At 52.8% G+C, this 69,370-nt stretch overlaps 4 protein-coding genes across 7 annotated transcripts in view; all 4 read right to left on the reverse strand.

Moving 5' to 3' along the window:
- Positions 1-862: 862 nt before the first annotated feature.
- HSH2D (hematopoietic SH2 domain containing) lies at positions 863-10,545 on the reverse strand. Its single transcript, XM_080821251.1, has 6 exons — positions 10,500-10,545; positions 7,220-7,365; positions 5,567-5,656; positions 4,347-4,512; positions 3,753-3,890; positions 863-1,550 (listed from the first exon to the last, which is right to left on the reverse strand). The coding sequence occupies exons 2-6, from the start codon at positions 7,342-7,344 to the stop codon at positions 984-986; spliced, it is 1,086 nt and encodes a 361-aa protein (XP_080677377.1). The 5' UTR covers positions 7,345-7,365; positions 10,500-10,545; the 3' UTR covers positions 863-983.
- Positions 10,546-12,993: 2,448 nt separating this feature from the next.
- Positions 12,994-31,941, reverse strand: RAB8A (RAB8A, member RAS oncogene family). Its single transcript, XM_080808769.1, has 8 exons — positions 31,670-31,941; positions 27,106-27,166; positions 25,173-25,233; positions 21,554-21,631; positions 19,943-20,032; positions 19,267-19,332; positions 17,930-17,980; positions 12,994-14,463 (listed from the first exon to the last, which is right to left on the reverse strand). Exons 1-8 carry the CDS (start codon positions 31,791-31,793, stop codon positions 14,371-14,373), a joined length of 624 nt encoding a protein of 207 aa, XP_080664895.1. The 5' UTR covers positions 31,794-31,941; the 3' UTR covers positions 12,994-14,370.
- A 2,699-nt stretch (positions 31,942-34,640) lies between these two features.
- TPM4 (tropomyosin 4) lies at positions 34,641-56,666 on the reverse strand (the record flags this gene model as incomplete). Of its 4 annotated transcripts, none has more annotated exons than XM_080802098.1 (9): positions 34,641-36,089; positions 40,160-40,229; positions 40,315-40,377; positions 42,216-42,291; positions 43,236-43,306; positions 43,785-43,902; positions 46,112-46,245; positions 50,552-50,677; positions 56,368-56,666. In XM_080802098.1, 9 exons carry the CDS (start codon positions 56,479-56,481, stop codon positions 36,007-36,009), a joined length of 855 nt encoding a protein of 284 aa, XP_080658224.1. In that variant the 3' UTR covers positions 34,641-36,006. The 4 variants fall into 4 exon arrangements, with proteins under 4 accessions (XP_080658224.1, XP_080658225.1, XP_080658226.1 ...); XM_080802100.1 differs by lacking the exon at positions 34,641-36,089 and adding an exon at positions 39,018-39,122 and having other exon boundaries at positions 56,368-56,481; XM_080802099.1 differs by lacking the exons at positions 50,552-50,677; positions 56,368-56,666 and adding an exon at positions 50,019-50,285.
- An 11,779-nt stretch (positions 56,667-68,445) lies between these two features.
- LOC308350572 (olfactory receptor 1f45-like) overlaps positions 68,446-69,370 on the reverse strand; it is a gene marked incomplete at both ends in the record, with an annotated part of 954 nt that continues 29 nt past the window's right edge. The window contains one exon of the mRNA XM_080815988.1: positions 68,446-69,370. This exon is cut by the window's right edge and continues 29 nt beyond it. Coding sequence (XP_080672114.1) covers positions 68,446-69,370 — 925 coding nt within the window.

The raw sequence follows: 69,370 nt of genomic DNA on the forward strand, positions 1-69,370 counted from the left end.
AGCCCAGGCCCACCTCTTTCCAGATCCCAGAATATCTACACTTTGAGGATTTGAGAAGCCCCACACCCACTCCACCACATCCGGGGGCTCATTTAGAGCCCCAGTAATTCCAGGGAGGGATGGTCATTCCTGGAATCGAAACTAGCTGTCAGGCCCCTTCCCAGACCCTTCCACTGTGCATCATTGCCGCCCCCCCCACCAACTTCCATTTAGTAAGCACCTACTGTCAGCCAAAGCCTCAGTTTTTATGTGCATCCTGTTGGTTCATCCTGAGGAAGAGGGATTGCTGCTCTCCCCATTTTCCAGATGAGAAAACAAGTCCAGAGAGGTGTAGGGACTCACTAGATGTCACACAGTCTTGTGACCTGGGATTTCCTCCAGAACCTACTGCTAACCATGCCCCTGGGCTGGCTGTCTTCTTCTTTAAAGGGGCTCATATGCTTCTCCTAAAGCTGATGTTGGTGTTGGAAGAGTGTACCGTATGCCAAGCCCTCTCCAAGTCTCACCTCGTTCATTTGCACGAGAACCCCAGGAGGAAGGTGTGAACAGCTCTGTTTATAGGCAAGGATGTACTTAGGGGTGAGCCAGGGGCAGAAGATGTGGGGAAAGGACTTCGGCTGATGGTTTCAAATCCTGGCACTGACTCCCCTATAACTGGGTGACCTTGGCTGTGCCTCTCCTCCTCTCGGACCCTTAGTCTCTTCTTTAAAATATGCAGCATGAGTCTACCTCTTGGGCCTGCTCAGAGGCTGAACAGAAATAATGAAAGTGGAAGCTTTGGCGTGGGGCCTGGCACACAGTAGGTGCCCTAGACCTTTCCTGTAACTGGTTACTATTACTCAAATCACCAGGTCACCCCACTGGCAACGGCGGGACCAGACCCAAGCAATGTCTTTATTACATTTCTCGGTTCCTGAGGACTGGTGGGTAAATAACGAGGGGTCCGGTGTGAGCAACCCCCAGAGCCAGGACAAAGCTCTTCTTTAACAGTACCCAGGGGCAAAGGGTGGTGGTGGGTGGTACTCCTCAGGGAGCCAGTCCTTCTGGGATTCTGCCAAGTCCTTTGTCTCTGGTCTGGACACTTTTGAGGACAGGGACCTCACTATCGCTTGGTGCCAACCCTTGACCCTCGGGGTCGCCTCGCTCCAGCTGGCCAATCTTGAGGCCTTCCTGGGTGGGTCAGCTCTGTCTCTCCGATCCTGGGGCCATGAGGGGCTTGCAAGGGACATGGCCACAGAGCGGTCTGTGTCGACATTATCTTCCCAGTGTGTGTCACCTGGCGTGGTCCTTGAGCTGTGTGTCACTGTCGGTGGCCCAGCACTCCAGAGCGATGACAAGTTCATAGATGGCAGGTGGGATGTCAGCTGCTGCTGGACCCTCTTGCCTGTCTGGGGGAATGTCTTGAGGTTCCTCCAGAGTTTCCGGCAGGCCTTGTCAAGAGGAGCTTTCGGGGGGCAGGAGGAAGTGGCTTCCTCCGTGGAAACTCTGTCCATCTGTGCTCGTGGCTCCCTTCCCTTTGGCCAGTGAAGCAGGACCGGGCTTGCTGAGGTCTGAAACGAAGAGCAGGTGAGACCTGGGCCATCCCACCCACCAGAGCTCTGAATCTGCCCTGGAGGCTGGGACATGGGTCCCACTCAGACATCTGGAGGGGTGAGAAGGACCCCAAGTGAACCCCCAAACTTGATCCCATGCCCCCTCTCCATCCGCACGAACAGCTTCATTATCTCCCCCAGAGACTGGCAAACTCTTTTCATAAAGGGCCAGAGAGTAAATATTTTTAGGTAACAAACCTAAAACACAGTCTCTGTTCTGAGGCAGCCGAGACGGTTCGTCAATGAGCGAGTGTGCCTGCATTCCAGCAAAACTTGATGGATGTGGAAATTCCACTTTCATCCGATTTTCACAGCTCATGAAATATTACTTTTATTTTTATTCTTTTTGACCGCTCAAAAACATGAAAGCCATGCTTAGCTCATGGGACAGACAGAAACAGGCCAGATGGGGTCCTCGGGCCCTGATCTACTTGGTCGTTCAGGTGACCTTGGTGGCAGATCCCGACAATGCCCCATCCATCTCCCTTTGCCCTGAGCACTCAGTGCCCCCAGCTCCACTCCCAAAGGCCAGCAGTGGGGACTCTGGCTGGGGTCCTTGAACCCATGGCAGGCCAGAAGCGCAGAGAATTAAAATCTCCCAGGAGCAGCACTTGACCAAGGACTAATGGGAGATGGAGTATCAATACCCCAACTCCTTACCCCTAAGGTAGGGTGACCGGTGTGCATGTCCCATGCAGAGTCCCAGCCTTCCCGGGGGAGACCAAACCCTGGCTGCCCACAGGGGAACCTGCTCCCTGACATGCCCTTCATGGGCTGCCCTCTCCTGTCCCACTTCCCCGCTCCCCTAGTGGCACATCTTGGGATCACCTCCCAAATAATGGAGGGCCCAGGGACTCAAACCATGACAGCGGCTCGCTTCTTCTCACCCCCCACCTCCAGATTCCCTTCTAAAATGCCTCAAATATCCTCTTCTTGCTCCACCCCCAGGGACCCTTTTCTGGTCCCTTCCAGTCCCTGCCTTGGACAGTCCCTGCCTCCTTCCTGCCACCTCCTTACTGCCTCCAGGCAGCCCCTCCTGCAGTTGGCAGCCACAGGCTCTCTCATGGCAACTTCCACTGCACTACCTCCCCTCTGCACTTCCGGCCTGGACTAGAATGCCAGCTCCTCACCCAGGCCCCAAGGCCCTGCATGACTGGCTCCTGCTGATCCTGGTCCCTCACCTCCCAGCGACCTCCCTTTCATTCACCCCACTCCATCCGCACACTGGCTTTTGTTGTTGTTTTGCTTTGCAAATACACTGAGCCTCAGGACCTTTGCATGTGCTCTTTTCTCTGCCTGAAACACCCTCCCTGCATCCCTGTGTGTGACTAACTCCTCCTTATTCTATGCATCCCAGGTCTATACCACCTCCCCCAGGAGGTCTTCCCTGACTGTTCCCTTCATCACTTAGCTCCACACCCACTAATGTTCATCCTACCCGCCTGTTTCATTGCCACTATTATCAGAACTTCCCTGCTGTGTGGGGCATGGAGGACACCACTCACTATCACAGTCTGATAGGGGATGCAGACAGGAAACATGAAAACCTACAAATAAGCTTTTAACCCACGAAAAGACCAGTTAAACTGTGAATACCTCCCAGAGCTCACAGACTGATAGGGGAGGCAGGCAGGAAACATGAAAATGCACAAATTTTTAACCCACAAGAAGACTTTTTAAATTGTGAGGAGAGCTCTGCAGTGAATAAACAGGGTGAGGTGATGGAAAATGCAGAGGGGACTACTTTCAATCTGGAGTCTGGGGAGGGAGACACTTGAAGAATTGAAGAAAGAAGCCAGGCATAGGAAATCTGGGAGCAGAGCACACACAGCATGTGCAAAGGCCCTGAGGTGGGTGGCACCAACATGTGCAAAGGTCCTGAGGTGGGACCAGCACATGCAAAGGTCCTGAGGCTAGCCTGATGCATCAAAACAACAGAAAGGATAACAGAGAGGCTGGAGCTGGGCTGGTGCTGGGCACAAGCAGTAGCTGAGGTCACAGTTTGGATTTTCATTTCAGTGTCTTGAAAAATCACTGGAAGGTTTTATACTTGGAGCTATAGGGTCTAATTTTCACTCTAGAAAGTCTCCTCTGGCAGCTGTTGGCCACTTTTGCCCCTGCCCCACCCTGTGTTGGAGATGTGAGCTTTCTGTCACATACCTTCTCGGGTGCAGCCCTGGGATAGGAGGAGGAAGGATTCTGATGTTCCCTGGGGACATGTGCGGGGCTGGTGACTTCCTCAGTCAGTGCATTGGAGTAAAGGAAGAGATCCTCATAATCCAAGTTCGCTGGATCCTTCTGTAGGGCAGAGGGCATCTACTGCTCAGCCCCAAGGAGGGAGATGGGGGTGGTCCCAAGGTCCCAGACAAACCCTAGAAGGTGGCACTCAGGAGCTGCCTTGCCCATGAACCTTGTATGGAAGCCTGCCCCTCCCACAGTAGCTTCTGAGAGTAGGAGCACCCCCCTCTCCCTCCTCCTATCCCCTTCCCCTCCCATGAGCCTTATAAGGAGATATATTATTGCTATAGATCAGCCAAGGTTATACCCCCACAAACGAACCCTTGTAACAAATTAGCCTGGGGGGCTGGGGTGAGGCAGGGAAGGATAATGAGAAGGGGTGGGGCTGTGGGAGGGCAGGGACCACAAGCATGACAGAATCACAAGAGTCTGAAGGGCGAGCATGGGAACAAAATGAGTCTGGGGGCTTGGCCCCTGTGAGGGCGGCTACAGTCCCCCAGGGGTTCCAACCCTTACCTGCCCACAGGGCTGAGTCAGCAGGTCCCTGTGTGGCCGCAAAGGCTGCTGCTGGTGGAAGGTGACCAGGGCGTCCAGCGAGGCATGGGCCTTCTCTTCCCCAGGGATCATGAAGCTCCCATCATCCAGAAGCTTCACCATGAAGTGGCGGCAGCAGCTCTGGGCTCTGCAGTGACACTGCTGGGGCTAGAAGTCCTATTCCTCCTCCTTCCGACCCCATCTCCCCCCACCCCCTCCCCCAGCTGGTGGCACTGAGGCTGCAGCTCTAGTGTTTAGGTTCCCAGGAGCCTTCTGCATTTTTTAGGCCACGTGACACTGGTACTAACCACACCGTGCCTCGGTTTCCCCATCTATAACGTGGGGCTACTAAGGCTGACCTCGGGATTTCTCACAAAAATGGAATAAGCTACCGCAGATAAAAGTGTCTTGGTGTCTGGCTGGAGTCAAAGGATTGGTAGAAGTGATGGTAGTGAAAATCTGAGTCAGGCCCCCAGGCTAAGTCTATGTGCCTGGCACACAGCAGGTCCTCGATAAATGGTCTGTTAATGGATGGATGCACTTATTAATGGCCCACTATGTGCTTACTATATCTCATTTAATTTTCACAACAGTTTGAATGACTTTAGCCTTCCTATATTAGAGATGAGGACTTTGGGGGAGGCACAGATAGGTTGAGTAACTTGTCCAAGGTCACACAGCATGTAAGTGGCAGAGCCAAGCTTTAGACTGTGTGACTCAGGGCCTAAACTTTTCCCATGGTGGGTAACTCTGCTGTGAAGCCATTGGATTTTTTTTTTTTTTTAATTCCTTTGGCCTGGTGTCCTTTTTGAAAAGTAGTTTGTGTTGTTGAATCCTGTGGGATGCCTCGTCAGGTTTTGAGGCCTTAAGGAGCTGGACTGCTCTAAGTTTCCTTAACATGTCCCTGCGGGTGGAGTCAAAGAGTTGCCAAGCAGATGGCTGAATGGGGAGGGGTGGTTAGGGGAGGGCAGTAGCCACTCTTGGGCTCCCAGCAGCCCCTGTTCTCAGACACATAGGCTGTTACCACCAAGCCCCCATCTGCTGGTTATAGCCGGACCTGCAGCTGCTCATTGCAGCCAGATTTGGCCAGAACTTTACACCAGTTGCTCTCTGAGCAGCTGTGGCATGATACACCCCTTGCCCCCTCCCAGGAAACCCTGGAGCCCTCCCACCCCTTCCCTGGGCCCTAGCCCGGGCCTTACTTGTAGGACAGCGTGTAGCCCACGTGGCTGTGACTCACTCTAATGAGAAAGGATCCCAGTGGCTCTAACTCCAGCAAATTCTCGGCGTCCCTGGAAGGACAGACACAGGAGGGAGATGTGCACCCGTCATCCCAGGACTGAACAAACCTTAACCCCTTTGTTGTGGTGGTTTCAGACCTTGGGATACTCAGGGATGTTCCCATCAGGGGCAGAAGGCCTTTGATGACTTTGACCCCAGGACAGACTTTCTCCTATACCCCACTGCCCTTGCCTGCCTTCCTGATGCCTGAAATGCCCTCATACCCAGTAACTGCTCACCAAATTACTACTAGTACTCACCATCATCATGACTATGATTATCCTGGGGTCACAGAGAGGAAGGAAGGTGGCCTTCTATAGGATTCTATAGGACAAGATGGGGAGACTTGGGACCCAAGCTGTCTACTCCAGAGGCCGCTGACCACGTGTAACTACTGCGCACTTAAAATGTGGTTTTTTTTTTTAAAGATTTTATTTATTTATTTGACAGACAGATCACAAGTAGGCAGAGAGGCAGGCAGAGAGAGAAGGGAGGAAGCAGGCTCCCTGCTGAGCAGAGAGCCCGATGCGGGGCTCGATCCCAGGACGCTGGGATCATGACCTGAGCCGAAGGCAGCGGCTTTAACCCACTGAGCCACCCAGGTGCCCCTAAAATGTGGTTTTTAAGATGTGCTTTTGGCATAGGATACCAGAGTTTCAAGACTCACTATAGGATAAAGGAATGGGTACTATCTCATGAGTGAGACTTTAGTGCTCATGTTGAAATGATAATATCCTGGATATACTGGGTTGAAGAAAAGATAAGATTAAAATTAATTCTGCCTGTTTCTTTTTACTTCTTTTACTATAGCTACTAAAAACTAAAATTGCAACACGTGGCTCACATTATATTCTTAGGGGTGCCCATGCCCCAAAACTCAGAGATGGCAGCCAATCTGCCCTCTTTGTGGCTTTCGTGACATTCTCTCAATGTCTCTAGGCTAATGGTGGCCATAGATGTTCCCTTCATTTGTTTGAGAACCAAGGGGGTGAACTAATGAAATGTATTTGTTCATGTCCTCAGAACTCGGTCCAGTGTAGAAAGCGCATGTAGGTCATGTCCCTGATGGATGGAGAGCAGCTGTTTGGGACAATGTGTTAAGAAGGATTCAGAGGCGGGCACCTGGATGGCTCAGTGGGTTAAAGCCTCTGCCTTTGGCTCAGGTCATGATCCCAGGGTCCTGGGATCGAGCCCCACATCGGGCTCTCTGCTCAGCAGGGAGCCTGCTTCCCTGTCTACTTTTGATCTCTATCTGTCAAATAAATAAAATCTTAAAAAAAAAAAAAGAAGGATTCAGAGGCTGTACCCTGCCATGATTGATGGTGGATGCCTGACTTTGGGGGATGGGTCCCTGGCAGTGCTGATCCGGTGGCCACTAGTATCGAGAAAGCTGAGGTCCAGGGATGGGAAGTAACTGGCCCAGGTCCCATGCTGAGTCCCCACCTGCCCAGGACTTCAGAGCTCTTTTCACCAAGTCAAGCTGAGTCCAGAATTCTGTAGAAAATCTGCCCAGGGTGGGGGCAGACAAGGAAAGAGGGCGAAAGGCATGGTGGAAGGTTTGTGTGTGTCCTTACTCTCTCGAGATGGCACCATGGAACCATGCAGGTACCCCTTCTTGGGAGAGCTGAACCACCTGCGTCTGCACAAACCAGTCCAGTCGAGGGGGCAGTGGTGGGGGCAGTTTTCCTGCCTCTGTCATGGCTTTCTGGGGAGCGGTTACCTGGAAGTAGGAGGGAGGAGAGAGAGTCAAGCCTGGTCCACCTCCTATACTTTGTTCTGTTCTTACAGCTCATGGTACTTGCTCCTTGGGTAAGTCCCCCAAGCTGGTGAGAGCAACAGGCTTGAAACTGGCTTGTGTTTCTTGAGCACCTACTATGCATTCATTCATTGGCTCCTTCCAAAAATCCTCCCAGAATTTTTCCTTGTCCTTCTACTCTTATTACACCATTACTACCAAGTGTTAGAAAGCTCCCTTTATAAATATATGCATTTAAGCTTAAAAACTGACTTTACTGAGGGGCACCTGGGTGGCACAGTAAGCATCCTACTCTTGGTTTTGGCTCAGGGTGCGATTTCAGGGTCTCGAGATCGAGCTCTGCATTGGGCTCCACATTCAGTATGGGGTCTGCTGGAGATTCTCTCCCCCTCTCCCTCTGTCCCTCCTGCTAGTGTGCACACTCTCTCTCTCTCTCTCTCAAATACTTTTTTAAAAGACGAACTGACTTTATTTAAATAAATATCAACATCCCAGGAGCTATGGGGACATGGCAAAGTGGTAAGTGAAGGGGCACCTGAGTGGTTCAGTGGGTTGAGCCTCTGACTTCGCTCAGGTCATGATCAGGTCATGATCGAGACCTGGGGTCGAGTCCTGCATCGGGCTCTCTGCTCAGCAGGCAGCCTGCTTCCCCCTCTCTCTCTGCCTGCCTCTCTGCCCACTTGTGATCTCTGCCTGTCAAATAAACAAATAAAATCTTAAAAAGAAAATGGTAAGTGAAGAAACACTAGAGAGATGCCCTGAGTAACTCCCTTTGCTCCCAACATCGTCATGTCTGGTGGCACCAAAGCCACATCTGTAACATGTCAGGGGCAACAACATTAATTCACATGAGTTTCGACATTTTAAGCTCAAGGTAACACTGGAATTGTGAGCTAATGATGTCGGGAGCTGAAGGAAAAGAACAGTCCTGATTTTTTAAGAATTATTTTTAAAAGATTTTATTTATTTATTGGACAGAGAGAGACACAGTGAGAGAGGGAACACAATAATGGAGAGTGGGAGAGGGAGAAGCAGGCTCTCCGCTGAGCAGGGAGCTCGACACTGGGCTCCATCCCAGGGCCCTGGGATCATGATCTGAGCCGAAGGGCAGACGCTTAACCAACTGAGCCACCCAGGTGCCCCAATAGTCCTGATTTGTAGAAGAGTATCAAATCAATGCAAAACCAGCCACAGGGTCATGGCCTGCTGGGTGGTCTGCTCTGAACCCTTCACAGTCACCCTTAATTCTGTCCCTAACCTGGCCTACCCCCTACGCCGGCCCTATCTAATGTTTCAATATTGCAGAAGGTCATTGTTACTGGGCTGTTTCCAGAGGTGGGGACATATTGACTAACCCGGTCAATATTGACTTTCTTCTGCCAGAAGACAGATGTGGAGCACGCCCTCCCGGGAGAGGCCCAAAGGCATTCTGGGACGAGTAAAATTAAAGAGATCTATTAAGAAATATTTAATAAAGCTGGGTGACAAAGCAAAGAGCCTGGAATCAGAGCCAGATAGCCTGGGTTCCAGCCCCAGCTCCCCCACTCAGCTGCTGTGTGACTTGGGTAAGTCACTTAATATCTCTGTGCCTTTAGTTTCATCTGTAGTTTGGGGATATGACGATATTTGCCTGGGAAAATACAGTTCCTTCAGAACTACGCGCTCTGTGTATATAATAAATATTCATGAATCCGGTAGTGTCCAGGTTTGTTCTTTTTTCTACTTGGGAGAACTCCTATTTATCCTTCAAGACCCAGCAAAAATATCCCCTCCTCCAGGCAGCTTTCCTGTCTCTTCCCCTAGACAAAGCCTTGGCCCCCTTCTCTGTCTCCCATCTTCCCCTCTGCTCCTGCCCAAGTTTTGCCTAGCCTTGCCTCGTGGAGGTCAAGTGTCTGTGTGTAGTGTGAGTCCTGACAGTTGGTTTTTCTTTCTGTTAATTCAAGTGCCTGACTTAAGCTTTGACTGCCAAGTCATCTGCTTGAACTCACTGAAGTCTATCACGAATAAACACGTTGAGAGCTGCACAACTAGATAAAGAGCCAGGATGCTCCCCCTCTTCTCCCCCCACCCCCACAGCCCCACCACGAGGCTCCTTTATTTCAGACATCCTAGTGGATTTCGATAACTGGCCATTCGGATCATTCCCCCCCCCCTTCTTTCTTTTCTTTTTTTCCTCTTCCCATGCTTCAAATTCCTGCTCTTGTTATACACTCACTAATAAGGAGTGCGCCCCCCAAACCCTAGCCATCCCCCCTCAAGCCCCATAAAAGCAGAACCCCAGGGCCATGTGCGCTGGCTTGGTCCCTCTCTGCAACCTGGTTGTATGCCCCCTGGCCGGCCGTGGACACACCAGGGATTAGTAAGTAATAGATTTTTTTCTTTCAAGTTTCCAGATGGTTATGGCTAATGGTCGCTTGCAATCCTAAGAACCACAGGGGTCAGTCCTGTTGTCACACTGGTTTGGCAAGGGGAGACGTGAGTGGGAAGCTCAGGGGCCTGGGTGAGCGCCCGAGCTATTTACTATCAATAGACTGACATGCACAAAGCACTGCGTCTGTTTCTGTCTCCCCCATATCAAGGGCGCCCAGAGACCGGGCCCAGGTCTAGGTCATTTTGGATTTTTCTGGGTCCCCAGTACTACCTGGCGCTGGGCAGGCCCAGACGAGTGTGCAGGGGTGTCTGATGATGAATATCCAGGGATGAATGAATCCATACTAAGTTTTGGCCTCCTGACCCAGACACTGGGGCTTCCCCCATCTCCTTGTCCCCCACACTCCAGCCCTAAGGACATCCTTGCTCTACCCCAAACTGACCAAGCTCTCTTTCCCTCCATACCTTGGCCCATGCTGTTTCCCTGCCAGGAATGCCCTTCCCCCAGCCCCAGCTCCGTTTTCCAACGGTCAGCTCCCACTGGAAATTCCTCCTGCTTTTCTGGTCTCTACCACCCTGTCCCTCCTTCTGGCCCAGCCTGGCTCCCATGCTCTGTCTTCTAGAAATCTGGGAGGATGCTGAGGCTCTTGGGGCCCGGGCGTCACCCAGCACGGGCAGGCCCAGAAGTGGGCGTGTGGCTGGCTAAGGGACTCCCACCCTGCACTTACCTGGGAGATCCCTGGGCAGCGGATGCTCTCACGAGTCTCACTCTTGCTCCTCAGAGCCTGCAGGAGCCTTGGTTTCGATTCAGGGTCTGCACGTCAGCGGGGTGGGGCTGCTGCCCCCAGGCTGTTCCTGTTTCCTTAAGCAGGTGAGCCCAGGGGCGGGACTGGGACTCTGCTGGTTGCCCTCGGTGTGCTATGCCGTCCAGAAAAGCCGCTGAGCTGTGTGGAGGGACACCCTGGCTTCACCCACGACAAGCCTTTATTGAGCACCTACTGTGTGCCAGATCCTCAGGGGACCGAGAGGGAGCCCAAGGGGTGCAAGCCCCACCCCTCCTGGCATCTATAATCTAGCAAGCAATGAAGAAGAGTAAGAAATGATGAACGTTTTAAAGCAGACAGCCTCTCAGGAAGGAGGGTCTGGGGGGTTAAACTGATCTGGAGGAAGAGGCGCTTGGGGACAGGTAGGAGTTAACTTGATTGTGAGGTGCAGAAAGAGAGGGCTACAGGTGGAGGGAAGAGCACAGGCAAAGGCCTGAGGCAGGGTCAAACCTGGACAGGCTGGGCATCCTTATGCACACGGGGCCACATTATGACCTCCTCTGTAACAAAACACACCACTAAAACCACATTTAAAGTGATATTTTATGATTGCATTGGCATCTAGTCCAGGCTGGATTATTATATATTCGTTATTGTTGTATTCATTTCTTTTCTTCTGATTTTCAAAAACTAAGACATGCTAGGGAGCCCTACTACCCCCCCACCCCCCGTAGGCCGTGAGTGTAGGAGCTCGTGTCTAACAGACCAGGCAGGCCCGGATGTGAGCCAGCTGTACCTCCTTCCCCAGCACAGGGGCCAAACCACTTCCTTCTCCCCTTTCAGGCAGAAATAGCCCAGATCCTCGGGGCTGAGCTGGGGCCCTCCCCTGGGGGCCTATCACCCTGGGCCAGCCAGTCTAGATAGCTCCCACTACAGGCTCAAGGTCAGTGGGGGGTGGCCTTGTCTGGAGTCTATGGGTCCACAAGGCCCAAGCGGGAGACACGTGGGATCTGGCCTCTTACTCACCCCACTGGGTAGCCTTGGGTGACTTGCTCAACCTCCCTGGGCCTCGGTTGTCTTAATTGTGAAATGGGCATGATTACGGCCCTCCTTCATCACAGGATGATGGCAGAAGTGACAGTCATCAAGCCTGTGGCGTGGGGCTCAGTTGAGGGTAAAATCAGGTCTCTTCACTGTGACTTAATCTGATGCCTTTGGGCCTGGCTGGGGAGAAAGAAGCCCAGGCTCGGGACTGCACAGCCTGGGCCACCTTGTGCCACTTGCGTCACCTCTGTGCCCTCCACAGCCTGGTGAGTCAGTTCCCAGCCCTGATGGTAAGGAGCAACGCTGTTGGGGAGGGGCTTGCACCAGCCCATGGGGAGGGGCTTGCACCAGCCCAAGAGACCCTCGCCCCTTCAAAAGCCTGGTCTCATTTGCATACAGTGCAGTCTCCAGAAACATGGGGGGTCTCAGGCCACTTCTGGCCCAGCCTCCTGAGGCTCTACCACAGAGGGCTCCCCCCAATAACCTTGACCCACTTGGGGGACATGGTCTTACACAAACTGAAGTCCTCCCCTGAGAATGTCACAACAGAATCATCCCCAGCCCTTGGTGACCGTAGTCCTCAAAACTGTGAGCAGACAGGTGGCCCCAGAGAAACTTCTAGAAGAGGACCAGCAGGGGGATATGGATCTGGGACTGCAAGGCCCCTCCTGCTCTGGTGTAGCTCTGGGCTTTTCACTGGAGGCCTCAGCTAGCAAGTAGGACTTTCCTGGCCCGGTGGGGTGGCTCCCAGAGCAGGGACCACAGTGCTCTCTCAGCCCTGCGGACAGGCGGGGGTGGGGCAGTGAGTCTCTGCCATTGCTGATCTTGATGTGTTTTCAACCATCCCACCGTCCAACGAGGCTTATTCATGAATTCATTCACTCCACAAACATCGGCGGAGCCCCAATTGTAGGCAACGTGCTAGATGTTGGCGACGGAGCAGATAGGACCAGCACTGTCCCTGCCCGGCCGGAGCCTGCAGTCCACCGGGAGATGGTTACTGCACGAGTCCCCACACGGGTGCATGGTGAGGGCAGAGCTGGGGGTCGGGAAGCTGCTTCTTCCAAGTCAGGCTTTTGGTCACAAGTTTCATCTCCTCAGAGCTCGGGGTAACCGACCTCCTGCGCTTTGATCCTGTCTAGACCTGGGGTAAGAGCAAACCCGGCACACCTTGAGGAGCAGACGAGAGCCAAGACATGCGAGAGTGGAACAGGACTGGAGGCCCTGCCAGGAGGGCCTGTGCTTTAAGTAATAGGCCTCCCGGGGACCCATGACCCAATACCTGGCCATACCCGTGCACCTCCAGGAACATGTGGATATAAAAATCCATTAACTTGAATCTGGTCCAATCTCTAATTTTACAGATGAAATTAAAACCAAGAAATAAGATAAGCTGTAAAAAAAAAACCCCGTTAACTTTAAAATGAGCTTTAATTTGTCTTCCTTAAGTGCATTTATCGATGTAAACAGAGCATGTTAAGAGATTTCAGGGGAGAGCAGACTATTGCTGGTATGTTGGTTTTAATTCACAAAAGAAAAAAACTACAATGCCAATGGCTTGGACTGACAGCAGCTTGGGGGCGGGGTAGCGAAGACGGGGGGCAGAAAAAGAGAAAGAAAGGCTCCCGGGTGACGCCCCTCCGACCTGGTTACCTGGTCCCAGTTGCACAGTCTCCATAGGAGGGCAGAGCTGTCACAACAGAACCGGGTGACTGCAGTTAAAACCAACTCAACTGCTCTGCGCTCAGTCTGGCGCCTGTGCCTCGGCCCAGGCCAAGCGCGGCCTTATGCTCCCAGCCCGCCTGGCCAGAGGTGGGCACGAGCTCCCAGTCACCTGGGTCTGCCGCTGGAAATCAAAGACGGAATCACTTCATGACACTACAGATCTGGAAAAATAAAAATCTCAGCTAGAAAGGATGTCCGATTTGGAGACAAAGGGAGGGAAGAGGCGTGGGAGGGCGCCTGGGTGGGGGGCAAGAGGCAGATGCCCCAAGCACAGGTGGACCGTGTGTGGTTGCGCGTTTGGGGTCACCTGTGGCCCATGTGGTGTCCCCTCGGTGCTCAGATGGGGAATGCCAAGAGGCCCAGTGACCACGCCCAAGGCCTCGCTGGACTGCAGACCAGCACCTGGCTGTGTACAGGAAGGGCCGCCCCATGCTTCTTTCCTCAGGATTTCCGTAATTTGTGCTTCCCTTTGGTTTGGTTTGACAGTTGCGAAGAAGAGAGAGGAAGGGAAAGGGAATGGTTTTTGTCACTTGTCCAAAACTTAAAGAAGAGGAGAAAGTAGGCGTCAGATGTGCTAGGTGGACGCTTCGTGGGCCCGGCATGCGTCGCCTCGCTCAGGGTGTGGGGCCTGGAACTCCCGGAACCCTCGCTGGCCTCTGGGGGCCTGGCTTCTGTGGTGGGGCTAGGAACGGGCTTTCCGGTGGGACTTTAGTTGTGCTGCAGTGAGATGAGATTAAAGGCCTGGAGGTGGAGGCCCGCCATGCTGGCTGACGTTCACGGTCACACCTCAACTCCGTCTTTCTCTCTGATTACGCGACGAGAGGGCCCGTTCAGCAGACATCGAGGGAAAAATAGCAAATTCTTAACTTATTCCGTCTCCAAAGTTGAAAAAGATCAGACAGTTACTAAAATAAACAATTTCTCAATTGTGTCTGGTGGCCATGGGCCCAGGGGCCGCTGCACGGCAGGGAGTGTTGGAGGGGGAGGGCCCCGGCTGAGTGAGGGCCTCACTCAGGACAGGCACAGTCAGCTCGGCTGAGCGAGGCTCAGAGTAAGGCAGTGCTCCTCACAGAAGAACACATCGGAAAAAGCTGCTCCTCTTCTGCTGGTCTGGTGTGATTTTGACTCCCTGGTTGCTCCCCTGGGGACTGTTGCCTTCCTGAAATGGCAAAAGGTTTTCTGAGGTCATGGCTGAGCATCAGCTCTATGTCTCTTAACCAACTAGCCAACCAGCCAACGAACCAACCAACCACCCATCTGCCAGTCCATCCACCCCTCTATCCCCTCCCATTTGTCAAACTCTGTCACTTTCCAACCAGCCAACCATCCAACTGTCCCTTCTAACTGACAACTCACTTTTCTCAGACCCACACATCTGCTACCTACCTCTCCTTTCCAACCAACCATTCTTTCAGTCCCTTACTCGCCTGCCCATCCCCCGTCTCCCATTCATCCCTTCAACATAGTTCCCATTTGCTCACTGCCCCCTGCCCCAACGTCCTTCCTTTCAATCCATCTACCCACTATGCTGAGTCCCTCGCAGTAAGGCAGCCCAGGGGTGGCAGAAAGACTGCCCTCTGGGATTGGGGGGCAGGGAGGGAGGAGTTGGGTTCAAGGTCACTATGCCACTCACACCTGGCTGTCTCCATGTCCCTGTGCCAAGGCTCTGACTTGTCCACCTTCTGCCCCACAGCTGGTATTATAGGCCCTACGCTCTAATGTTATCCAGCTGATCCATACTGAAACCCACCCATACTCCCCCATTCTCAGGGGGAGTGCCCTAAATCCCTCACCCAGCATCTGAACCCTCTGCCTGTGATCCAGAAGAATCTATTTTCTCCCATTCCACCCTGTTTGCATGGCTTGGTCCCCTTTTCTTTGACTAACTCCTTCTCATCTTTCTGCTCTTAAGTAAAACCTGAATTTATTCAAGTAGCCATCGAGGCCTACGCTGTGCTAGATCCTTGTGTGGGCACCAGGCATGTGGTGGTGGGCAAATGGTCCAGCCTTGGGGAGCTCACACTGTACAGGGCAGACAAATCATACGTGTCAACAAAAAAGCAGTGATTTCCCATAGCAGTGAGTAATGAGCGACAGGACAGGCAGAGGGTGGAGAAGCGTTTTGATGGTGGTATCTGAACAGAGGCCTTGTGAAGTGAGGCCAGGGACAGTCCAGGGGCACAATTGTGGCCGGCGGAATAACTACCCCCAAGATGTCCACACCCTCGTCCCTGGAACTTGTGCAGAAGGAAATCTGACATGGCAGGAGGGACTCTGCACATGTGACTGAGCTGAGATGGAGAGCACAGCCTGGATCACCCGGGGGTGGGGGGCATCGAACCCTGAGAGCAGAGCAAATTCCCAGGTGCGGTGGAGAGAATGGGGATGGAGGAAGCAGGGTCAGAGAGATGCTGAGTGGCTCGCTTGGAAGATGCAGGAAGGGCTCACAAGACGAGGAATGGCCTTCAGGAGCCGGACCAGGCGAGTTCTCCCCTGGGGCCTCCAGGGATGAGGGCAGCCCTGCTGACACCTTGGTCTTAGTCTGCTGAGATCTGTTTCCGACTTGTGACCTCCAGAACTTTTACACACGTGTTGTGGATGCTGCTGAGAGTGTTACGGGAATTTGCTGCGGGAGCCCCACGATGCTGGTGCAAGAGGGGAGGGCCCCAGGTGGAGGGGAAAGTCCAAAGGAACGTGAGGGGTTCAAGGAACAGGAAAGGGCCCGTGTGGCTGGAGCGGACGACAGGGAAGCAGCAGGGTGAGAAGGCGGAGAGGGCGGCAGCGGCCTGGGCAGTGCGGAGTTTGCTCTCAGTGCAGCGAAGAGCACTGGGCTGCGCAGACCAGGAGAGGCCCAGAGGTCTGGCAGCAGGGTGGGCGGGGCAGAGCCTGGCTTTCTGTGATGCTCTCAAGAGAGAAGACAGGGGTGGGCAGAGCTGGCCGCATCACTGATGTGACAGACAGGAACTTGCAGCTCGGAGATAAACAGGTTCTGGAGAGCTAAGGCATGGCACAGTGATTACAGTCAACAGTACTCTGTTGACTTTACTGCACCGTATTATAAACTTCAGAGTTGCTAAGAGACTCAATCTTAATTGTTCTCAACACAAAGAAGGAATGATAATTATGGGAACCCAAACTTGCGCGATGTTACGTGTCAATTATATTTCAATTAAAAAGAAAAGGCAGAGCGGAAGTGGTTTGGGGCTGAGACTCTGAACATAAACAAAGGTGTTAGGAAATGAGGAGGAATTTAACCGTCTGTGATTTGCAATCCAGTTCAGAGAAAGAGGAAATGCAAGGACTGCGGCTGCAAACCATCTTCATACAGCACGTCCGGAGGCCACCTACAGGCCGTGGAAAGCAGAGTGTCACCACGACGCTTAGTCTAAGTGCCGGGGGGGGGGAAGTGTCAAGAGAGATCACCAAGAATCACAATTTTACTGTCACACTGAAGAGGAAAGGAAGGATAGGAAAATGACATGCTATTGCTGGTCAGTGTATCTGTGCACGCGGTCGGCTTCTTGTTTCAGCTAAGGGGCTGCTACTAATCAATCCTATTCCTTATGATTCCACTCACGGCTCCTGAGAATTACGAAGACACATCTTAAATCAGATGTGAACTACCTGAGCGGTGTTTTGTGTCCTATGTGACCTCGTGTGTGACCAGATGTGACTCAAGTGACAGACGGCTTTACGCTCTCGTATCCGACAACGAAAGGTGGGAAAGGGCCAGGAAAGAGAGGCCACTGGGCTGGAGGCTCTGGGGCAACACTCTCAGCAGCCTTTAGGTGCTGAACACGCCCGAAGTATAGCTGACTGTGTAGACATGACCAAAGGTGGCACTAAAAATACTAGTGCCTGGGACTATGAAGCAAGAAAGCCAGAAAACGAACAAAAGGGTGGATGGGGAGGGATCCAGTCAGGACCCCTCCGAGGCCCCAAGGCCCTGGGACACGCTGAAGGTCACAGAGCTGTCCCGACCTACAGCATTGGGGGTGGACTCGAGATGGAGAGCCGGTGGCTGTCAGACACAGCCCTGCTGGCGGACTCATCCCGGGGTGGGCTGTGGCTCTGGGCCTGCGTGGGGCTTTTCTGCAGGAGGCTCTCTCCTCATGCATGCCATCTCCCAGGTGGGATGGAAGGGGCTATGTGTTTCCTGCCAGCCTGTGCTCTCAGCCGGCAGCACTGGGCATGGAGAAGCTCCAAGCCACATAGGAAGGATGGAACAAAGCAGTGCCTCTGGGTGCAAGGGCCTAAACCTCTCCCGCTACCCCTTGCCCCTTTTCCAGAGCTGCACTGCTGGGTCTGGCTGGGCCCCGATGAGCAGGATCTGCCCTGGGGATGCATCACAGCACTGAAGCCAAGGACGGCTGGCTCCAACAGGGACCGGAGCAAGGATTCAAAAGGGCCATACACTTGGGGTGCCTGGGTGGCTCAGTGGGTTAAGCCTCTGCCTTCGGCTCAGGTCATGATCTCAGGGTCCTGGGATTGAGCCCCGCATCAGGCTCTCTGCTTAGTAGGGAGCCCGTTTCCTCCTCTCTCTCTGCCTGCCTCTCTGCCTACTTGTGATCTCTGTCAAAATAAATAAAATCTTTAAAAAAAAAAAAAAAAGGACATGCACTCACCAATTTTTTGTCCATTTTTGCTTTGATGTCTCTGGCGAGAGTGAAAAACGCCTGTGGAATAAGCATGTCATTAGTGCCCCTGGAGCAGGGGACAGAGAGGGGCTTGTCGGTTACGGGCTGCCCCCCACCCGTGCAGGAGAAGTGGTGGGACTGTGAGGTTGGCAGGGGGGCAGTGTTAGGGCAGCTCCCCGGGTGTGGGTGTCCCCTGCCCAGCCCCATCTCCTGCTGCTACTGGGCTACTCCTGCCAACCTGGACCACCACCTCCCCTGGGCCAATGACCTAGGATGGGGGGACACCATGACTGGACAGAAAGGACACTCAGGTTCAAAGGGGTGAATGACTTGTCTGAAGGCATGCAGTGCCTAACTGACAGAGCTGGAAGGATCCAGGAGGACGACCTAGCTTTCCATCCCTGACTCCTGTGTTCTATCCACTTTCGCCCCTGCTTCTGATGGTCAGGGGCAGAGAGAAAGACAAACCATTCTTAGCCCAATAAGCTTCATTTCCCTGCCAGCAGGGAGGCCTGGAAAGGCCAGTACTGGGTGAAAGGTTTCTCTCCCCAGACTTGACAAAGGCTCAACCCAGGCTCTCTTGGGGGACACATGATGTGGGAAGTTCTGTTGTGAAGGGTGACCTGGGGTGCTAAGGAAACCCAAAGGGGGAGGGGCCTATGGGTCTGAGGGACAAGAGGCTTCCCTGGGGAAGGCTCATTTGGGCAGGGCCCTGAGGGAGAAGGGGGTACAGGGAGGGTGCCACACAGGTGGCGTGGCATGGAGGGTGCTGGGGCTGGTCAGGGAGGGCCTTCTGTGCCAGGTGTACTGGGTTGAGCTCAGCAGTGACAAGGAAGACCCACTGTAGGAAGATCACCGGGGCGGTGGGATAGAGGTTGGCAGGTTAGCTGCGAGGCCTGCATGCCCATGGAGAAGAGAGGGTGGCCTGGGCCAAAGCTCAGACAGGGCTCCCTGCTCCACCTGGGCTGTGACCAGGGCCTATCTGAGGGTGGCATGGCCAAGAGCACAAACTTGGAGCTAGGCCTGGGCACCAGTCAGCTAGGTCTGTCCGAGGCTCAGTTTCTCCATCTGCAAAACAGTGCCTGCTGCCCAGGGCTGCCCAAGAGCCACTGAAATAATGCCCTGTGGCCAGCTGGGGCCCACACCTGCTGATGTCACAACACAGCAGCGGTTCCCCCAAAAGGCCTGGCACATGGCATTGTCTGAAAAGTGCCTCCGGGCCAGCCAGCTGATAAGGCAGCCCAGAGTCTGAGGTCAGAGCCTCCCCAGAGGGTACAGCCTGTTCCTCAGCCTGGAGGGGTCCATGCCGTGGGCCTGGGACTCACATTCTCCACATTGATGTTGGCCTTCGCACTGGTCTCCATGAACTTGATTCCGTAGTCCAGGGCCAGCTGTGAGGAAGGGAGACACACATGTGCACCTCGCCCACCAGGCACCCCTGAACCCCACAAACCACCAAGTGAAGAGCAAGGAAGCTGCAGGGGGCTCTCAGGCCATGGACGTGACGTCCTGGGCTGCTCCCTCAAGCCCCCCGTGGACAGTAGGTGGTGAACGGGTGAATGTCTCTGGCAGGAAGATGGAGGGGGCCCGGCTCAAACCCCAGCTCTGTCCTCTGCTCCCTGTGGTCTCAGCAGGTTCCCACCAGATGCCGTCTGGGGGCACGCAGCGCACACCCCAGAAGCCCTCGCCCTTGCAGTCTTTAGACGGAACCCTAGCCAGGGGAGTGCTTTCCCCTCTCCCTTCCCAAGGAAAGCACCCCACCGGCACAACCAACGTGTCCCACTTTGCCTGGTGAAGTCCTGAGTCCCAGACCCCGAGTCTTACACAAGCCAGGATGGCGGGTCAGTGTATGCTCAGAAAGACTGTGAAGGAGTTGCCCCCACTCCATCAGTGAGCAACTGGGGACCCTTTGGGCCAGAACAGGCCTCCATGCAGAGAACCCTAAAACCCCGAGGTCCCTCTGCCGTGAGGCACCAGGTCCAAGCTGGCTGCCGTGCCCACCTTTTCTCCCCGTTCCTTGGAAACTTGTCTCTTGTCGTTCACATCACACTTGTTCCCAAGTATCATCTTTTCGACATCTGCAGAAGCATGCTGGGGTGGAGGGGCAGAGAGGGCGGGTGAGAGGTTAGATGGGACTACAGGCCAACACGCAGTCTGTCCTGAAATTAGGGTGGTGGGTCAAGACTGCTAGCACACCCTTGTACTGGCGACAAGCTGAAGCTCGGAGAAGCTGAGTAACCTGTCCCATGTCACACAGCCAATACAAGGGCAGAGTCCAGGTTCTGACTAGTACTCTAACCAAGCACACGCCTTCTGGCTGCTGAGGACAGCTTCTCTATGGGCCGTGTCGTCACCTAGATTCTGAGGCCATCCTTGGGCTTCTGGCAGGGCCCGGCCTATGGGAGGCAAGCAAGGCTGGCCATTTCCCTCTGCTTGCCTCCCTCCCTCTCTGGCTCCTCCGCCGGAGGCCCCAGCTGCTGTCCTGGGACTTTCTGCCCCACTCCAGCTCTCTGTTTAGGCTCTGAAATGGGCAACACCTGTTTGCCACCCCCCCACGCCGCCCCAACCTCAGCCAGCCCTGGGTGCTTCCCTATCCCCTGGCGCTCTGACAACTGCCCCCCCACTCCGCCATGCCTGAACAGAACTCTTCTTCTAATTTTCCCCAGGCCCCAGTGGAGGAGTCAGTGCTTCCCGAGGGACTGGGGTATGGAAAAGGGCCTTCTTTGTGTAGCTCAGGTCTGGTCTTGGTGAGACATGCTGCCCCGCTCCCTGCCCAACTTCCTGTTAACCGCAAGGCCCCCTCTTGGCTGGAACAGTGAATTTCCACAAAGATCAATGCGAGCGGTTCCTTGTCCTCCGCCAGGGCCCAACCTCCAGCCAGCCAATGCGGGGCTGTCAGGAAGGCGGCCTGGTGCCACTGCTCACAGATGCCAGTGGTGACAGGACCTTTGGTCGTGGCTTTATGGATGGGTGAAGTCCTCTGGCTGCACCTCGGACCAAAGCCCCACCTGATGAGTCATCAAGAGCCGTTAAGTGCTATTGTCCAGGTGACAGCCGGAAGGCGAGGACACCAGCTTTGGGACTGGGAGGTGGGCCTTGCTGCCTTCTTTTCCCTCCTCGGTTCCAGGTCTTCCCTCCCGGCCAGCTGCAGTCAAAGAACTGTTGGCCTGAACACAGGTAGCTCAGACCAGCTCACACCCTGCTCTGCTGGAACTCAGTACAAACTGAAATGCCTTCCGACCATGTCCACCCAACACAAGGGTCACGCCAATTCTAGAACCTTCCTTTCCTAGACAGCACCAAATGCTCACGGCGATCAAGAGCTCGGATATCCCTTCTCTTGTGACTGAGACACTGCCCAGACCCAACAGCCCCTCTGGGGAAATGGGCTCTTGGGGCCTCCCTGTGATGAGGCCAGGCCCATGTGTGGTCTCCAGGGTCAGCTGCCTGGCTTCTAGTCTCCATCCTGGGTATGTTCCTAGCTACAGGGCTCTTGGCAAGTGACTTCTAGGGGTCTCAGCGATCTCATCCGTGACCAGGCAGCTCTGGGGTGGAGCCTGAGAAGAGACACGTATGAAGTTCCTGTGCCATGGCAGAAGTTATGAGCCTTACCTCCTCAATGTTCCGAATCCAGTTCCGGATGTTGTCAAAGGACTTCTCATTGGTGATGTCATAGACCAGCATGATGCCCTGAGCGGAGGGAGACAGACACGCGTGCTGGACAAGCTGCGAGCTGCAGGGGAGGCCCCCAGCAAGGTGGGGGCACTGGGACTGGCCCCAACAGGACACCCCTCCCACTAACTGCCTCTACTCCACCCCTGGGTCCCACCCCCTCTTCTGCTGGACTGCAGCACCAGCTCCTCCCCAGTCTTCCAGGCTCTCGTCCTTTCTACTGAGTCACCGAGGGGACCCTTCACCCTACAGACCAGCTCCCACCACCCCAGGGCCAGCAGGGAAAGTCTGGCCCATGCCCAGCAGCTCGTGAGGTGTTGCTGACCTCCCAGCCTCGTGTCCCACAGCTCCCTGCCCCGAATGCTGTGCTCCATGGGCCCAGTGCCCACTGGGCTTCCCCTTACGCCCCTCCTCTGCTGTGCTCAGCCTCCCCCACCCCCTCCCTCACTGCCACCCTCCTCCCCAGCCTGAGTCACCTCTGGGCACTCCAGCATGACCTCTCGTCTGGCACCTACTGCAGTAGGGTCTCCCTGAAGCTCCAGGTCCTGGTCACATGGGTGCCACCACCCCCACTATACAGATGAGGACCTTGAGGTGGGGGGATGGCTAGGCCTGTCTCCTGTACCATTTGAGAGTAAAGGGCACAACTGAGGCCTGAACCCCTGGATGGCCTGATGCTGACACACTTCTGCGTTCTGGTGACTCCACCTAAGTGGGGGGCCAGCTTGGAGCAAGGGGCTGGGCAGCACTGAGGCCCCTGAGGTTCTATAACCAATGCGTGAGCACCCACGGGACAGTCCAGGGGTCCCCATGATCTTGCCATCACCGAGCAGGGCAAATATCCTTGTTTGATACAAGGGAAACTGAGGCACACAGAAGAGACCTTTAAGACTGAAGCCCAGGCAAGGCTAACTCTGAAGAAGCTGATCACACCAGCCCTTTCAGGAACCTCCCTGGGCCCTCCTCGGGACCAAGCAATGCTGAGGGCCACCTCTGTGGCCCAATGGGGTCAGCTGTCCTGCCCCAGCCTAGCTTACTCTAGTTCCTCAGGCTACCCCGCCAAGGGCACAGCCCTGGACCCATGACCTCTGGCGCCAGCTAGGAAGTCTCTGAAGCTTTACTTACTTACTTACTTTACTTTACTTTACTTTACTTACTTACTTTACTTACTCTGAGTCTGCAGAGTAAGAACACAGGCTGTGGGTGCTGGGGTGGGAGGTGGGGATCACGGGGTGGATGTGTGACAAAACCTCAAAGGTGTGAGAGAGCGTCTGCAATCCTAAATCCCACCCATGAACCTGAGGGCACGCACGGCAGACTCGTAGCCTGCCACAACCACGGCCATGGCCGGGACCCCTCAAAAATGCCTCCTGGGGGCCCTTTCTCAGGGCTCTCTCGGAGAAACTGAACAGAGGCCACTTGTGGGATAACTCGGCGGAGCTTTCAGGGGCCGCGCTGTCCACCATGCCCCAGCCGAGGCCAGCGTGAGTAGAAGACGCTGGTGTGTAGACTCCGTAAGTCAAGTGTCGCTTGCCCAGCAGCTGCCCTCTGGCCATCAGGGGCAAGGGATGCCATGGGGTCCTGAGGCCTTTCCACTCTTTATCCAGGGACTGGCCCATCTGGTGGACCAGGACTCTGGCTGCCACAGGCTCAACATTCCAAGGTCCCAGCTATTCGCCAACCAAGGGGTGCGAGCAGTGGGTAGAGCTCTATCAGGAAAGAGAAGTCCCTAGAAAACACGAAATCGCCCTATTCCAGGTCCTCCCAGAAACTCTCCTTGAAGCTCCAAATGACCATTTTCCAAGCCCTTGTTGTGCACAGCTCCCTGTATCGGGTTGTAAGCTCATGACGGGACAACAGACATCCAATGCTGCCAAATTTGGGCCCCCACAGTTTAATACTATGCAGAGAGAAGCTTGCTTCCATGGTGGCAATGTCCTCTGACTGTCCCGTGAGGTCACCACTGGCCACATGTGACTCTGGAGTAGTTAAAATGCAGCTGGTGCTCCTGAGGGGCTGGATTTCTTACTTCAATCAATTTAAACTCAAAGAGCCAAAAGTGGTTGCTGGCTTCCATACGGGTTAGCACAGATTTAGGACTGCAAACCACAAACCTTGGGGCTGGACAGGGCCACACAAATGGCTCAGCCTAGTGTCATCCGGGGCTGGCTGAGGATGTGGGCAGTGGAGACAGCCAATCAGTACTGGCCTGGCCATCTACCCTCCACGTGAACTTAAGCAGGGCATGAAACCGTGCTGAGCCTCAGGTCCCCTGTCTATAAAATGGGGATAACCATGGCACCCATGCTCAGGGGTTAATGGCCAAGACCTGGGCCCAGTAGCTGGACCAGGAAGGGGCTCAGTGAATGGAGCAGTGGGGTGGGGGGGGGGCGCTCTTTCAGGCCAGACAGGGATGGGGCCCACCTGGGGCCACACAGCAGAAGCTCCCCCAGGGCCGGGCCCCAGATCCCCAAGACCCTTGTCCCCTCACAGCACAGAAAGGCGAGAGGAAAATGAGTAAATACATTTTAATGAGGAGTGCTAAGGTTGCAACCCACATGACTGAGTTTCTATTATGTTTCAGAAGCTGCGTGGGATATTATAAATACTTAATGCCGCCAGTCATTTCTGCAGTCCGCCAGCACTTCCCAGGCACAGTCCCAGGCACAGGGCATGCGGCAGTGACCAAGACGGGGCCCTGCCCTCACGGAGCTTATGGACTGACGGAGGAAACAGGCATCTATGCCGCTGTAAGATGGGGTGTACACTGGGGAGGGTGGGGTGTGGGGGAAGCTAGAAAGGGGCAGCTGGCCATCCATCCTCACAGCTGCCTGGAACACAGTTCTGTTCTCTATTCCACTTTCCAAGTCAGGAGATGGAGGTCAGATGGTGACCCGGGGCTCTGAGCCAGGCTGCAGGCATCTGGCTCCCTCTCCCTCCAGCCCCCAAGCGCTCGGCTCTGTACATGCCTCACACATGCACGACCCGCTCAAGGCCCTCGAAGGCAGGAATTCAGCCCATTCCAGGTCCTCCTCTATGTCTACCTCAGGCCTGGCCTCGAGAAGGTGTTTGGTAGAAGTACTAGAGGGATGAGGAGCAAGTCTTCCTATCACAGCACGCGCCTCTGGCCCAGGTGACAAACGTCACGGCCAATAGCCCGGAGCAAATCAGGTCCTGGATAATCTTCAAGTCTTTGGGCGCAGACTCCATAGAGACTACGTGGGCCACGTGAATGCTCCTAAGTGTTGGGGCATGCCATCTCCAATTTCACTGACCTCACCTGGAAGAACCGGCTTCCTGGGTCTTCCCTCATCCCCGAAGAATTAGGTTTCCTTAAACCCTGCATTGTCTCTAAAGCAGAAGGGGATGTACGTGGGGGCAGGGCACACTGTCTTCTCCTGAAACTAACCTGGGACCGAGGACCCCTAAGACGCCCGAGCGTGGGCTCCCCAGAAACATCCCGGCTTTGGTATTCAAGATGGTGATGTTCATTTTGACTTTAAAAAAAAAAAAAAAAAAGAAGAAAAACAGAGAAAAGGAAGCAAAAACCAATCCATACCATTGCGCCCCTGTAGTAGGCTGTTGTGATCGTCCGAAACCGTTCCTGACCAGCTGTGTCCCTAGAGGAGAAGAAGGGATACCAGTGATGGCAAACACCAATAACCATTACAGTGGCAGCAGGGGACATTTTCCCAGGATGGACACCCCGCTTTCTCACGGGTCATTTCCTAATTCACTGTCCTGCCGTGGGGCAGCACCTCCATTCTCCCTGTTCCCGCAGAGAAGGAAACGGTGACTCAGGAGGTGTTAAGGACCTGCCCCACTGGGCGTGAAGTCATGTCCCATACCCCCCCCTCCGTGACTCCTCTGGTTCCTGGGGCTTCTCCCCAGAGTTTCTGGGTCACCAAAGAGGCAAGTCAGATATTATCTGTGAAAGTCCAGGGCCACAAGGGTCTGGAAAGGGTTGGCTACACGGCAGGAGGGCTGGGCTGGGCAACCTCAGGGGGGCCCGGAAGCACTTCTGCACTTGCTGTTTTGGTGGAGGCCAGGGAGAAAGCCCTCCGTCATCGGGGCAGAGGTGACACCAGGCTGAGACACGCTATGCCCAGCCCCGCTCCTGGCATGGGAGGTATTCAGTGTTTGGGATAAAGGGGACTTTATGGATTGGTGGCAGAGCCAGGGCAAGACCCAAGTCTTTCGTCTCTGGACCCACGGTTCCTTTCACGACCTCGCACCCGCTTCCTCCCCTGCCGAGGGCTCTCTGTCTGGACCGCACAGAAGCACCTCACTTGGGCTTCTGTTCACTTTCTGATGCCAACAGCAGGTGACATCCGTGATTACGGATAGTCATTTTATTTCCAACCGTGGCCCTAGTCTAAAAAAGTTACGAAAGTCATTAACCCCGAGACTGCTAAGAGCAGAAGATGGAAGAGAGGGGAAGAAGAAAGTGAAACTCCTGTCCCAGTATCACTTTGGACTTCGGGCACGGAGGCTGCTGGGAGCCATGTGTGGCAGGTGGAGGCACTTCTGGAGGCAGCCAGAAACTGCCTGATTCCCAACAGACAAGGGTTAGGCCTCATCTAGATTTGGGACTCTGGAGTCTGACCGAGTCCAAGGTGAATGCCACGGAAGCTGAGGGGACATACTTGGCAAGCAGGGCAATGCCCGCACTCTGACGCTGGGTGAGGGAGACAGGCTGCAGGGAGGGTGGCTCTGTGGCCTATCAGAGGGCACTCCCTCCCACCACAGGGGCTAGCTGGGGCCAGGAGACTGCACCACCCTCTCAAACAGGACTTCTCTCTAACTCTGCTCAGGGCACATACTTCCCTGTCAGTGACGTGGCTACGGGGAGGGAACTCCCGTCCATCTGACCGGCTAAGCTCGGCCTTCCTGGCGCCACGGGCTACAGACCACAGTCAGCGTCAGTAACAGGGACTCACTATGCTTCTAATTTAAAAATCGTGAGAAATCGGTCCCAGGTCAGTGGAATGGCCATGGGTCTCACCATGGGGCCTGGGCCTCAGTCTATTTTTGGTTCAGGGGTTTCGGGTCTATGTGTTAGAGAAGTAAGGCCTGGGCTGCCCCAGGACAGAAAAGAGGAAATGATGTCTGGCCTCCTTCAGTGACCTGATAGGCTCAAAGAGGAAACGCTGGGCTGGGGAATTTCGCGGCCCTGCAGCCTTCACCGCTGCCTGGGCACAGAGAGCACTCTCCAAGTTTAATGGAAGTAGGCCACCGAGAAGCCCAGAACCAGCTGTGCCCACATCCGAATGCTGAGCTAACCAGGACTGGCAGCTCTGTCCCCAGAAGGTGCTGACACAGACTCCAGGGCCCAGTAACCAGCAGAGCACAGTCCCTGAGGTTTCTGAAGAAAAGCCTGATTTGTACGGCAGGGCACAAAGAGATGGAGGCCATGGTCATGGGGAGGGGGAAAGAGGTACCAGGGTTTCTGGCTCAAAGCACTCATGCGCGAAGGTGGCAACGACGCTTACCATATCTGTAGCTTAATTCTCTTGCCATCGAGTTCTATGGTCCTAATTTTAAAGTCAATTCCTAAAAGAAAAGAAAAAAAGGCACATCACTGTCAGCCCATTTCCCAAGCTGCATCCGAGGCGGGCACTGCCAGCCTGGGCGGGTAACGGCATCCACGGCTTCCGCAGCACCCGTCTGGCACCAGGCACGTGGGCTCTCGGAATCTCCCACAACAAATCTGGAGGCACCTGGAGAACTTTCTCCTTTCATGGAAGGGGAGGCTGAGGTTCAGAGGGCAGACAGAGCTGCCCGGAGTGAAGCCGCAGGCAGCACAGCTGGCAGGCAAACCCAGGTACTTCAGATGCCAAACTCTGTTCTATCCCCTCTCCCCACCGGGCCACCTCTGGGCGTGAGCCTCTACAGGACGCTTTGCCAGCCAGAGCCCCATGCTTCCGGCCACCTAGCACCAGGTCCTCTAGGCATACAGGGCATGGAGCCCCATGACACCCCAAGATATCGCTCCCATGGCCTCCAGGCCTCTAGCTTTCCCACCTGCTGTTCCTTCTCTGCTGGCGGTCCCCACCCCACCCACCTGTCAGCCCAACAAACTCTCTCTCTTAGGCCGTGCTGGAAGGTCACCTTCCAAGAAGCTTTCCTGCCCCTGCCCCTCTTGTCCCCTTTCCCCAAGACCAGGGTGACCCCTCAGCCTCTTCAGCTATTCTCCAGGCTCCTACCTCCTCAGTCCCCTCCCAGGCTTTCCAAACCATATTCAACCGTGTCACAAAGCTAACCTCTGTTCCAAACCTTCTAGGGTGTCTGCCAATGGATGGATGAACAAAATGGGGTCCATCCATACTACTATTCAGTCATGAAAAGGAACAAACCCCAACACACGGTGCAACATGGATGAACCCTGAGAACATCACGCTGAGAGCAAGAAGCCAGACAGGAAAAGTCACAGAGCGTAGGACCCCATTCGTATGAACTCTCTAGAAGAGGCAAATCCAGACAAACAGGAGATCAGCGGTTGCCAGAGGTTGCAGGGGGAATGGGAGATTCAGGGGGTTGACTTCTTTTTTGGGGCTTTTTGTCATAACAAAAATGTTCTAGAATTGGGTGCGGTGATGGCTGTACAACTCTGTGAATATACTAAAAGCCACTGACTTGTATGCTTTAAATGGATGAACTCTACAGTTCACGAATTGTATCTCAATAAAACTGTTTTAAAAAAGCCAAAACAGTTTCCACTGGCTTCCCACCACCCCCGTGGCCCCAGAAAAAAGTGAGAAGGGTAGCATGTGCACTCCCAGGTTCTGCCCAGCCTGGTCACCTCTCCGCACTTGTGGCTCATGTGACTGTTTCCTAAATATCCCAAGATCCGGCCTGGGGGCTCTCTGTTTGCTCTGTTCTTGCAAGGTTGTTCCCTTCTAGTTACCTGCCTCACCTCCTCACCGCCCCCCGCCCCAGGGCCATTCACTCAGGTTTCTGCTCAAGTCACCTCCTCTGGGGAGCCTTCCTGACCATCCTCGCTCTCTCCTCCCAATCCTTTTCCTTCTTCATGCACTTATCCCTGACAGTGTTTATCTGTTTATTTGCTCCATTAACCTGGGAATAAACTTGCCCATCTGAGTGGCCTGCACGGAGGGCAAACAGCCCAGATCTCTGCTCGTGAGGCCATGAGGCTGAAGCCTGGCTTGACCCCTCAGAACTGATGATGGGGATGCTAATTCCATCCCTGCCCACCTCAGGAAGTGTCCAGGGGGCCACAGGGAACGTCAGCCTGCACTTGAAGTTTGCCCACAAGAACATAAGCTCCAGGAGGGCAGGGACTCAGGTGTCTCACTCATGGCTGTGTCTCCAGTAACTCAGAATGGCAGAGGCCAACTACGTATTTGCTAGAAGCTGATCACCCAGCCCTGCACACACACCTTGACTACAGGCCTTGTTGCGTTTCTGTTTCCCTCTGATTCATCCAAGTCATCTCTGCGGCCCTGGCAGCCCTGCTGACACATGGCAGGTGTTGGGGAAAGACGGCAGGGCAACAGAACTAAGAGCAACGGGGTCTATGTGGTGCTGCGTGATTTACGATGCACTCTGACGCTACACCATCTGTCTCCCTAAAGGAATGAGTGAATGGGGCCCTGAGGAGGCGGTGGAAGCTGAGCCAGGCAGCAAAGAACCAATTCCAGGAGCCACGGGGCCAAGTTCACACCACAAATGATCGATGGAGCTGATGAGAATAGGCTTTGGCAAAATGAAACATGAGCAGGAAATAAACAGCCACTTAATCCCTGATCTATAAAGAAAACCCAGACGTACACTTAGTGCCAACAGAGAATCACCTTTATGCATTCAGTTGTAGTTCAGGACTAAGAGGCCCAGTGATGCTCCTTCCTAAAACACCCTCCACCTCCTGTCACAGACGCACAGGGACACAGAAAATCAATAAACACTGTTTCATTGGCAAAGTCCAACAGCATTACTCTGTCCTCTCCTCTTCCTGGGTTTCATTAACACACCAAATTTAATTAGGAAGTGTAAACTTTACAAGGCTAAGAATTATGAGGCCATTACTTCAAGGTCAGGAGGAATTAAATTTTCTTAGAAGACAGAGGCCTGCAGGAAAACTACAAATGTAATGAGAATACCAAGGTGGGAGGGAGGGATTCTGGATTCAAGGGCCACCTCTACCTTCCCAGGTGACCTTGCCCAAGTCATGTCTTTGTCTGGAAGTGAAGGCCAGTCTCCTCAGAGCCCTTAAGTGCTAGACTGGGTTTTCTGGTCAAGAATTAGGAACCAAACAAAAAAGTCTAATCCCTGAAGTAGTATCACTAGTGCTTGTGCTGAACGGGAAGTTTCTGATGCTGGGAAACAGATCTGGGTTGAGATCGAGCCACAGCCTGCCAGGAGTTAAGATCACTTCCTGATTGGTGGAGATGCAAGGGTTATCCCAAAGTTTGACCTTGGGGTGGTGGAGGGGGAGGAGTCAGAAATATCTGTGTCCAAGGATGGGATGCTGCCACTGCAGGAGCCATCTTGCTTCCTCCAGGCAGCCTCTGGCCATGATGACAACCCCTTATCCACTGTACATTTCTGATCTTCGACCAACCAGGGCACTGGTCAAGGCAGCCAGTGTTACTCCTAAACTGAAGAAACAGGGCTGAGAGAGACTAAGTGCTTATTCAAGGGCAAACAGCAGCTAGAAAGCAGGCATGGCCATTTCCAGTCCAATTCTCTCTACTCTGCATCTGGCATATAACTGTAAAGTGCAGCCCCTAGAGGAGGGCAAGGTTGGAAAGAGCAGATCATCATGGGGTTCAGGGAGATAGGTGATTGGGTTCAAGTTACACAGGGGTAAAGCAAAATCTGGTCCCTAGGTTTCCCCCATTCAGAATCAACTCCTGGGCTGGAACAAGACTGCAGAGCTCACAGGCCACTCTGCTTGATCAGTGTTACTTCCAGGTCAAAATTTTTCACACGGGCAATGGCCGTTTTTGTGGCATGGGGAGAAGTGAGCTCCACTTTTGTGGGTATCAGCACTGAGAAGCAACAAGCCAATTCTGTTCAACCACAATGTGGGCTGGCTCTGTGGGAAAGGCTGTTCTGCAGTGACAACCGGTGTCCTGGGCCTCAAGATAGGGAAGTCAGGGCTGTCTGTGGCAGCGGCTGATTTTGGTTTCTCACTGAAGTTTTTATCTGGCATCTCCTTGGGGATGACAGGTCCTCGGGCAGGCAGCTGTCACTCGCCATTGCTGTCACCCTCAACTGATGGAAAGTCCAGCAGAGAAAGCCTCCAGACTCCTGACCATTTCTTCTAGAGGAAAATCACCCGTGGGGGAAACAGGGTCAGGGAGAGGGGCTTAAGCCCTCAACATGCCAGAGGAGAAGAGCAGGAGAGGAATGGTTTAAAACAAGTTCTGGTTCTTAGATGGACCAGCAATGCTTGCCCTGGAGGCAAGTACTCACATCTCTCTGGGATGGTCCAGCCTTGAGTTTTGGAGTTAGACCCACATGGATTCAAATTCCATCCTTGCCACCTGCAGACTGTGACCTTGGGTGAGTCTCATCCCTCCCTGGACCTCAAATTCCTCATCTGTGAAACGGACTCATAAGAGCACCTAACACTCAAGACTGGAGAGTGTGATAATGCACATAAAGCGACTAGCACACAGTAAATGCTTAATAAGGTCAGATGTCATAGGCCTCTTCCTATGACCTACTCCCCAAGCCTGTTTCACTTCTGTAAGGTGGGGACTCCAAAAGAACAGCTTTGAGGGCTGCTGCGTGGACAGAACGAGATGACCGGCGCCAGAACCCCAGCCCAAAGCACATACTACCTGAGGAGCAGGCTGAGGGTTGGAGCCTCAGTCTCCCTATCTGCAAAATGGGCACTTGGTTCCCTCCCCCCCAAAGCCCGGGAACCCCCGAAAGGCGGTGGAGGCGGCTGTTCTTCTCCCCTCCGGTCCCCTCGACCCTCTCAGATCCCTGGACCCGTCCGGCCCAGCCGCTCCCTCAGCCCCAGCCCTTCTGGGGCGCGCCCGGCCCGGGCCTCCGGCGTCCCCGGCCGCTCCCCAGCCCCGCTACCTATGGTGGAGATGAAAGTTGAGTTGAAGGCGTCCTCGGAGAAGCGGAACAGGACACAGGTCTTCCCCACCCCCGAGTCCCCGATCAGCAGCAGCTTGAACAGGTAATCGTAGGTCTTCGCCATATTACACTCTCTCCCCGACGGGAAGTGCGGCCAGCGCCTCGCCACTGGCCGCTAGCCCCGTCCATCAGCGCCGAGCCCGCCCTCTATTGGCTCTCGGCCCGCCGCGCGTCACCGCAGCCCTCGCCTGCTCCCGCGCCCCGCCCGTCGCGGGGAGACCTGGGGAAGGGGCGAGCAAGGAACGGTGCCGGAAGCGGCCTGAGCGCGCCGCTCATTGGTCGGCGCTCGGGACAGGGCGGGCTCCAATTGGTCCGCAGTGAAGAGTCGAGGGGCTTCAAAAGAAGACCAGCAGGAGGCGTGGCATCCCGGGTCCCCGCCTTCTTCCCCCGACACAGAGGCGGCCCCGCCCCCCGGTGGGAGTGGGAGGGCGGGGAGCGTCGCCAACGGCTCCGCGCGCCCGCAACTCGGGGGCGGGGCCTGGGGCGCGTGCGTACGCGGGCCAGGGAGACCGTTAGGCGCCAGCAGAGGGCGCACGCGCGGCGGGCTCTCCGGCTCCCGCCCTCACGGCCTGCGCAGCCTCCGTAGGCGCCGGCAAGAACGCGGGAACGTACTGCGAAGGTGGGCCTGGCGTCTGGAGGCCGCTGCGTTAGGCCAGGGGCAACCGAAGAGGAAAGGGGAGTGGGGGCGCCCGATATAGTCGAAGCGAGGCCCCCTCAAGACGTCCTCCGGAGTCTCAGCGATGGCCAGGGGACTACTTAGGGTTACCCAGGCTTCCCCCACCTGAGCGGCTTCGTGGCCACCCGCTGGGCCGAGGCCCGCAGCGACTCCTTGCGCCGTGCCCTCGAACCTAATTAGAGATTGCCCAGACCACTGTCTGCCTGCAGCTTTCCCCCACCACTGTCTGCCTGCAGCTTTCCCCCCGACCCTCGGTTGCCCCAACCCAGTCAGCCGCCGAGCGAGCTAGGGTCGTGAGGATCCTAGGTGATGGTTCCGAGCATTGTTGTCTGCTGGCGTTGTCCGCTCTTAGAAAAAATACAGAAAGTAGTTAATCCCCACCTAACCCACTGGGGTCGGTATTGCGTTTCCAGCCTTTTTATGGTGAGCAACCCGAGGCCAGAGCTTCACTGATTTTCCCAGACTCCAGGATGGGAAGTTGGGTCCGAGCTCGGATGCGCAGGCTTCGGAGGCCGGAGATCACCAGGGTTTCCTGTGGGTCCCGGGTGGGCCACGCCACCGGCAGGGCATCGGAGAGGCGTCTAGACTGGAGACCCTGGCCACCGCTCCTCCGTCCCTCCACAGACGACTGTGCGCCGCATCTGGCTCAGGCGGGGAGAGCTTCGGGCGGAGCCGCGCCCACCTCCTCGTTGGTGCCACTGACCCTTTCTGGGACGCTCCCCGTTCTACTTGCCTGTTTCTTCTGTTGCCTACGCCTCCCCTCCTCCCGGGGGCTGCTTGTCAGATTGCATTGCAGTCTTTCGGGGTCTCCGCGTGTCCTTTAGGAGTTCCCCGTGGTCCCAGGTCTGCTCGCACTCTGGGGGAGCTAATTCATTCCTGTGGCTGCTGGTGTATCCACGCACAGGTGATTCCTTAAGGAAACCCATAGCCCGGCCATCCTTGTGTCCAGCCGCTTTCTGCATCTGGTAGATGTACTTCGACCTGTCCGGAACTGAACGCGGCAACTTCTACTCAAACTAGCCTGGTAACTTCTACTCAAACTACCTTCTGAGTGAAACCGAAGCCATCCTTGACGTTGCTCTTTCATCCCCGCATATCTTCGTGGTTGAACCTTGTCCTCTCCACTGGTCTTCCTGACTATTGTTATCTAATCTAGATTTTACCCTGCAGTGTAAAATCTAGTAAGTGTAAAAACACTTACCCAGTACCCATCCAGGGTCTGCCAGGATCAGGCCTTCACAATCTGGCCCTAAGCTCACCCTGTGTTGCACATCATGGGACTGGGAACTCCCGGAGATCTGAGATCAGTTTACCAAACATCAAACACTCGTTAGGTGCTGAGGCAAGGGATTGATTGTAACAGTATCCTGAGATTGGATTACAGCCCAAGGTGGTGGGCCAGAGGGACAGAACGAGGTTCAGTCTAGGGAGGGCCCTTAGAGAAGGAATTGTAGTCATTGATAGTCCCTGCATCGACCATCTAAACAAGCTCACAGCATCAGCTAAATGTTCAGTTAATATAAAGGAAATGTTTTTAATTGTACTTGGTGACAAAAATTGTTTGCATACCACATTAATGTTTTAAGGCTTTCATTTCTCTTTTTGATTCCCTACCCCACTTCCCCAAGATCAGATCTTGAGGCAGGTATCAGAGCAATTCAGGTAGTGAAACTGCAGTCATCTTTGACGCTTTCTTCTTTAAGATACCTGCCAGCTGGTCAGCTGTTTTAAGATTACTTCCTCCAGATCACTTCTTTTCATTCCATGGCAAGCACTGCCTGGGATTAATAGAAACATCCTCTTAACTGGCCTTATTGCCTCTAGTCTACTCCCACTCTAGTCCTTCCTGAAAATGACTAAGTGGATCTTCCTAATGTGTTTCTTTCATTAGTCTTCAGTGGCTCTCCACTCCTGACCAAATTAAGTTCAGGCTCTCATCGGTATGGACCCAGCTTACCTTCCAACTTTCCCTCTCATCTATTAAAATCCTAGTTACTCTTCACAGCCTGGTCAGGCAGGACTGGGTATAACAAAGGAAGGAGCTTCTGAATTACTGAGGCAAAGTGCTCTCACCTGAATACAGAGATCATAATCCTCATATGAAGTCACTGTATAAAGCAAGTAACGTTTGTTAATGATCTTGGCACAGTGATCTTTCCCTCCCATCCAATCAGCATTCATTGAACCAGAGTACCTTCAGTGTCCCCCCAAACATATTGTGAAGTTCACACAAATTATAGTTTATGTAAAAATTTATTTGACCAAAATGTAGAAAAAGTGATACTATTACATATGATACAGTTGCAAGAATCTAAATGGAAAGTGTGGGTTTTATTCAATTGCACAATTTGCTAGTGTACCTTCTGGGTAGTGTGATGCTTAATAAATAGGAGTGAGGGGTAGAGGACTTGGATAAGCTAGAAGCAGGGTGATTTTATCAGAATTGTAAACTTGAGTTGGCCCCCACACTGCTGGGGAATGTGGAATGTTTCAGCTCTGAGATGTTAACCAAGGAAGCAGAAATATAACAAAGCCAAAATGTGCAGCCCTGCCTACAAAATACTCCATATCCAGTTTAATCAGGAGTTTCTTGGTCTTTTATTAACTTGGTCCTGAAGAAGGAATTAAAGTCCTACATAAGTAAATCTTCAGTTTGCCATTCCCTGAAGTATAAAGGTGATGAAGCTAGGCCGATTACTTTATCTCTACTTTGCTGTCAGAGAGGCCCCTTCTGCCCAGTATTTGTTAACAACTGCTCAGTTATTGATGGCTAGTGGGCTTCTCGATAGGACTTCTCTGAATAAGACTGAATTCTACCACATTCATTCCTGCTGAGGAGATGGTCTCAGATCACAACAGACAAGCACAGGTCATTATTGGAATAAGCTATCTGCTCCTCAGAGGACAACTTTAGAATGAAAGGAACATGAAGAAGAGCCTAACATCAAGGATCTATCCAGAAAATATTGGGGTAATATGATTATTTCCCAAGCATTCTCACGCTGACTGCTCAGAAGATGTCTGTTCTGCATGGTAGAGTGTGGGAAAGAGCCAAGATGATTAGGTTAATCTGTCTATGGTTTAAGACTTCCACAAAGCCAGCCCCCTCCCCCTGGCCTTTTTTTTTTTTGCTCTGGATGGAAAATCCCTACCCATATTTTAATGTGATGGTCCCTGGTTACCTGTCATGTGACCAACAGTGGCCCAGAAAGTTATACATTCTTCAGCCTTTTAAGCTGATCCATGACTAGATATTGGAGTTGTTTTTTAAAAGTATAGGGTTGTCTATTTTCCCAGGAACCAAATGCCCTCGGTCTTAAGAGAGTATGCTCAATATAAAATACCCTGCCTACCTTATGAATAAATGCAACTTAAGGATAAAAATAGAGCTGAAAAAGCTGGTGCCTTTTGAAAAAAGGAAGGAATTAGATTTAACTGGTGCTCAAAGCTTCTCTGATACAAAATATTTGGTCATATATTCATAATTGGCTTGACATTTCCAGCAAAGCGAAGATTTCAATGGCAAAAGAAACTTCTTACAAGAGAAGAGAAAGACACGGAGCTCTGGAGTTTCTGTTGGAACAAGACTCTTCTGTTTTGGTTATATACAGTTAAGTTCGTTTAGTGTCTGATCCAGTGTCTGATGTAAGCCCACATTCTCTTCTTTGGCCTGGGCAAGTTTTTCTGGTGAGGATTAAGAGTGGGGGGAAAAAGAAATTAATAAGCATCTTTGTTAAGGAGGAAAAGGTTTCTAAACTCCACAAACTGTCAGAGTGAAGTCATAACAGAAAGTACTTTACATTTTAATTATCGCAGAATACCATGGAATAACAGAGATCAAGTATCAAATATGGGAGTCAGGGTTGCAAGATAAACTACAGAGTCTTCAATTAAATTTGAATTTCAAGTAAGCAACAAATACTTTTTTAGGACAAGTATATCCCAAATGTTGCATGAGATACACTTATGCCAAAAAATTACTCATTGCCTATCTGAAATTCAAATTTAACTGGGTGTCCTATGTTTTCGTTTGTTAAATCTGGCAATCTAGAGTTAGAACACCTGGACTTAAACCCCAGTAGTACCACTGAAATATGCTATTTAACCTTGCTAAGTCTCAGTTTCCCCATCTGTCAAGGGTAACAACAGCAATATGGGGCATGCGGATTACCATAAGGAACAAAGGAGAGGTGCTTCAGAACTCAGGAAGTGCTACACACGCATAAACATAGTCGTAGATACGGGAAACAGTACATTCCCCACCTAGGGCCAGTTAATAAGCCTTTGGTAGGAAATTATAATCCTGAAACCCATTTTTTCTTCGGAGGTTTTGCGAACGGCCATTGAAATTCCAGGTATAATCGTGTTATTGTGTCTGTGCGCCCATAGCCATGGAGTCAAACCCCAGATAAATGCAGCATGACTGAAAATCTAAGTCAGACTACAGGTGAGTTATTAAGTGACCAGGCTGATAAAATAAATTTTCAAAAACCAAAAAAATGAGATGCCATTCAGAGCTAGGCACAACAGCGATCAAGACAGAACTGGTTTGCCATGAGTGATGGCCGATAAGAGACGAGGCCAAAAATCATTAAAACACTGGAGGAAAGCAAAATGCCTCATAAACTGTGATAGGATCAGCTTGGAAATTTTCAGAAAGAAAAAAAAAAATGACTGCAAAGATGGCAGTCTTTCAACTAGAACTGCTCAACCTTTCATCTCACGAGGCACTGAAAAATATCAGGTCGCTGTGATCGGGTGGATTCTGTGATAGAAAAGAGGGTGACGTGGGCCTGACTAATGTGGATGGACAGTGCCCACTCCGTGGTCTCCCCTACGCCTCACGGACGGAGCCACCATCTCTGTTTTGCAGAAAAGCTAAGCAGCTTGTCCAAGGTCCCACAGGGCTGAGATTCAAACCCAGGTCTCCCCACTACAAATCCTGACCACATGTCACCTTGCCACTTGGATTCTCTGGCGTCTACTTTGTATTAGATCTAAGAGAAAAAACAAAACAAAAAAACGCCTTTCCCTTAAGGTATCAATTGTCCTCGAGAAGTGTGATAGGCCCCTAGACCATCAACAGGTGGTCGGAGGTCACGTTAGCCCAAATCTCTATAAATGAAGTTCCACTTAGGGGCTTAGTTAAGTGGAATGACTGGATAAGTAGGGCTGCAGTTATTTCAAAGGGTGGAGGCCACCTACATCTGGAAAAATCCCAGGAACAAATATAGTGAGCAAACAAAAAACACCCGCCCCTTCATAGCCCAACGTTTCCACAGTCCTGAGTATGGCTGTGTGTGGGGGGAGTGGTTTATGCACGAGTTCACGGTGGACGGGAGTTAGGAAACCAGGGAGAGGCTGAGGTTGGAAGGCTGTGAATAGTTAGAGGGAGATGGATTTGGGAGGCATGAATATAGAGAACTGGGACAGAGGTTCCCACCTGAATAAAATTACAGGATGAGGAAAAATAAAGCTACAGTGACCAAAAATTGTTGCTCTAATTGGAGATCTCCACGCTGCTCTCAGGTTCACGGGGGCAGTCTCGAAGACGTGCGTGGACATCAAAATGGCAGTGCTTCTGGGATAATTTATGGTGGTGGTGGTGGTGGTGGTCGTGGGGTACAGGGGAGAGTAGATAAAATATTTAAAATGTGGCTTCTTGTGGAAAAATCTACGAGCTTTTGGTCAGTATATACATCATCTCTTAATACCCACAGGCTAACTTTAAGAGTTACCAAACCAAAGCAAGGTTCTTGATTCGAGTTAAATTTAAGTATGAGGAGATAGCTGTTACCATCTCCAGCAACTTTGGAACTCGGGAATGAATCATCTCTGTCTGACTTTCCAGCAACTTCCACCCCCTTTCCCTGCTAATGGGATGAGTTTTCATCCCTTGTGTAGTTCTTTTCTAAGGGCAGAGGATAGAGGTGAGGCTCACTGGTGAACTTCCTCCCAAGACCCAGGGCTGGGTAGATGTTCCACGAACAGTGAAGACACAGGGAACCCCGGACACCACTCTCAGAGGGTAACACAGAAAACAAATGCAAAAAGGAAGAAAAGGGAGACCAGAATGCCATCGCCGCTTTTTGAAACCGTAGGTCAAACTCCATTCAAGACGAGCCTCTCTTTAGACAGAAGCCTGCCAGTTTTTGCAAGTTCTGCTGACTCTATCAAGCTCCTTAAGAGGCTGGATGAGTCCCCATTCAAAAACAATTTCTATTTAAGGAAAAACTGCTATTGGCATGCAGATATAGTTAGCTAGCACATTTTTGAGAGCTCATGCCAAATTGGCTTTTGTTTTCATATAGGCACAAAGAATCACGTGGGCATCATTTTCCTTTTGAACTGAGCTCTCCATCTGAACCACCCACTTTCTGTTGTAGCCACCGTCAAGGGCATCACAGCTACGGCTCAAAAGCGGCAAGTGAAGGAAATGAAAATGAGGGCCTGGGCACGAGGAGCGCCTGTCTTTATTTCAGTCACACAGTCACAGACACAGCAGAGGAAGGCTTGAAAGACCAAACCAGGAGGCAGGAAACGAGCTTCTAGAAGCCCACGGGAAGTGTAGGCACCACAGTGAGAAGGCCAACTTCGGTATTGCTAGGACAGAGGACGGCACCCCAGCTCCCTCTTAGAGAGAGGTCATGTCGTTGAGAGCATGATCCAGTTCCTCGCTGATAGCTTTGTACTTGAGCTTCTGAGCGTATAGCTCGTCTAGAGGGCGGAGGTCCCCAGGGAGAGAGTTCAGAAGAAGAGGTACAGGGAACAGAACGAGAGGGTCGGGATGGAGGTGCCACAGATGAACAATGAGAGGGAGGAAAAAAAAAAAGTGAGAAAACAAAGTATGAACCAGAAGAAAGTTGTGTCTTACGTAAAACAGAAGAGGAAGCAAAAGATCAACAGAGTGGTTTCTAAGTGGTTTGAGGCTCTGCGGGGGATCAGCCATAAGGAACCTTGAAAAGAAGGGGGACTAGAAATGGACACAGCTTCTACCCCCAACCCCCTGCCCCAGGTTATTTCTGACTTGCAGTGATGTCACCCAGTCCAAAGGTTATACTTTGGAATGGGGTATTTTCCCTTATACGGAAACCTCGCCTCCCAAACCAAACACTGGGACACATGGTCTGAGGAACAAGGCTGGCACCCTTTCTGAGCGAGACAGACGGTTTTAGGAGATTTTTGTTTGAATCCGAAGATGCTAGAATTTCCTGCTTATTTTATGAAGAACAGGGGACAGAATTCCTTTTTTTTTTTTCTTTTTACAGCTGGAACTCTTTAAGAGATTCTGGGCTATGTGGGCACCAGACTTGCAGACAGGAGTCTTTATTCAGTCTCTACATTCTCTGTATGCAGTTTTCTCCTACTGTGATAAGCTCTGAGCTCTCTGGGAGAGAGCTTTTGTAAAAATGGAAGGCATTTTAAAAATGCAAGGCATCTCTCAGGAATGAGCACATTGAAGGAAATTCTAAAGGCTTTTTAAAACAAAATCAGCCATATTTGGGTCTCTGTATTCATATGTGGAGCCAATTAAGCCGAGAGCTTTTACTTCCCGAAAAACGGCCATCCTGGTCTGCATCGGACTTGCACTCTCCTGTTCCAGTGCCCCAGACCTCCAGATGTGCCCTCACTCTGTACTTTACTTTCCTAGGGTGAACAAAGCCCAGCTCAGCCCTCCACAGACTCCTCCCCTCGTCAGCGGACTGTCACAAAGCGGGAGGCAGAGCAAGCTTAAGCAGATGGCAGTTTCATACCTTCCAGGTCATCAATTGTCTTTTCCAGTTTTGCAACCGTTCTCTCTGCAAATTCAGCCCGGGTCTCAGCCTAGAAGGAAAGAGAGGCCTCACTATGGGGGCTTCGAGACCAGCCTCAAGAGAACCCAGAACTAGCTAGGCACGATCGCGCTCACCTCTTTCAGTTTGTCGGACAAAAGTTTGATTTCTTCTTCATATTTATCCTCCTTTTCAGAATACTGTGGGAGAAACCAAAACAGTACTTTAAAAAAAAAAAAAAGAGGACAAAAAAAAAACCCCAAAACAAAACACATAGAAGAATGTAGGTTCTCTGTTCCTTAGAGAAAAGCAGGTGCTTGAAGCACTATGAACGTGGCCAAGAAGCAAAGTGGAGGCGGTACCTTCCCAGGTAGAGGCAATGGGCCCAACACTCCAGAGGGTCTGCACAGGAGGCCTCTGGGTTGGGACGGACCTGAAGGTCTGGGCTGTATAACTTGAGATGACACTGTGATGAGGACGGAGCAGAGAGCTGAATGGAAACACGTGCCACGTGGAGCCCTTCACAGCCGGCCTGATGTTTCCAACCCCGCTCCCCACCACCTTTCCCAAATACATTCCGTGCACTCTCTAGTCTCCCAGCCTTAGGCCCCCCAAGCACGGGATGTTCCATCCCCCACTGACTACCTGTCAGAAATGACTTTTGTCTTGCAGGGTTCAACTCAGATTAGTATCAGCTGACCTTTACGGCCGCTCGCTAGCTGGCTAGATATCCTCAATCCCATTTTACAGATGAGAGGAGAGTCACAGACAGGTTAAGTCGTTGGTCGAGGGTCCCATGGCTGTGAAGTGACCACACCATGACTGACTGGAACCGGGCTCTGGAATTTGAGCTCCAGGCCTTCTTCATGCTTTACAGCCCTTGTAAATGTCACCTCCTCGTGACACATTCCCCAGCTTTCCAAGGTCCCTCTGTTGAAGTCTCCAAGCACGTTGCGTCAGTCTCTTCTACTCAACTACACTCTGAGCCTTGCAGAGCAGAAGCCATATTATCACTGTAACGTCTACCCCCACGGCCTAGGACAGTACTCGGCATGCCCACGTGAGCTAATGTGGCATGCACACGAGAGCCACGTCTGCTCATCAAATATCCTCGTATCCCTGTGAATACTAATGACATAGCTCTAAACAAGACAGATATAGTCCCCATCCCTAAACTTGCCATCTAGCAAGGAAGGCATGTCCTTAATTAATTAGGACAAATGTGATCAGCCATCATGATAGGAAAATTAGTGGTGGGGCTACACAGTCAGGAAACCCCTAACCTAGATGTTCAATGCTCCTGGAGGGCAGCAGGAGGTGGGGAGAGGGAGGAAGCGAGGACAGCGAATTCACAGGGCAGGCCACGGAAGAGGGTGTACAGTGCTCCTCACGCGCTTCTCTCCGGTAATGACTGCTTTGGGTACTATTTCAATCTAAAAAGCCCGAATCTGTGTCTCCTATCTGCTGCCTGGCCTTTTAGAGTGTATTTCTGGAGGATTCAAGGGGTTCATCTGAGAGTGAGGCTCTGTACACAGTTAGACTCAGATCTCCCTAAGAGGAGGCTGACCAGGTATGAATCTCACATTCCCTTTCCATCCTCCTCGACGGTGGAGATAAAAGACAGTGCATGGGGCACCTGGGTGGCTCAGTGGGTTAAAGCCTCTGCCTTCGGCTCAGGTCATGATCCCGGGGTCCTGGGATCGGGCACCGCATCGGGCTCTCTGCTCAGCGGGGAACCTGCTTCCCCCCCCACCCCCGCCTGCCTCTCTGCCTACTTGTGATCTCTGCCTGTCAAATAAGTAAATAAAATCTTAAAAAAAAAAAAAAAAAAAAAAGACGGTGCAAAGACCGCACCGAAGAAGGAACTGTAGCCACTGGATGTCTCTTTTTGTTGGGGATGGAAAACCCTGCTCGTGGGCACCAAAGCCACCGTTAGCAAACAGAGGTCAGCTCCCTGATGCCCCGCTCGAACTCCCATGCACTGTGAGGGGAAGGAAAGAAAGCCCAGCAAATCGCCAGCGCCAAGCCGACCACCAACCTTTTCAGATGCGGCCTCGAGCGATTTCAGATTGTTGGTGACATTCTTGAGCTCTTCTTCTAGGTCACCACATTTCCTGCGCAGAGACAAAAGAAATTTATGTCCTGTCCTCCACTTAGAGCAGGCAATTCCCCTGAAAGCTTTCAAGCAGAGGAATCCACGCTGCCTGGGGCCCCCGGAAGGAATGTGGGGAAAAATGTTAATGGCTTCTTGCTGAGCTGTAGTGCTGTGCCCTTATCCAGACCCCACGGTGCCTGGCAAAGGTGCTGCAGGCCGAGGAGTGTTTGGAAGGTTTGTGTAAAGTGCTCCTGGGCTCTCGCCAAGGGTGAGGCAACAGGGACTTGTGAAATCTGTGATTGAGGAGGCTTTGCGGAAGGTGTAAGGATGGAATGGAACGCAGGAGGCCGGGAGACAGCGATCGGTTTGCAGCCGACGCTCCAGGAGGCAAGCTCTGAATGGATCTGAGACACTGGATCCTCTCCTGGCATCTTGGAATGCTCCGCGGAGCTGGATCCCTCATCCAAGGCCAAGGGGGAGAGGGTTTTTGTGTGTTCGGAGCTTGCGGGACTGTGGGCTGGCTTTTCACTTCCCGCCTGCCACGCCCACCCAGGAAGGCGTCCCAGGCGAACGATGACATCAAGACGAGGCAGAAACGCTGACAGGGAAGCCCGCCTTCTGCAGGGAAGTGTTCCCTTAAGAAGGCACAGCCTCCTGAGATACCCTCTCTGGGAGAACGGGACTTCCGGGCTTCTCTGCTGGGGCCTGTCTCCCTGCTATTTCCCAATACCTCTGTGGGAAGGGTGAGCACGTAGGCAGTGCTGCCCAGGGCAGTGAGAACAAAATGACACTCTCTTGTTAGCCACGGCGGCAAAGGGGAAGGGCTCAGTTGGGAGTCCCAAGTGCCCATTCACTTGAGCAGAGGCCCTGAAAAGTCAGGGTCAATTCCCGACCCGACAGCTCCCTCCTGCTCGGTGCCAGGAGCCAAGCCGGGTCCCCTCTCCATCCTGCTCTGCCACTCACAATTCAGACACCTCGGCACGCTCCTCTGCCCGCTCCAGCTCACCCTCCAGGATGACCAATTTACGAGCCACCTGCAGATGCAAAAGATCGACTGAGACCCAACAACCACATCGAGGAGGATGCCGCCCCCTGACCCTTCTAGACAGCAAGGCCGTGCCCAGATCATCTGCGAGCACCTGGGCCCCAGGAATGAGGCAGGCGGGAGGGGAAGCCGACCACGGAGGCCAGCAGAAAAGCCACTGCGCTTTCATGGTCTGAAGACCCATGATTCCCAGTTTTAGCCAAAACACCCAGCTGTGGGACAAAAAGCGATCTGATCAGTTGGTCTCCCCACTAAGTTAGATAAGTGTCGCAGAATTCCCCAGGCCTTGCTGGCATTGTGGAAGATACGGTTTCCTGGCCAAGCAGCTGTCTCTGGAAGAACAGATGTGGATGCAGAAGGACAGCTGAACTAACCAAAAGCTTCCTTTAGGCGGCCCCGGGGCTCTCCCTATCACAGATCCATTTCCTCCCCACTTCCTGCGGCTGCGCTCTGCCAGCCCCACTCACCTCCTCGTATTTGCGGTCGGCCTCCTCAGCGATGTGCTTGGCCTCCTTGAGCTGCATCTCCTGAATCTCCATCTTCTCCTCGTCTTTCATGGCCCGGTTTTCTATCACCTTCATTCCCCTGCAAGGAGCAACCTCGTCATTACCTCCACACACGGGTCACCGCTCATCACACACCTCCGCACGTCGGCTCATCCAAACTCCTCTCCAAGAACCATGCTCCAAAGAGGAAGCCGTAGAGCGGCTCTCTTTCACTTCCCCTTCCCCTTCAACTTCACAGCCGCCCTATGAGGCACACCGTCCCCACTTGACAGAGGAAGAAACGGAAGCACGGAGAGGCCAAGTAACTTGCTCAGGGTTGCAAAGCTCGTACGTGGCAGAGCTGGGATTCAGACCCTGGCGATCTGGCTCCAGGGTCCGTGCTCCCATCCTATACGGCCTCTCGCTAACTAGTATTGAGAAGTACTTGTACCGTGACAGTTACCGCGTGGGCCAGCCTGGCTGTGGGAATGATGGATTCTACTGCGCTGAGGGAGAAGGTGTGTATGTGTCACGGAAGGCTTTCCAGAAGGGAATACAGGGAACCACAGGAGGGTTTCAGAAGCAGGAGGGAACAGAAACCAGAAAGATGAAGGGACTGCCGTGGGAAGACCAGGTAAGAAGAGGCAGGTACCCACAAGGTGAAGGGTGAGGAGGAGCTGAACCGAAGTGGACAGGTCCAGTCTGGAGAGGACAGGGTCTGGGGGAAGGCTGGATATCTACAGGGCGGCTGGCTTTGGCCTGCACTGCTTGGAATGCACGAGTAAGACCAGATACCTCCCAAGAGGCCAACCCAGGATAACGTACTGATGTGTGTCATGCTTGCCCAGACTGGAGGACCATACACGTCTTGTTGCTTAATAAATATGTCACTAGCATCCCTAGCTCGCTGTCAAGACACCTTCACACCTGTACAAAGCCTTCACCTCAGCACGGGAGCAAGCTTGGGAAACCTTTGCAACAACTGGAAAGGCCCAGGTGACTTGCCCAACCCGAAGTGAGTGGCCGTGGAAGGACTTGAATCCAGACCTCCAGTTCCCAGGAAGAGAATTCTTTCTACCCAAACTAGCCGTCTCCCAACAAGGGCGTCACCAAAGGGCTCTGGTGGTACGACACAGAGACATGAGGGGCCTTCCCAGGCTTTCTGGGTTTGGTGAGGTCCTAGAGGTGAGATGTCTGGCCAGCCTGGTCTGCCCATGAATAATCCAGGCCCCAGGCACAGCCACGAGCAACTTGTGATGACCAGGAAGCATCTGCTGGGCTGATGCCCTCCCCGGTACAGGCTGTTCCACGCCGCATGGGAAGAAATGTCCCGCATGGGCAACCGGCAGTCGCCTCCAAGACTCCCTGGTTGGTTTTTTTTTTTTTTAAAGATTTATTTATTTATTTATTTGACAGAGAGAGAGAGAGAGAGATCACAAGTAGGCAGAGAGGCAGGCAAAGAGAGAGAGGGGGGAAGCAGGCTCCCTGCCGAGCACAGAGCCCCATGCGGGACTCGATCCCAGGACCCTGAGATCATGACCTGAGCCGAAGGCAGCGGCTTAACCCACTGAGCCACCCAGGCGCCCCTACCCCGGTTGGTTTTTCATCTCACCAGAGCATAATCAGAAATTAATCCTTCAGAGGAGCTTATACCAGGAACTGGTGGTGGACGGGTGAAATGAGAGTCCTGGTGTGATCACCGGCTAGATACACAATGACCACTGGCCGGGCCCACACCATCCCCACACAAGGAGCCCATTTACCACCACCACACAGAGACGGCTGCTTCTGTGAATGACACAATCTGCCCTCAGTCCTCCAGAGCCTGTGCCAAGGCATGGATTATCCTGCTCCCGAGGACGGAGCATCCCGCCGGAGGCCTGAAGGCAGAGTGCATGCCCCTGAGGTGAGGAGAGCTGTCAGTTCCCAGTCTACTAACGGTGCCACTCTGCGAGTGTCCCTGACATACAGTTGTCACTGTCCAGCTGCCTTAACGATCGATCGTCCGTGCAGATGCCCCATTCCAAGTTTCCATCTCCTGACCCCCTCTCCCTTCACCCAGGAACCTGATATTGTGAGACCACCAGCGAGACGCACAGTGGCTCTCATAGAATCCGCGAAGCAGCTGTCTGCAAACGGGTGGCCAGGGACAATCGTCCTTGCAGGCTTACATCGACCCATTTGTCAATTTTCTCTGCCTGTTGGGAGTTCTCCTACAGTCCATCCCGGCTCCGGGAGGTCAGCCACCCGGCGCCACGCCCGCTTCCGAGAAGCACACGCCGATGCCTCCAAGCCTGAAGCATCCTTACCTCTCGCTCTCATCCGCGGCCTTTTCGGCCTCCTCCAGCTTCTGCAGGGCCGTGGCCAGTCGCTCCTGGGCCCTATCCAGCTCCTCCTCAACAAGCTGGATGCGTCGATTGAGAGCTGCCACATCCCCTTCGGCCTGGGGAGGTCAGAGGCGCAGCCAGGTTAAGAAGTGAAAGGCTACCCCAGCATCCCCAAGTCGCATGGCATCCTTCCCTCTATTAACACGCTTCTCCCATCTCCCCCTGCCCAAGAAAGCCCACCCAAGAATGCAGGCAGAAAGGAATTCATGCTCTCATCTGAAGAACATGAATTTTCCATATGATCTTCCTCCGAAAATGTCCGGGAACTTCCACCACTCGACGACAAAGGTGTGTATCCCAGCAGAGGACAGGCAGTCAAGTCAACATGGAAGAGTGCCTGGGAGAAGACAGTGCTGGCCTCTCTGGGATTCCTAGAGAACTGGGCCACCAAGTGCCCTGACTCACCCTGGCATATAAAAAGCTCTGCTCCCAGTCACCTCAACAGTAAGATAAATTTAACAGTATGGAACCCTCAGTTAAATGTTGGCCACACAACGTGGGGGAGGGGTGCAGCACCCTCAGAACACCACCCTGAACTAAGCCTGGCCCAGAGAGGATGGGACAAAAAGATTTAATTAAGGAGAGAAGAGAAAACGTGGTTACAGGCACGGAAGGGCTGTCTGAACGGTGATACCGGCTTTTCAAGGTATTTGTACCTACAAGGAAGGTAATAAGGCGGCAGACATAAGAGCAGGATCTCCGGGCTCAAAAAGCCCTCGGTTAGAAACCCCGTTTTGCCGATTTGTAGCCGGGTGGCATTGGGCAGACTGCTTCACGGCTCTGAGCGCCCCCATCCCAGCCCCAGCACAGGGGAGATGGTAACTGAGGATGTGGCATTGCACCTGCCAGGTGGGAAGTCCCATGATTTCACCTCATTTAATCCTCCGGTATTTTACAACGGGAAATGGAGAGGTCCAGCTAGGGGCAGTCGTTCCCATTCAGTGTCACAGAACTGGTGAGAAAACAGCCTCAGGAACCCCAGCCCACCGCTCCTCCCCGGCTGAGTCTGTACCCTGCAGAGTCCCGTGGGGGCTTTGAGGTCAGCCACTCTCAGCAAGAAATACTGAGGAGTTGGCGAAATTTGACTCAACCGAGGGAAGATGTGTAAAGCTACACTGGCTTCTCCCTATCGAGACAATCTCTGCGTTAGGGAAGGCCAAAAAAATTAGTAGGAAACCGCTCTCTACCCTCGCCCCCTGAATTCATACAGAAAAAGAAAGAAAAAAAAAAAAGGAGTAAAAGAATGAGACCAGAGATGCTGAAAAACTCAGAGACTCAGGAAACTGTGCTCAGCTCCAGGGTCTTAAGCAGCAGATGGAGAGAAAACTCCCACAGGTGTTTCTGATCGCCACTTCCTCTGAAACACCAATCTGGAGACTACATTAAAACCACCGATGAACTATTTTAAGAAATTCACCCACTCCTTCCAACGAGTGGGTGCCTTTTATTCTTTTTAATAACACGAATTTTAACTCCTTCAGCAACGGGGGGGGCAGGAACTGATCCCCCCCCTCCCCCAATAGTTAGTACATTAGCAAAACTGCATAACCAACACCACTACCTAATTCTGGAACATTTCCATCACCCCACCGCCGCCAAGAAACCCCATCCCCATTAGCAGTCAAGGTATTGATTTTTTAGATCATACAAAGGTGCTTTCTTTATTCATGAGTTGTCTTTAAAAAATGAAAGAGAGCCTTTCCTTCTGTGGGGAATTCTGAATCCTGATAACCACGCTCTGGCACATTTTCAACTGTCTGGAATTGAGAGAACGCTGATACACACGACTATATCGGTGCATACATATATATGCATTTTTGAAAAACTGCTCGTCACTGCTAGTCATTTTAGGCTCCACCCCTTCCTGCAATCAAAGCTTCTACACTCTACAAAGGATTTCCCTTATAAGGTAAAAGAGGCTTGCTAGATACATGTGGCAAAGGAACAGGAAGATGTCGGTTAATCACACAAAAATCTAAACGAAACCAGCTGTCGGGAGGCAGACCCAGAAGTCTGCCACACGCCGGCTCTTGGCTTTCTCTACAAGAGACTGAGAAAGGATTTTTTTTTTTTCTCCCTCTCTGGGCTTAGTTCCTTTGCCTGAGTACTTTCTTCAGACTTCCCCAATCTGACCAAGAGGAGCATGCTTTGAAAAGCAAACTTTTTAAGAAGTCCACAACTTTCCAAAAACATCCTTCCTCCCCACTGGACTCTCCTACTCCTAAGTCTTGGCTGGAGGCTGAGGGTCATTTTTAAGCAGAAGTAATTGTCCTCCAGCGAGATGACTTGGGATGAGATCAGAGGGAGGGTTCTGCCGGTTCCTTGTGTGAAAGAGGCCAAACCAGCTACTGTTTGAGGCTTGCACAGGTTTCTGAGGCCTCCTCACGCCAGAGCAGCCCTGACAGACCAAACGCTTCCGCTCAGGCCAAGACTGGAGCGGTGTTGGGGCTCTTCTCCAGACTTGTCAACACCCAGGGCATCTTTTCCACTTCTGGGATCCCCACCCTCAGCCTCAACACTCCAGCTTTCCGGGGCCCTGGGCCTTCACGGTCTCCCCCAACTTTCTTGCACACTCACGGCCCTTCTCCCAGCAAATCCTTATTCTATAATAATAAATGCTCGACTTCCATTTGAAGCCTACCCCAAGAGGGAAGGGGGGCTGCTCCCCTCTCCTGCTCCCACAACACAACGCTGAACCCCTCTGCAATGCTATCCAGCCTTATTTGTACCCCTCACACCCATTAGACTGTGAGCTCTTCTGAGGTGACTGGGAGGGGAGGAAAAACTGCCGAGAATTGAGCACCTACTATGTGCCATGACTCCCTAGACCCTCCCAGCTATCATAGGGGGTCGGCACTATTGTCACGGCTGCTTTACAGATGGGGAGACACGGCGCTAGGGGTTAAGTACCAAGTGGTAGGAGACGGCGTTAGAATGCGGATCTCTCCCCAGCCCCAGGAGTTGCCACCATGTGTCCTGCCCCAAGGGGCAGTCCGAGGACGGAGGGAGGGCGAAGAGTGCGCTCCTCCATCGGCCCCATTATCTGTCTCAGGCCGCGCAGCATGGAGCTGAGGCACACCAAACCATGTTGGGTCGAGGACCCCGAGCTAAGTTCTTTTGGAGAAAGGCGCGGTCCCGCGGCCGTCGCTCGACTGTCGTTCCCGCGGAGACCAGCTGGGGAGGGAAAGGCCGGCGGCTCCGGGCTGAACTTCCGCCCCCCGCCAGGAGCAGACACGTCGCCGCCGCGCCCCTGGGAACAGCTGGGAAAGTTCAGCTGGAGCCGGGAAGCCGCGTAAGAGGGGAGAAAGTGAGACGCCCCCCCTCCCCGAGTCCGCGTCGGCTAGTCCAACCCCAGACAATGGAAGCTCGATGTTTCCACTCTCACTTCCCGCTCCAAGGTCCAGTCGCCCCCCGCCCAGGACCCCGGCGCCAGCCCGGAGTCAGATGGCGGTGCGGCGTCCCCACACAACCCCCTCCCCACTCTAGGATCCTGCGTCCTCCTCGGCCCCATCCCCCCATTACCCGCTCGGCCGGCCACGCCCGATCCGGATGCGGCACCCCCTCCCCCGTCCCAGGCTGGGGAAAGAGGATGACCGCGGAGAAAAGGGGTCTCAGCCCGTTCGCGGGAGGGGGCTGCGGGTCCGCGATCGGGGAGCCGCCAGGCCAAAGCGCACGAAGGCGGGCTAATGGGGGGCCCGGAGAAACCCGGTAGCGGCCGCCCAGGGCGGGCGGGGAGCGCGGGAAGCGGGCGGCGCGGGGAGAAGGGGAGAAAGGAGCGCGCGCTGGGCCCGGGGATGCCGGGGCGCGGGACCCGGGCGCCGGCTCTCACTTTCTCGCGCCGCTCGCGCTCGCCGTCCAGCTCCCGCTGCAGGCCCTGCGCGCGGTCCTCCGCCTCGTCCGCCTGCTGCTGCAAGGCCTGGATCTTGCGTTTCACCGCCTCCAGGGAGTTGAGGCCGGCCATGGCGCGGGGGCGCGGAGGCGCACGCAGCGGGCGGCGGGCAGCGGCGGGCGCTCGGCTCGGCTCGGCTCCGGCGAAAGCTGCACCAGCCGCGCCCCGGCCCCCGAGCCTTTGCCTGCGCCGGGGCCGCCCCCGCCTCTCCCCGCCCCCGGCCGGGCCGCCGTCGGGGCGATGAGGTCACCCGGCCCGGCCGCCGACGTCAGCACCGCTGGGGGAGGGCCTGACGTCGGCACCGCTGGCCACAGCTGCTGGAAAGTGCCCCTTTTCGGGACTTATTTGGAGAAAGCGCCGGGAGGTACCGCCTTCTCCTCTTCCTCCTCCTCTTCCTCCGGCGCTGCCCGCCCGCCCGGCCCCGGGGCTCCCGCCTGGCCCAGCCGCGGGCGCCCCCATTACTGCGCACGTACGTCGGAGGCTTTCTTCTCCGTGAGCTCCAGCTTCTCCTGGGCGTCTTTCAGGTTCTCGGAGTATTTGTCCAGCTCATCCTCCGTCCCCTTCAGCTTCTTCTGGAGGTGCGTCAGCTCCTCTTCCACCTGGGAACAGATGGGGGGACGTGTCAGCCTGGGGCCCACGTACCCGTGGCGCAGGGGCGTCTCCCACATTCACAAGAGTCCTCTGTTTCTCTGGGCCTCCGTTGCCTCATCTGCAAAACAGGGATAACCATACTGTGCACCCCTCAAATGCCACCTGTTAATATGATTTTCACCTTTTTCCCATCCCTTGGGATCAGCCGTGTATGGTTATCTTTGCGGGGGGGGAGGGGGGGCGGTTTCCGGATACTCTATCAGAATCGATTACGGGTTTTGGGAAACGAGTCCCGACACGCTTCCCAGAAACACATTTGAGTTTTGCATCGCAGTTTCAGGGGTGCGGACTCCTGGGGATCCCGAGCAGAAATAGGAGTCTTATATTCTGGGCCCAGACCTTCCCCCAAACCCCAGCCTGTCCCTCTCTAGTCCTGCCTCCTACACTGGCAGCCAGAGAAACTTTCTAAATGCTCCTGCCTTGAACTGCCATGGCTCCCCATTGCCCAAGAGAGTGGTTCTCTGACTTTCCCACAAAATACTCTGAAAGCCTGGGGCACCTGGTGGCGGTGGCGGTGGGGGTGGGGGCGGGCTCAGTAGGTGAAGCCTCAGATTCTTCATTTTGGCTCAGGTCATGATCTCAGGGTCATGAACTCAGGGTAGTGAGATGGAGACCCTAGTCTGGCTGATGCTGTGTGGAGCCTTCTTAAGATTCTCTCTCTCTCTCTCTCTCTCTCCCCCTGTACCTCTGCCCCTTGCCCCCACCCCTGTCCCATGCTCGGTCTCAAACAAAATAAAACAAAGCAAAAACTCTGAAAGGTTGAAGGGCTCAGGCCCGCCCCATTCCTGTACTCGGGGGACCTGGCTAGAAGAGAGCTAACCCTCAAAGACCACTTTCTTTGAAGGCTAAGTTTAAGTCTTTAAAATTACTGCACATCTGGCTTATGTTCATTTTAATAAAAATGTCCCCCACATTCCCTAAGTTTTCATTTCTTTATGTTTATCCTGGGAGCCTTGCCCCTCTCCAGGCCCACCTAGCTTGAAGAGCTCAGATCTACAGGATACAAACCACAGACCCCCTCACCTCTCTATCGCCCTCCACTGCACTGGTCAAGAGTCAGTATAGGAAGCCTTCTCTGTCACCTCCAGGCTGCACCTCCCTCCCCTGCCCTGAATTCTGGTCCAAGCTGGGTCAGTCCAGCTCATGTTTTTATCTGACTTGTGTCTCTGGTAGTTTGACCCCCTGGTCCAGTCCATGCTCCCAGCGTGAGCAAGCAGCCCTCCCTGGGGCCCCGCTTCATCCGAGAGGTGGGCTGACTTTCTCCAAGGGCACCTGGCACAGGATTTGAACCCACTTCTGAACACGCCCTTGTGCCAGTCTTGCTTTCCTTCGTCCCCTTCTGACTTTTCTCTTTTCTCTAACTTCCCGAAGAAGGTATGTTATAGAAGCTGATGTGGCTTCTAGGTCAAGCTCTGAATCTGATCTGGGTTACACACTCACCCCTCAGATGATGTGCAAAATGTGCCAGATGCTGTGTGTGTGTGTGTGTGTGTGTGTGTGTGTGTGTGTTTGCCCCTGTGCAAAATCTTTTTTTTTTTTAAAGATTTATTTATTTTTTTGAGAGAGAGAGAGAGCGAGCACATACGTGGGAGGGTCACAGGGAGAAGGAGAGAGAATTCTAAGCAGATTCCACCTTGAGTGCAGGGCCCAACATGGGGCTCGATCACAGAGCCCTGAGAACACAACCTGAGCCAAAACCAAGAGTCTGACGCTTAACCAAGTGCACCACCCAGGTGTCCCCCATGCAAATTCTTAAAAGGCCTCCTGTCCTGTCTTCAAGGCCACTGAGTGTCCTACTGCTGAGCTAGGGAATGGGGAAGGGAGTGGGGGCTCAGAGGAGGAGGAGGGTGACAACAGCTCAAGCCTATGTCAGGCTCCCTAGGGCCTGATCTTGACCTTACTAGGCAATAAGTCTAGATACCTGGCTCCAAATCCCAGCTGTATGACCCCTTTTCTGGGCTTAGTCTTCTCATCTACAAAATGGAAACCTTGTCGTGGCGAGTGAAACTTCTGCCTTGACCAAGAAAATGAGCCAGTTTCCTTAAAGGCAGGTCAGTGTGACCCAGCGTTCACCTGACATCCTTCTGGAAGGATCTGTGGGGTATAGCATTTACTAGGTGCCAACTATGTGCCCAGCACAGTGCTGTCTTAACATGACAGAGTGAGAGCAAGTTCTGCGGCTTTGGGCTCATCCAGGTGTAAAGATGGGTGGGTTTTTCATGACATTTTCCTGCAAGGTTTGGACAACAAGGGGTGGGGACTGGGATCACGTGGTTCAGGGGCCATGAAGCATTTAGAAAGTGCCAGGCACAGGACACATACCGTCTCACTGAAGCTGCATGTCACAGAATGGTAAACTGAGTCCTAGCATGAGAAAGGGACTTGCCCCTGGCCATACAGACAGGGGATTTGAATCCTCATCAGACTGATTCCAAAGCTGGTTCGCCTGACTTCTAGGTTACACATGCCCGCCGCTCACTGGCTTCCCACTGACCTTCCACACCCAGCACCAATGCACCCTCCCCTGGGAAGCCCGCCCTGCTGCCTTGGGCAGAGCCTTACCATGGCCTTGGACCTCCGCCCCGCCCACCTGCCCCAGTCCCTGTCCCTCCCTTTGGCCCAGCCCTGTCTGCTGAGGCAGGGAGCGTCCCTCCATGTTTGGCTCTGTATCTCCCAGCCTGGACTCCTCCAGAGTTGGGCCAGGCTGAGGTCACCCTGAGCCAAGCCCCAGCATCACCCAGTATGGGGCTAGGCTCAGTCCTCACCAAAGAAGTCTAGGGGAAGTTTGCACAATGAATCAGTGACACACCCCACACCCTTCAGTGGTTGAAGCCAGGTACAAAAAATCAATAAGACTGACACACATCGGGTTCCTTGCCCTGGCTCTGGACCTGGCTCTGGTCTCTGACAAGTCACTTCCTTCTCTGGGCCTCAGTTTTCCTGCCTGTAAAATGGCTGGGAAGGTCATGGACTGCACACCTTAGTCCCTGTAAATGGGGCCTGAGGACAGGGCTGAGGCAGGATGTGGGGTCAAAGGCCAGTTGTGGCGGATGTCACTGCCCTGGGAGGGGAGCGGGCAGGAAGTGGGAGGGCCCTGGGCCTCCTGGTCCTGTTTCCACACTGGACAAACAGGGCCTAGAATCGAGACTTTGCTGTGGGGTCCCCAAGGGGCAGGCTGGCTCCAGGACCCACACTCTGGCCTCCTGAAGTGTGAGGCACTCCAGGTAAGTCACGTCCCTCATGGCATCCTGCCTCCGTTCCTAGACAGGACAGGCCATTGGCCCCTTTGGAATGTGGCCTCTGCTTTGGGCCTCTGGAATCTTGGGTTCCATGCCTGGCCATCAGAAGGTAGCCCATGCCCCCATGTCACAGATAAGGAGACTGAGGGTTCAGAGAGAAGCAGCAATGTGTCCTGAGTCAAAGTTAGAAGATCCAGCCTGGATTCAAGCACAAGTTCACCCCAGTGGGTGGCGTCATGGAAAAACAAGAACTGAATGAAAACCCAGCTGGAGGCCAGAAAACCTGTCCCTGCCTTTTTGGCCGTACTGGAGGGGGCTGAAGGCTTTGAGAAGCCTTCCCTTTTGCATGTGTGTCTGCCCTGGGAGACTGTATCAGTCACTCACACCTTAGTGAAAATTAGAGCCATAAACTTGCTTTTCTCTGAATCCCTAGCCGAGCCTCTTATGGCAAGGGTTGAATAATGGATGGAAGTGGGCAGCTCGGGGCCGGCACAAGATGGGTGTCTGTGTCTGCCAGGGAGGAAGGAGGAAGGGAGTGTGGCAGGGAGTGCTGGGGTGGGGCTGGCCTCCGAGAATGTGTCACAGGCTCTCAGGGAAGCCCCGGGATGCTGGGGGATGGGGAGGCCCACTGGGGAAGTAGGGTGGAGGGCGGGGAGGAAATAATCCTGCTTTTATTGAGTGCTTACTCTGCGCCATGCCCGCCATGCCCGGGACAAGGGCTCCTCCTGCAGTCACCTCTAATCCTTCCATGGCCATGAGGGAAGCCCTGCTGTCACTTTCCTATCTCAAACATGAGGCCACTGAGGCCCAGACCCGTGAAGACCTTTGCTCCATGGGGCTCAGTGCCCCAGCTGTGAACACAGCCGGTCTGAGCTCAGAGCCTGATCTTTTTACCATCCAAGCTGGCCTGGCATATGGGCTGGGCTGGGCTAGGCACAGAGTGTTGCTGTCCTGGGTGGCTCCTGCGGTTTATCCGAGACCCTGATGTTCCTGAGGGCTGGGTGGTTAACCCCAGGGGTGCCGATGAGTCCTGTGGGGGGCAGGGTGCTACAGAGAGAGCAGCAGCCCCTTCCTTCCTCCCACTGGCTGATCTAGCCACCCAGACAGCTGACTTCTGCTCTGCTCCAGACCATGGCCTTGGGACTGCCCAGCCCAGGCCTCTGCCCACCAGTTGCATTAGCCCCCGGTATACCCAGTTGCCGGAGCTTCCTCGAAACTTGTCTCCAGAGCTCTAGGTCCAAGGCCTCCGCCTGCCACTAGCACCTCACCTCTCCCCTCTGGACTCCTGGCAGGGATGGCGGGGGCACCGGAGATATGCAGGGATGCATTGAGAGCCTCAGGTTCACCCTCAAATCTCCAACTGCTCCAGTCCTGACTCTCACCCAGTTGCCCCAGTAGCTGGACACAGCTGGCCCTACCGCATACCTACACTCGGCCACCCTTCCGGCACAGTACCACCTGAGTCTGTCCTGACATGGGGAGAGGGTGACCCACACTCACACCCAGCTCGGCACTGCCACCCTCACCACTACACACACGCGCACATGTGTACATGTGTGCACAGGTACCAGGGCACTGCCACACTCACCTGGACACTAAGGTATACACACACATACACACACACTCTGCAGGAACAATCACCCGACAAGCACACACACGCCAATACAAGTACACTCACCTCGACACACACACGCTCGCCCTGACACACACATTCCATTGCTGCCATGTCAGCTTTGGCATGAGCACACACACACACGCAGCCAGCCTCTCCCTGATACACACAGGCCCACAGTGATACCAGCACCGACGCCCTCGCAGACGCCCAAACACATCCAGACTCCACATCCCCACTTTCCAACAAGCACACACTCGTGCCTCAGTCTGCACACACTCATTGTCACAGACGCCTTTACCCTTCTGCACTCTGTCCAGCCCAAACACGCACACACATGCGCACCACCTGTGCACACACAGAATGCCCAAGCACACAAATACACTCTCAGACACGGCATCAACCAAACACCCCATCTAGTACACACGCCCCAGGCTCATCCGCTCATCCCAACACCCCTACACACACTCCAGCTTGCACACACATCCAGGCACTCACAAACACCTCTCCCTTGCCCAAACGTGCTCGCTCTCGCTCGCTCTCTCTCTCTCACTTTGCTCATCCTAGTCCTGTGGAGGGATGGTTGCCTCTCTCTCCCAGCTCAGGGACCCTGGAAAGACAACGGTCCCCTCACTGTCAGCCAGAGTGTCACCTGGTCCCTGCCCTGACTCCAGGCACCAAGGTTTCTGGAACTCCCACCTTGGATCCCAGAGCCTGGCGTCTGGGGCAGGAGCAGCCCGGAGAGGGCACTGGGCAGCCAGACCTGGCCTGGCGGACGGCCCCTCACCTGCTTGCACTTCTCCTCGGCGGCTTTCTTATCGGACTCGGCCTGCTCCGCCCGGTCGATGGCATTCTCCTTGTCCAGCTTCAGCATCTGCATCTTCTTCTTGATGGCCTCCATGGCTGGGCGGTGGGGCACGGGCACAGAGGGCTCTGCGGAGGGGACTGCTCGGCGGGCCGGGCCGAGTGAGCAGCCAGGTGGGGGCGAGGCCCTTATAGGCTCCCGGGCGCACCGCCCCGCTGCCAGGCGAGACCTGGAGGAGGCCCAAGCTCAGGCCGCCGGGCCAGCCGGGCCAGCCGCCACTCGCTTGCTCAGGAGGACTTGGCCAGCTCACCGGCCGCCCGCAGCCTTCGCCTTATTTGGGCCTAGGATTTTCTCAAAGGAAAAAAAAAAAAAAAAGAAAAAGAAAAAGCCCAGCCCGTTTCCATTTTTAACCTGGGGACACAGGTCCCTGGTGGGCATGTGGGCTCAGTGCTAGCTCAGGAGGAGGATCCTGGTGGCCTTTAGGCCGGCCTCAATTTCCCCATCTGTGCTGGGGAGCACAGAAGAGGGCTTGGGTGTGGGTGTAGAGTAGGGGCGAGGTGGGGTGAGGAGGCACCCGTCTTCCCTTCTCCTCCCCTCTGGTCTTGCCTCCATTTCCCGCTCTGTCCCAGGGGCTCCCTGGGTTACCCCCTTCTTTCTGCTGAGTCTCTGACTCATCATCTTCTCCCTCCATCTCCTTTCTGATGAGTGTCCCTCTGTCTCTCTCTGATTCTGTCTGTCTCTCTCCATCTCTCTGTACCTGTCTCTGTGTCTCTCCACCTTTCCATGTGTTAATTTCCCTGTCTCCCTGTCTCTTTTGGTCTTGTTCTCTTGGACTCTCTCTGTATCTCTTTGTCTGTCTGTCTCTCTCTCTGTCTGTCCTTTCAGGTTCCCCCTGTCCTTCTTTCTGTCTGTCTCCTCCAATGTCTGTCTCTCTGTCCTCTTCCCTGCCCCTGCAGGCAGGCACCGCCAGGGTGAGATTGACCTGGATCACCTCTTGGAAATCCTTGGAGCCCAAGACAGGCCCAGAGCAGGCCCTGATGCCATCCTGAGATGGCACACCCTCCTTTCCCCGCTCAGTGCCTGTCTGTGGCTCCCCAACACCACTGGAACAGGAGGTAGCCTTAGCTCAGCTTGTCACTCGGACTCCTGTCCGTTGCTCCCTCCCCAACTCTCCCCAACGGTGTTTCCCAGGCAGGGCTGTGCTTTCCCTACCTCCAGGCCTTTGCAGGTAGGGTACCCCCAGCTGCCCCATTACGCTGCCCCTCTGTCCTCCAGCAATCTGCCTTCAGAAAGGTGTAGTCACTCATTCTTTCGTGCGATGAACACAGAGAGCTTTCCCGTGCTGAGCCCCAGCGCCACATGCTCAGAACATGGCATGTCCTATCATTACTGGTATTTGGTTATCGGGTTAGGACTATGAGCTGCTTTGGGGCAGGCCTGTGCGTCAGTCATGTCTGTGGCCACTGAGTACCTGGCCTCCAGAAGATCAGAGAACCCTTGTTAATTGAAGTGAACAATTGCCCCTATACATTCACACGCTCTCTCGCACACATTCACACACACAACCCCACGCCCCTCCCCCTTCTCCAGCTAGGAAACTAGTCATCCTTTAAAGTCCAGATCAGAAGGCTCCTCCTCCAGAAAGCCCTCCTGGACTCCTAGACAGCTGGACCCCCAGCCCCAACATCAAAGCTTCTATGTGGGATGAAGTAGGAGTAAGGCTTCCATGTTTTCTGCCCAAGACCACAGAAGGATTGGGATAAAGAGGGACGGGTCAGTGGCCAGTACCACTGGGGAGCACGGGTGTCTGGCCCAGATAAAGAGTCCCTGTTTCCTTCTGTCCCCCCCCAACCAGCTTCCTTTTCTTTGTCACATTGAGAAGTCCTGTCCCTCCCCCATCAGCATGGGGGCCCAAACAGTAGCAAAGAGAACATTCTGGAACTTTTCTCATGCTCCAACAACATTGGCTTCTCCCCACATTCAGGAATCAAGGGGACTTGGCCCAGATCCCTCCCAGCTCTGCCTCCATCTCTCTCCCTTATCCCACCCCTCCCCACGTCCTGGCTGTGCAGATCCGGTTTCCTCCTAGGATACAAGCAGACCGTCATGCTTGCATCTTGAAGAATGTCAGTGATGACTGAAAGACTGGGGACAGATAATGAAGTGCTGTGCCCGGTGCCATCCTAAGCACTCCACTCAGAGCATCTCATTTCAGCCTCCCCAAACCCTAAGACCTAGAAGAACGGGTTTATTCCCATTTATAGAGGAGGAAGCTGAGGCCCAGAGTCACTCACCCAGGTCACCCAGCTTGTGAATGGCAGCACTGGAACCTGACCCAGCGGCCTCTAGACAGAGCTGGAGAGAGGTCCTAAGGCACCCTGCCATGTCTTTCTGCCCTTCTTCTCCCATCCTCTGACTGTCTCAGACGGAGTCATCAGAGGTCATCTCCCTCCCTCTGTCCCCCCACCCCCACCCACTGCCTCTTGGGAGTCCCTCGAACCAGCCTTACCACAGGTGGTGTGGCTAATTTCAGGCCTGACACCACCGGGTCAGGAAAGGGATCCCTCCCCCAGGAGCCGTCAGCTAGCTCGGTGGCCTTGTAGGGTAGACCCTTGTCACTGGAATGTCCTCTTGCTCAGGGACCTCCCAGAGGTGGATCTGATGCTGGGGAGGGGAGAAGGAGGCTAGGAATGGTGTTAGAGCCCAGCTGTGCTCCCTGCCCTGCAGCCTTGGGACTTGTGCCCTCTCTGTGTATCTGCCCCAGAGATACCCCAGGAGTGCTGACCAGGGCTGGAAGGGTCATCCAGGGCTCCTGGAGGCCCTGGCCCAGCTGTCCAGGCTGTGAAGCATGAAGCGGGGGGAAGCTTCCATTTATAGCTCAGAAGGAGTGAACTCCCCTCCCGACAGTGGGATCGGAGGATGGTGGTGAGCGCAGTGACCGCTGCTGTTGTGGCCACCTCACACCCATGAGACTTGGGGTCATTTATTGAGCATCTACTACATGCCAGGCACCATGGTGGTGGACCTGACTCAGCCCAGGGAGAGAAATGACCAATAGCTGCAAACAGTTACGGAATTCATTATAATAGGGCGGACTGCTGTCTTAGGTTGGGCTCCCCCAGAAGGAGATGCTGAGGCAAGAATTCAAGGGCAAGTAATTTAATTAGGAGGCAACCCAAGGAGACATGAGAGAAGGAAAGGAGGTCAGTAAAGGAAGGCTGCCATACCGAAGCCGGTCACCTCTTTGCACAACTGGGGCACAGTCCCGCCCAGGACCTCTGGGGGTGAGGCAGAGGACACACTCCTCAGAGTTGTAGGGACTGAGGGGCGGGGAAGCTGGGGTATTTATCCACCAGTCCCTGTCCTCCTTGGTTGAAGGCTGATTGTGTGGGGGAGTGGGTGCCTTTGCTAGGGGCACCCTTCCCACCCCATCCCCATGTAGGTTTAAGAAGAAGGAAGCCCTTCATACCAGAGGAGCAGTGGGAGCCAAGGGCCCCTGGGTAGGCAGTGAGCATTTCAGATAAAACGTTATTGGAGTATACAATACGGGTATTTCCTGATTGGAAAGTGGAAGTCAGGAAAGCCTTCCCTGAGGAGGTGGCAATTGAAGTTAGGTCCAAAGGAGGACTGAGAGGTGAGGGAGTAGAAACAGGTGTTGCACATATATAAAGACCACAGGGGAGAGGGTCTGAGAGGGGGGTGAATGTGCCTTGATGGTGAAGAGACAGGTGGGAGGAGCATGGTAGGTGGGAGATGAGCCCACAAGGGTCAGGTGACAGAGGAGTGTATCAGGGGATGCCCTGATTTGTCTTCTGGAGTTTGAGGCATGCAGAGAGACTGCGGGGGCCAGAATGAACTTAGTATTGGTTGAAAGAGCAAAGATATCATCTTGCACTCTATGGAGTCTTGCTTGCTGAATAATATGACAACTGTGATAATCAAAGTGGCACTGGCTAAGGATGACCCAGAGTATATGCTGGGTGGGTCACATGCAGTGTGTGTGTGTAGTATTTGTGTGAGGAGAGAGTCATTGATCCTTTACCCAGATCCTTGTGTAGTGAACTTGGAGACCCCCCACAAGGAAGCTGCTCACCACGGTCACACAGCTGGCACGTGGCAAAGCCAGGATTTGGATCCAAGTCTGTCTGATTCCCTGGGACCTGAAACCACCACCACTCCAGCCCTGTTGCCCTGTTTACTAAGTCAGTGTGGGGAGGAGGGACCAAAGAGCCCTGTGTCCTCCCAGAAATCTCTGAGACAGGCTCCAAGGGAACTGTGTGGGTTACGCAGCTTGCCCACAAATGCCGAAAAACAGGCATGACCACAAGCTCTGCGGCATTGTCATGCTAATTAATAATAATTATAGTTAACACCGACATGGCTCTCAATCTGCTCACGCTCTTCTAAGTGCCTTGCATATATAAGCTCATATATTAATTTTCACATAACCCTATGAGATGGGGCTATTACCATTTCCATTAAATAGAGGAGAAATTGGAGCACAGAGAGGTCAAATACTTGCTCAAGGCCACCCAGCTAAAAAGTAACAGAACCCAGGCTGTCTGGCTTTAGAGTGTATTCATTGAACGACTGTACTGTATCCTGAGCAGCCTTCTGTGCTTGACCTCCAACCCAAATTATCCTTACAAACGATGGCCACCCCCTGTTGGGTCTCAATGCTACTGCTATTCAGAAACAACTTTCTGAGACTTTGGCATTTCTGTACAACTCACAAGCAGTGGCACGGGCAGTGTTTTTTTTCTAGCTATCTTTTCAAGGATGTTTGTGTAGCAAACAGCCACGGGAGACAGAGTTTCTTCCTGCAGAGCAGAGGGCAGGCTTATTTGCTGTCCATATAATAAAGATAATACCTCCTTCTGAGATAAGGGTGGGACAGGTTTGTTTGTAATCTACTGGAAAAGACTGGGACTTCTCAGCTTGGAATTCCTTAGCCGTAGTACAAACACAGTTTGCCTCCAGTGCCTATCTGCGTCCACCTGCATGGTCTCTGTGGGACTTAGGAGGAACTGGCACAAACAGGAAGTTTATGCTGCCGGCACCACAAGTAATAAAGTCTTTTGTCTCTGTCCCTGGAGTCTCGTGTCTTCTGTCGGCATCCATAGTGATGGTAGGTTAAATTGTCAGCTTGCAAGTAGGGTGAAATCTCAGACCCTTCATAGTTTTTGATACCTGTTTGTTCTCTCTGATGCCACTTGTCACCAAGGTGTCTCTCATGGGATGCTGAAATAGGCTGTTGAGGTCTCACCTCTGCTGCCGCCTTTCTGAGCTGGTACAGAGTGAGGTGATAATGAGTTAAAGCATGCCGTCTTTTTAAGGCTTATTTCTCATCCTTGGCGTAGTTGACATTTGGGGCCAGATCATTCTTCATGGCACAAGACTGTCTGTGCAGTGGATGTAAAACCACATCCCTGGCCTCTACCTATTTGATGTCATTAGCACCCCTGCCCCAGGCATGACAATCCCAAAGTGTTCCCATACATTGCCAAATGTCCCCTGGAGGGGGGCAGTCTAAATTGTCCTCCTTGTTGAGAACCACTCCTTCTAGGAAGGACCAACATCTTCGGCATCCAACAAAGCTGCCTTCTTTGACTTAGGAAGTCTGGGGTTTGTTTGTTTGTTTGTTTGTTTGTTTGTTTTTTGAGGAATCCCTCTATACTCCCTCTATACTCTATATGGAAATGATTCCTGAAGTAACCTCAGTTTGAACATTGACTTATCAGAATTCCTGAGACTTTGAACAAATGGATTAATGATAAAAAGTCACAATAGCTTTGTGGACCCATGTTCATAGCAACATCATTCACAATAACCAACAGCTGGAAGCAACCTGAGTATCCATTGACAGATGAATGTATGAACAAGCATGGCATAGCTATACGATAGATTATTCAATCTTCAAAAGGAAGAGAATTCACACACTACAACATGGATGAATCTTGAAAACGTCATGCAGAGTGAAAGAAGCCAGTCACGAAAGCATAAATACTGTTTGACCCCACTTATAGGAGGTCTCCCTAGAAGAGCTGGATTCATAGAGACAGGAAGTAGGATGGTGGGCGTCAGCAGCTGCGGGAGGGAGTGGGGGTGGTCAGCATTTATCAGGGACAGAGTCTCAGTTTTGCAAAATGAACAAGTTCTGGGGATGGCTGGTGGTGATGGTTGCACAACCATGTAAATGTGCTTAATGTCACTGAACTGAACACTAAAAAATGGTGAAGACGGTAAATTTCACGTTTTGTATATTTTACTACAATTTGAAAGTAACAACAACAATAACATCTCTTCAGTACTTACTTTGTGCCAGACACCAAGTATTTTAGATGCACTATCTCAGGGTTTACAAACTTCAGTCATTCCTACATCACCTCTACCTTTTTTGTGCATGTCTTACTTTTGAATTGCCAAAAAGTAGACCCCCCCCCAAATAAGGATTTGTAGGAGATGGTCCTAGAAGTCTGGTGAGAGAATGGGGAAAGGAGACAGGGAGGGGAGGTTCATTCATGAGTAGGCTACTGCTACAGGCAACTGGGTATTGGTTCCTCTTGAGATCTTCTCAGCGACTTCTGACTTCCCACTCCACAGATGGTTTAGAGTCATCTAGCGGAAGGTCAGGAAGCTAGGGGCAATTGCCTACCAACTGCTGACCATCACTGGTTGATGGTTCCCCTCTAGGCATTAATGTCCTGATGCTTCTGGTCTGCCCCATGAGGGCCATGAACACTCCGTGTTGGAAACTGTAGGCATGTAATGGGAACCATCTGCCGGTGAACTATTGGTGGGTTGAATACAGGGAAGGAGCCATCACTAGTCTGCTAAGGTCATGTCTGTGTACCAAAGATACTACCATTTGCTTCAGTTTTTAAAAAAAGTCTATCATTTAAAAGAGTCTCAGGTAGGTTAGTGTGGTCCGTGTGAGCCAAAAATGCAGAAGGTAACAGTGCAGCCCATCATCTTCAGGTATTTGTGAAAGAGACCTTAGATTCAGGAATGCCTTTATATGCCAGTGAATATGCTGACAGAGGGCTGTGTCATCAGTTTTGATGGGTATAGGGACCTTGTATTAGACGGTACAAAGAGATTCATTCTAAAGCAAAGTCAAGAGGACAACTGGATCGGATCATGCTAAAAGGAGATGACATGGTTCTGCTCCAAAAGAAATGATCAGAGGCACCTGACTGGCTCAGTCAGAAGAGCATGTGATTCTCGATCTTGGGGTCATGAGTTCGAGCCCCACACTGGGTGTAGAGATGACAAATAAATAAAACTTTTTTTAAAAAAAGGAATAACCAACGAAGTGAGAAATTGTTGAGAAGACAATGCAGTTTGTTTTTTTTATGTGTCCTCTGATGGGAATATAGTCCAAGACATTTGTTCATAGTCTTTTGATTACCCTTATGTTGTTAGCTATAGGATTGTTTTTATTTAAAAAAAAAAAAAACAACAAAACCTCAGGGACTCCTGGCTGGTCAGTCCTTAAACGTCTGCCTTCTACTCTGGGTCATGATCCCAGGGTCCTGGGATCCAGCCCCATATCAGACCCCTGCTCAGCGGAAAGCCTGCTTCTCCCTCTCCCACTTCCCTGGGGTTCCTTCTCTCACTATTTCTCTCTTTCATAAATAAATACAATCTTAAAAAAAAAAACCATACACATCTCGATAACTTCTTTGGCCTCATCTTAGTGCAAACTTGAAGTATACTAATTTGTTGAAGAAGTAGGGAACTGCCGTGACAGTAGAGGGCATTATTTTAGTGGCTGAGATGGTGAGTATTTCAGGCTAGAAAGCTGGGAATCCTCTTTAGGTCAAAGCCAAGGTGAAACTTAACTGTTGAGAACTTGGCAGATGGTTCAAGTGGTTAGGAAGCCCACATCCCTAGATAAAGTGATTAGAAGGAGCAAAAAAATCATTGTGAGTTGGTGGCTCCTTGCCAATTGGTGCAAAGTATTACAAGAAAATGTGGACTCAGGGGGGAACAGTGTCGGCCCACAGAGATAGAAGGATCCACAGCTGAGGGTCCTCAAGGGGCTGGAGAAGAGGTAAGGAGGGCATTGTCTTCTGTAGGGAAAGTGGCTGACCCTAAGCTTTTAACCACTGAAGCATCCATTTCAAAAGATGTCCGTTTCTTTAAAAAAATGTATTTCAATCCAACTTTATTTACCAAAACAGATGGTGGGCCAGATTTGGCCCGTAGACTGACAGAAGCTTGCTGATGCTTGTCCTAAGTCAGATTGTTGTGTTTGCTTGCTTGCTTGCTTTTAGTCTCAGGGGTACCGTATAATGATTCAACATCTGTATATGCTATGAAAGACCAGGTGAGTCTAGTTAATATCTATCTATCTAGTTAATATCTACCAGCACATAGAGGTATACTCTCCTTTTGCTTGTGAAGAGAATTTTTAAGACCTAGTCTCTCAGCAGCATTCAAATATACAATACAGTTAACTGGGGTCACCACGCTGGACACTACGCCCAATGATTTATTTATTTTTTAGCCGGAAGTTTGTACCTTCTGACCCCCTTCATCCACGTACCCTATCACTCACCCTCAGCCCCTGGCAACCATCCACCAATCCTCTGAATCTAGGAATTTTTTCCTTTTTTACTTGTTTTGTTTTAGATTCCCCTTACAAGTGGGATCAAACAGCATTTGTATTTCTCTGCCTGACTTATTTCACTTAGCATAATGCCCACCGGCTTTCCATGTTGTTGCAAATGACAGGATTTCCTTCTTTTACATGGCCAAGGAATTCATCCACCTTGAATAAACGTATTGCCATCTGCATGACGGGGTTCCTAGCAGAACAACCAGATAAGGAATTAGCCTGCCCTTGCCATGAAGTTCCCCTTTTAGAAAGCTCTGGATAGTCTAGGCAACCGACCTCTTGACTGACCCCACCTTTCCCTTCCTACTCCCAAATTCCTGCTCTTATGCCTCTTTTTTTTTGGGTAAATTTTAAGTTTGCGTTTTTTTGTAATCTCTGCACCCAGCGAGAGTCCCAAACTCACAAACCCAAGATCAAGCGTTGCATGCTTTCAAGGAGCCAATACAGAGTGGACCCCTGAAACCCTACACACCTCACCCATGGACCCTCGTAGCTGCAGAGCCTGAGGTCTGTTCTCTCTCTCTCTCCAGCCACAAACCTGGGCTGTGAACCTTCTAGGAATTCCAGCAATAAATCTTATTATTTTCCAAAGTTCCCTGATGGTTGTTGCTGAGGTGCATCCTAGAGTCCTAAGAAGCACCAGGAGGACTGGTCCCACCACAATACTGACTTGGTCAGGAAATGTCTGGGGGGACTCCCACAAATTGGTGAGGGCCTCAGGCCTTGCCAGCCAGAGCAGCCCTGTAGGTAGGCTGAGACCAGCACACCATCCCACCTCTGTTTCAGATGACCTCAAGTATCAACCGTTAACATGCTCGAGAGACCTGAGTAAACCAAGGAATGCAAAAATTCTCCCTGGGAAAGAACTTGGGTTGTGGCTCCTGACTCAAAGCAAATAGCCTCCCAAATGTTCTGCAGAATTCCTTTGAAATCTAGAGCCCAGTTTATGTCTGTTTGAGCCTTAAAACAGTAGCCATTTGCACTAATTTGCACCAGAGGAATCAATCTATGACAACTGCAGAGTGCCAAAGAAGGGCGTCTCCTTCTATGTTCACTTTACATGTGGCCACGGAGGGTGAATGGACAAGGCAGCAGGTGGCAAAACCAGAGACCACAGGGAACGACGGACGACGGGGTCTCCCCCAGCGAGCCGAGGAATGCATTGCACTTCACAAGCGGGGCATTCTTACATAAATCCTACCCCAGGAGATTGGATCATTAATCTGCAATAGCAGCTGGTCTTCCTTTGCACAGCGGGCGAGGGAAGAGCCAGGTAAATGCACCTTTACTTTGCAAATTCTTGGGTCACGGGGAAACATCCCACCATGATGAAGGTGGCTGTGTATCAGCCAAAGACTCTGAACTGAGCTGACTGCATCAAGGAGCTGGGACTTCTGGCTGTCTTCAGGGAGGGGTGTTAGGTGGCATCTCTGGTAGAAGCATGCTTTCATGGAATTGGCAGCCAGAAGGATGGAACGTGGACTGCTAGGTCTCCACAAAAGTCTACCCTCTCTCTCTTCTGTTGTAAAAGGATCAGAGCCTGGCAGCACAGTGAGCAGCTGCACCACGTTTCGTGGCCTCTCTTGCAGCTAGCTGTAGCCTGGGACAGGATGGGGGACGTACGTGGTGCTTTGAGAGCAGGTGCTTGCCTCCTTGCTCGCTGAGTGTTTGTTTTTTTGTGGTAATACAGTCATAACAATTTCTGGGAAATGGGCCAGAAATAAGACATGGGGAACTTGGGTCTCTGAAAGATTTAAAGCAGAGTCACCCACTGACCTAGAACGCCGACTGTCACATAAGAGAAAAATGAACTTTTACCTTACTCAAGCCATATTCCTTTTGAGTCCTTTTTCTTTTTTAAGCAAATGTTATGGGTTGAATTATATTCCCTCCCCAAATTCCTATCTTAAGTCCTAATCCCCAGTATTTCTAAATTTGAGCTTATTTGGAAATGGGATTGTTGCAGATGTAACAGTTATAATGATGTCATACTGGAATTGGGTGGGCTTCTAATCCAAGAGAATTGGTGTCCTTCTAAAAAGGGGACAATTGGTTGAATCGTTATATTATACAACTGAAACTAATATAATACTATGTTAATTATAATTCTTTTTAAAAAAAATGAATAAAAAATAAAAAGGAGACATTTGCAGGTAGACATGCACAAGGAGGATGCCACGTAGAGATGAAGCATGATCTGCAAGTTAAGGGACCCCAAAGATGGCCAGCAGAGCACCAGCTCCCACCAGCTAGGACAGAGGCTCAGACGGATTCTTCCTCACACACAGCCTCAGAAGGAACCCACCTGCCAACACCTTGATTTTCCCCTTCTGGCCTACAGAACCATGAGACAACAAACTCCTGTGTAAGTCACCTCCTTTGTGGTCCTTTTTTAAAAACAAAATCCCCAGGAAACTAATACAGCACATAAGCTAGTCATCAGACTAAAACCGAAAATGGAGCAGAAGTGGGATGCTGACGTCACAAACTTGAAAACTTAGTTGCATGAGCTGAGTGGCCCGGGGGTAAGGACACAAATGTCACAGGCTGGAAAGCTGGAGACCCTTGTTATGCCAAAGACCAACATCTGACAGTACCGTGACTGGTGATAACCGGGAAGGTAGATTGTTCGTTCACTGAGCCTGTGTGTCTAGAAGTGATTGGAAAGAGCTGAGATGTCACTGTGAGTCGGCTGCTTCTCGCTGCTTTGCAGCAAGGAATCACAAGAATGAGATGATCCCAGACCAGAACTGGCCACTTTTCAAAGTCAGAAACATCACAAGGTTAGAAGAGCCAACAGCTTCCTGTCCTTCAAAAGAGTATAAATAAGGATCTTGCCTCCTACCCAAGTCTATTGTTTCAGAAGACCATTAACTGAGAGTGACCAAAATGTAGGTGGTTCAAGGAAGCAAATATTGCAAAACCAATAAACACAAGGACTCTGGCTAGAAACGCACATAGGATCTGGTGCCTCGCAATGGAACGTACTAGAAACAAGTAGACCAGATGTCTACTGTAAGGTTTCTGAAGGAACTGTGTTGTGAACAGAAACAAAGAGTTCAGCTTGCAAAATCTAACGAGTTCTGAGCCTGTGCATTTGCGACTTTTTATTAGAGCAGATAAACCTGAATGTTAACCAAGGGGGGGCTTGTATCCCGGTCTCTCTAGTTTGCCGAGCACTTCCTTGAACCGTGATGTGGTCTTCAGGCTGCAGTGGGAGCGCTCCAAGGGCAGGGATTTTGTTTGTTCCCTGCTGGACCTTCAGCCCCTAAAATAGTGTCTACAGATAACAGATGTTCAAGAGGTAGTTGTTGGAAGAATGAAGTAATACACACAGAACCACAGAGAGCGATATGAAGGAAACATCTAACTTTGGGACCGTGCAAGAAAAATTCGTACAGATGGGCACTGGATTTGGGCCCTCAGACATCCCAGTGCTATGGCCACTGAAGAAAAACTGGCTTCCTATTGATGAGGGCCCCCAAGGCCCCCTTCATGTCACTGTTGCGTAGGCTGTAGATGAAGGGGTTCAGCATGGGAGTGACCACAGTGTACATAACCGCAGCGGCTGTGTCCTTCTGGGCTGTGTGAGAGGACGTGGGGCTGAAATAAACCCCAATGAGTGTCCCGTAGAACAGGGACACCACAGACAGATGAGAGCCACAGGTGGAGAAAGCCTTCTGCTTGCCTCTCGTGGAGGGGATCCTCAACACCGTGGCAAAGATGCGTGTGTAGGAGACCAAGATGCCCATAAAAGGAGTGATAATGGGTAGGGCGCCCACGGTGTACACCATCACATTATTGAGAAAGGTGTCAGAGCAGGCCAGCTTCAGCAGAGGGCTGAGGTCACAGAAGAAATGGGGCACCCGGTTGTGGGTGCAGAATGAGAGGCGAGTCAATAACACCGTGTGCGTCAGAGCATTGCCGAAGGCTGCAGTCCAGGATGCAGCCACCAGGAGGCCACAGAGCTGTGGTGTTACAGACCTGGCATAGTGCAGAGGGTGACAGATGGCTACATAGCGGTCATAGGCCATGGCGGTCAGCAGGAAGCTATCGATGCCAGCAAACCAGATGAAGAAGAACATCTGGGTCAGGCAGCCTGCATAAGGGATCCCTTTGTGCCCTGACACGTGGTTGACCAGCATCTTGGGGATGGTGGTGGAGGTGAAGCAGATGTCCACAAAGGCCAAGTTAGCCAGGAAGAAGTACATGGGGGTGTGGAGTCGGGGGTCAGTGGCGATAGCCAGGATGATGAGCAGGTTCCCCAGTCCCGTGACCAGGTACATAGTCAGGAAGAGTATGAACAGCAGCTGCTGTTGCTTGGGGTTCTCTGAGAGCCCCAGGAGCAGGAACTCAGAGACA

This window comes from Martes martes (assembly GCF_963455335.1).
Source record: "Martes martes genome assembly, chromosome: 1".
Taxonomy (NCBI): domain Eukaryota; kingdom Metazoa; phylum Chordata; class Mammalia; order Carnivora; family Mustelidae; genus Martes; species Martes martes.

Coding starts and splice junctions, on each gene's coding strand:
- RAB8A (XM_080808769.1), bottom strand. CDS start 31,793: ATGGCGAAGACCTACGATTACCTGTTCAAGCTGCTGCTGATCGGGGAC. Junction 25,234..27,105: donor AGAATTAAGCTACAGATATG/GTAAGCGTCGTT, acceptor CTTCTCCTCTAG/GGACACAGCTGGTCAGGAAC. Junction 21,632..25,172: donor CCTACTACAGGGGCGCAATG/GTATGGATTGGT, acceptor CCCTCCGCTCAG/GGCATCATGCTGGTCTATGA.
- HSH2D (XM_080821251.1), bottom strand. CDS start 7,344: ATGACAGAGGCAGGAAAACTGCCCCCACCACTGCCCCCTCGACTGGAC. Junction 5,657..7,219: donor CATGGTGCCATCTCGAGAGA/GTAAGGACACAC, acceptor CTGTCCTTCCAG/GGACGCCGAGAATTTGCTGG. Junction 3,891..4,346: donor TGACTCAGCCCTGTGGGCAG/GTAAGGGTTGGA, acceptor TCTGCCCTACAG/AAGGATCCAGCGAACTTGGA.